At 38.5% G+C, this 60,948-nt stretch overlaps 4 protein-coding genes and 1 pseudogene across 4 annotated transcripts; all 5 read right to left on the minus strand.

Moving 5' to 3' along the window:
* Nucleotides 1-212: 212 nt before the first annotated feature.
* LOC101549507 (olfactory receptor 5B3-like) lies at nucleotides 213-1,151 on the minus strand. Its single transcript, XM_012935454.2, has one exon. The coding sequence runs from the start codon at nucleotides 1,149-1,151 to the stop codon at nucleotides 213-215; it is 939 nt and encodes a 312-aa protein (XP_012790908.2).
* A 20,231-nt stretch (nucleotides 1,152-21,382) lies between these two features.
* LOC101549772 (olfactory receptor 5B17-like) lies at nucleotides 21,383-22,339 on the minus strand. The gene has a single exon (XM_004620467.2). It carries the CDS (start codon nucleotides 22,337-22,339, stop codon nucleotides 21,383-21,385), a length of 957 nt encoding a protein of 318 aa, XP_004620524.2.
* Nucleotides 22,340-33,946: 11,607 nt separating this feature from the next.
* On the minus strand, nucleotides 33,947-36,447 carry LOC101550030 (olfactory receptor 5B3-like; annotated as a pseudogene).
* Nucleotides 36,448-41,465: 5,018 nt separating this feature from the next.
* LOC101550280 (olfactory receptor 5B2-like) lies at nucleotides 41,466-42,419 on the minus strand. Its single transcript, XM_004620468.3, has one exon. The coding sequence runs from the start codon at nucleotides 42,417-42,419 to the stop codon at nucleotides 41,466-41,468; it is 954 nt and encodes a 317-aa protein (XP_004620525.3).
* Nucleotides 42,420-57,499: 15,080 nt separating this feature from the next.
* On the minus strand, nucleotides 57,500-58,438 carry LOC129405670 (olfactory receptor 5B3-like). Its single transcript, XM_055142657.1, has one exon. The coding sequence runs from the start codon at nucleotides 58,436-58,438 to the stop codon at nucleotides 57,500-57,502; it is 939 nt and encodes a 312-aa protein (XP_054998632.1).
* Between the last annotated feature and the right edge of the window lie 2,510 nt (nucleotides 58,439-60,948).

A 60,948-nucleotide genomic window follows, 5' to 3' on the forward strand; every position in this document is an offset into this window, starting at 1 on the left:
GCACTTAGAATAAAAGTAAAACAAGTATTAAAAAGCATGTTCATATGTAGCCTTCAATATGTAGTAGACATTGTTATTCAATAATATCATTTTAGGATATATTGTTTCCATTTCAGTACCATAGACTTTTGAATAGGAAGGGCTAAAATCTCAAATAATTAATTCCACTCTGGCGTTAGTGAATTGTTATTATACACAGTATAATATAAAAATCACAATCCTAAGAATAGTTTTGCCTCTAAAACAGCCTTCATAAATGCACTCTTGACCTCCTTGTTCCTCAGGCTGTAGACTATGGGGTTCAGCATGGGGATGATCATGGTGTAAAACACAGATGCCATTTTGTCTGTGTCCATGGAATGGCTGGAGCTAGGCTGTAAGTACATGAAGATAATTGTCCCATAGAAGATAGAGACTGCAACAAAGTGGGAGGCACAGGTGGAGAGAGCCTTCTGGTACCCTGCAGACGAGCGCATCTTCAGGATGGTGATGAATATGAATGTGTAGGATGTCAAGATAACCAGGAGAGCAAAGAAGATGTTGAAGGAATCAAAAGAAAAAAGCACCATCTCACTAACACGTCTGTCAGAACAAGTGAGAACCAGGACTGCCGGTAAATCACAGAAAAAGTGGTGGACCACGTTGGACCCACAGAAAGAGAGGCTGAATATATCCCCAATGTGGATAGAGGCATTCAGAAAACCACAGATATAGGAGCCTGTTATGAAACAAGCACAAACACATGTTGTCATGGTGGTGGTGTAATGCAGGGGTCTGCACACTGCCAAGTAGCGGTCCAAGGCCATTGAGGCCAGGAGGTAATTTTCCACGGTGGCGAATGCTCCGAAAAAGAACATTTGTGCAGCGCATGCGTTGTAGGAGATGACTTTGTCTCCGATAAGAAATCCAGACATGACGGAGGGAGTGACAGCCGTGGAGTAACAAAAGTCCACCAGAGACAGGTTGCTGAGGAAAAAGTACATGGGAGTATAGAGACGAGAGTCCAGCAGAATCAACAGGACCATCCCCAAGTTCCCAGTCAGAGTGATGAGGTAGATGAGGGTGAACATGACAAAGAGAGGGACCTGCAGTTCCGGAGCATCCGTTAGTCCAAGCAGGATGAATTCTGTCACTTCTGTGCTGTTCTTCATCAGCGTTGAGTGACACAAAATTTTCTGGGGCTATTGAAGGAAAGAAGTGGTGATAAAGAATATTAGACTTGGGGTTGGAGCAATAGCACAGTGGGTAGGGTGTTTGCCTTGCATGTGGGTTACCCAGGCTCCATCCCAGGCATTCCATATCCTTCCCTGAGCAATTCCACAGCCAGGAGTAATTTCTGAGACCACAGTCAGGAGTAATCCACGAGAATCATGGGGTTTGACCCAAAAGCCCAAAATAAAATAGAATATTGGAGTTAAAAATTATATATTTAATGTCACCGTTTTACTATGGGAACAATTTGGTTTCTTTGAGGATCTAAAAATAAAATATTTGCTTCATAACATTTCCTGGTGTTTAAACTTTAGTTATCTTTACTTCTATTGACTCTAGGTACTCTACATGAATTTATCTCATTTTTCACTCTGCAATTTTATTTTAACTGAGAATATGAATTTATATATTTTGATTAATGGCCTGTCCTGAATGAATATATCTGCAAGTTTAGTTTTTCCAGTAATAATTTCCAGTACTGATTTTCAAAATTTATCTGCTTTTGACTACCTCTCAAGACCTGCTCCAAACATTTTAAGTATACATATTTTAATTTTTTTCAAAAACATTATGTAATTTGTTATATTCATTTAAGATCTGATGTAGAATAAATTGAGTGATTTTTTATGGTTAAGAATTAATTACTTGACAGTCATGTTTAGGACCAAAGCCAATCTTTGAAGCTGCACTGGGTGGTACCTAAGGATAAGTCTTCAATTTTGGTCTTGAACTAAATTAAATTCAAATTGAATTTCACTTTAGTCATGTCTTCACTTTAGTGATGTCTTCACTTTCAGTGTTTAGGGTTTAGTAGCGCAGCAACTAAAAGAGTATGTGTTGTGGATGTAGTAGGATAACAGGTAGGATCATGGTACCCCTAGTTGTGATGGTTCCCAGATAATCAGGTAATAAGCAGAGACAGTCTGGAGGAAGAAAAAGTATTTGTTACAGAGCTTGGATTGGTATGTGGTTTCTGCTAGTTCTAACATTTGCTACACACCTATCATTGATCATCTCTAATTCCCACTAAGATTAGTTCTCCATCTCCAACATAACAACAATGAGATTGACTTTAAAGTCTTGTTTTGAGAATTAAACAAGGTAATTAATTTTTAAATGTTAGGTATTTGGCACAGCATGATAAGTACTAGCAATAATATTAGGATAAAATGAAAGTTAGGTTAGAAAATGATGGTGACATGCATAGCTGTGGGAAGATGTTTTGAAGTCTGGAAAACATCTACTTGTTTTCCTCTTCAGGTTCTCTTTTCTCCCTCTTGAGGGTCTCTGATGTTTCCTGCGATCTCCTGTGTCTCTCGGTTTTCCCTTATACACAATAATGACAAGTGAGCAATTCTTTTGCTTAATTATCCCTTGAAATCTGTATTTAGTTTAAACAAGTCCATTTATTAGCGCTGTCTCATAGCAGAATCATAAAAATCTAAGACAATGAGCTATTTTTACCCTAGGATCTGTTTTGCCCACAAAAAACATGGCACAAACACTTTATTAGAATCTTGTGTAAGAAGAATATCTAAAATCTTTCTATTTAAACGTGAAGGCTTTGGAAGGCCGTCCATCTCCTTCTTACTACTGACATCTTGGTCCTTTGCACCTTTGCTTCACAAGCCTGACCCATAATGACATCATGTTGTAGACTTTACCATCGGCTATATTCCAGAAAACTTGAAAAGGACGTTTTATATATATATATATATATATATATATATATATATATACATATATATATATATATACAAACGTTTGTATGAGGTAGCATTGTATTACTGTAGTCCCATTGTTTATCGATTTGCTCAAGTGGGCACCAGTAATGTCTCCCTGTGAGACTTGTTGTTACTGTTTTTGGCATATCGAATATAGCCACAGGTAGCTTGCCAGGCTTTGCTGTGGGGACGGGCTACCCTTGGTAGCGTGCCGGGCTCTCCGAGAGGGGTGGAGAAATCGAACCCAGGTCGGCTATGTGCAAGGCAAAAGTCCTACCCGCTGTGTTATTTGTATGAGGTAAGTGGAATTATTTTTTTTATTTTGCCATTAAAATACTGAGAATTTAGGAGATTCTCTGGAAGCACATCTAGTATGAAAATTAAGATACAAGAGTTGAACCAACTTTTAATCTAACCAAATATGTATTATGTTAGTCATGTCAGTAATAAATTGAAGTTCTAGTAATATGCTTGATGTTTTTATTAAAAAATTAGAAAAGTAGTTTGACAGTTTGAATATGTTCAGTTATATTAAGAAACTTTGGAAGTTAAAGATCCTGTAATGCTTCTATTTTTGGGTGTTTTTATTTTAAATCTGAAAAAGGAATCACTTGGTTAAAAAAAGGAAATTACCACTTGATGAATAAGAGCAGTAGGTATTTTACTTTGCTTTACACTTTATTAGGAAAATACCATACTGCTTAGGTATAAGTGAACTCTTATTAATGAAATATATTAAGTATATATTATTTCTGTTCCAAATAAAGTTTAAATGTCACAAAGATTGTTCAAGAATTGTGCCTCTCAACAAAAATGCTTTTGATAACTTACCTGGATGAACAGGAAGAGATGAGCTCACTCGAAATATTGAGTCTGAATTCAGAATATCAGCTATGGAATAATGAAAAAAAAACATTTTTAGATGATCCATCTGAGGTAGTGATAAATTGGGCCCATAGTCTGTAAAACTTGGGGAAATGAATGCAAAGCCATTAACAAAATTGACTGGCATCTGATATGTATTTTTTGTGTCACTATATGACTCACAATTTCCTCCTCATTTGCAAAAGAAACATAATATGTGACCCTTCACAAGTAATTCATAGATATCATATTCACACAGAATTGTGTTTAATATAGTGAAAATATTTATTATTTCATGGCAGATCAATGAAATTTTCATTTGAGCTGGGGGTTCCTGACTATGATGGAAAGTTGATAACAACCCCTCAGTTTGGGATAGACTTCTGTGTCCTTATAAGCTTTGATTTGTAGATGAATAAACCTTATAGGTTCAACCTTATAGGTTCAGCACGCAGACCAATCCTTTTAAAATTATGATGTCATATTGAATAATGCTCCCAGTTTGCAGTTTAATGCATGGGGACTTGCAGAGAATTATAGTGACTCTGAGCTCTCTGGGAATTTCCCAGTGAGAACATGTACTATTTTCTCAATTCACTTTCCTAGGGAAGTAGTAATTAAACTGCCTATGGGGACTAAGTTGGTTATTTTCAATATAAACATGCAATATTATCTTTTTCATTCATTTTAATATATATCTAATGTAAAATTACAATCATGATTATCCATAGTTTTATCATATAATTTTTAGAATGATGTCAAATTTGTGGTATCAAATTAACATTATTATGAACAAATTTCTATATTCATTTTTGGTAAACGTTTTTTCTCACACAACGTTCCTGGAAACCAATAGACAATTTTGGCCAAAGAAATTGGCTTTTGTAATTCAGTAGAATGTATGTCCTTTAATTAAATTAATTTTTTCACTGCTCCTTCTAGTTTTATTCATGTTCGTACCTGTATTCAAGTGAAAATGTTGATATAATAGAGCCATATCAATTGTATGGAAATCAGAGATCTTTCTTCCATACCATAGCTGAGAAAAAAATTGTATTTGAATTTTTTGTAGCATTGGTTTATTATATTTAAAGTTCATGTAAAACTTTGTGTGAACATAAATTTTCTTCTCTTTGGGTAAATTTTAGGAATTTTATTGCTTGAGATATGGTAAATATGTTTATTTTTAACAAGAAATTACCAAGCTTTTTTCTGAGGTGGTTACATCATTTAAAATTCCCACCAGTTATGCTTTTACATTTTTTACAAATAATTGCCAATTAGGGTTTATATCCTTGCAGAATTGAAATGTAAAGTTTTTGTTTTAATTTTGGATTTGTTTAACTATAATATTTTTTACTTTCCCAACAATATTTCAAGAACTCATTCAGACAAATCTTTTATTTTTCAAGTATTCACTTTATTTGCCATCACATTTTGGCTCTTGGCACAGTTTTCTAGGAAATGAGAAAGATCCGTTTTATTCTGATTTTCACTCACAAGAAATTTTAGACTTTTACTTCTGCTGGACGTACAGCAGGTAGGGCATTTGCTTTGCATGTGGTTGACCCGGGTTTGAATTTTGCATCCCTCTCAGAGAGCCCAGCAAGCTGCCAACAGTATTCTGCCCACACGATAGAGCCTGGCAAGCTATCCGTGGCATATTCGATATGCCAAAAACAGTAACAAGTCTCACAATGGAAATGTTACTGGTGCCCGCTTGAGCAAATCGATGAATAATGAGATGACAGTGCTACAGTGTTACAGACTTATACTTTTAGTTGACTACTCTAGTTTTGGATCTGGTGAGAAATATCTTCTCTGCAGCATGGTTGTTTTGATTGGACCTTGGGCAAGATTAGACTCATCAAACCAGTAAGCTTCTGTAAATAAAGAAGATAATTGTATCACATAATCTATATAGGTTCATCCAGAAGATTAACATGTGAAAAGTATTAAATAATGCCTAACACATGTCAGGTTGGGTTATGGTTAAATACTATTACCTACAAACTTGATATTACCAGGTCATAAACAGCATTATCTAACATTTTCCCACCCCAGAGACTTTAAACAAAAATAATGTCATAGTTTTAAACAGTAAAGTGTAGAAGCAGTTGATATATTGTTTGAAGAATACACACTAACTTCCAGTTTCTCTCTCTTTCACCAAAGTGATTTATTATTTTTTTAATAAGAATTTTATTTTATTGAATCACCATGTGGAAAATTACAATGCTCTCAGGCTTAAGTCTCAGTTATACAATGCTGAAACAACCATCCCTTCACCAGTGCCCATATCTCACCACCAAAAAAAAACCCACACAGTACACCTCCCATCCCAACCCCCAACCCCGCACCCCCTCTCTTGTAACTGATAAGTTTCACTTTACTTTCTGTTTATCACCAAAGTGATTTAGATATTTTAACAGTATAGCTATAAAGACTGAGCTTTCGTCAAACCCTGTCTCTAAGTCTATATTTGGAAGAAGACTTTCTTTCCTCAACTAACCTGAAATTTGGATACATAAGAACATAAGTATTTCCAGACTTAGCTCCAGACACATGCGAGGGGACAGCTGTGAACTTCAGCCAGATGTGGTCCCAGGATGATTTGAAAATAGGGCATCATGGCCCTCCTGAAGCAGTAATTAGTGGCAAGGGGACCCTTGTAAGGTGATTTCTTATGGCCACCAAATGAGAGAACAACACCTCTATTGGGGCTTCAGCCGGCCAACAGCTGTGTGACTGACTGTAATGTATGGCGTCCTTTTGTCCTGTTTAAATAAAGTGACAGTGTACTTTTGCAATGAAAACTTGGCTTATCTCAAAATTCAATCAGGAAAAAGAAACCTGGAGGAATAAGTTCTTCTGGACCCAAAGGGATGCAAAAAGGTGGCTCTGTGCCTAGAAATTCACTGTCACTGTAACTGTCATCCCATTGCTCATCGACTTGCTTGAGCAGGCACCAGTAACGTGTCCATTGTGAGACTTGATGTTACTATTTTTGGCATATCGAATATGCCACGAGTAGCTTGCCAGGCTCTGCCAAACGGATAAGATACTCTCGGTAGCTTGCCAGGCAGTCCGAGAGGGGCGGAGGAATCGAAGCCGGGTCATCCACCTAGGAAGTCACACAAAGGAAAATAAGCTGATGCTGCAGCCCTCAGATGATTGGTTATTTTTATTCTCCGAGCTCAGAGAAGAGGTGAATTCTTTACCAGCTACTAACTCAAAGGAAGAGCCAGGGCCCAATACTAGTGTCCTACAAGCTGAAGGAGTGGAGTTCTCCTAGAGCAGTTTCCAAAATCTGCTCCATCAAACTTTTTTGCCAGTCCTAGACAAAATTCTTGTGCTTACACATGGTACACCTTAACCATGTGTGGAACTGTTACAATATTCTTAGAATAAATGTTTCTTATTTCTGCCTTCAAAAAAAGAACATAAGTAAGATTCAAAAATTTAAGAAGCTGAGAAGGCTCCCTAAGTCAAATTATTTGACACTTTATCAATATGGCACTATATGGCAATAGATTTGAAAGTGTAGCTAGGCTAAAAGTATTGAGAAGGGAGGTTAATCTGAGTTACTTGGTGGCACTAACTAGATCTTAAATAGGTATATGTCAAACAACTCACTGGTCATAATAAAGACCTCAAAAACCCCAACAATATGCACTTTTGAAAAAATGTATAGAAATCAGTAAACAAGCTACTTTCACAGACATTTTTATCAACAAAATTTTTTCCCTAGAGGCCAAGAATTTGACTTCCAAAGTGCCAAATAATTTGACTCCCAAAGTACTAACTATAATATTTTAAATGTTCAGTTTTAAAAAACAAAAAGACTTGGGGCTAAAGCCATAGTATAGTGCAGGCAAGGTATTTGCCTTGCACGTGGCCAATCTGGGTTCTAGTCACCGCACCCCATATGGTCCCAATAGTCTCTGGGCACCGAGAAACTAGTAATTCCTGAGCATGAACAGGCTGCCCCAAAACAATAGAACAAAGAGACTTGAGAAAAAATTTAAAGATGTTTAATTCGTTGGAAGAAAAGTAGGACGACAATCTAGAGTTTATGGTCCTTACCTTGCTCCGAGCACCAAACAACCCAGGGGCACAAAATTATCCCCAAGTATGACTTGTTGGGCCCAATAAACTTCCAAGAAAAAAAAAGCCAGAAACTCGTCTGACAAAGCTCAAACATTGTACTTAAAAATTAAACATTTGTGGGACCCTCTGCGCCTAAAGACTTTGATTCCAGAGATCTAACACATTCGGGCCTCCAGTGCAGCATCCGATAGCGATGCACTGGGGTTGCGAACTGGGCTACAACTCTGTGCTGCCGGGGGTGGATTTTTTTCCTCCCCAACCTGTCTTCCTGCACGGAAAGCGGCGGGCTGGCGACACCCACATGGCAGGTGCCATCTTCTATGACTCCAAACCCAGAGGTATTCGGTTTTTACTTTGGGGGCTCCCAGAAACTCATGGGAAGGGGGCGTAACCGGCACGCCCTCGGCCCAGATAAATCCGGAGCCGCTGAGCGTGAATCGGACACTCTGCGCCTAAAGACTTTGAATTCAGAGAATTCTTACAGCAATGCACTGGGACTGTGAGCTGGGCTATGCAATTTCTGGCAGAATTTTCCCTGGACTTTATACAGAAATCCAAAACCGCGCAGACGCGGCAGAGTCCGCGCGACTCAACATTTATAATTGTCAGCAATGTGAAACGGTTCCTTTTGAACAGGTCTGACTTGAGGGGGAAACTCCAAATAATAACAGTAAGTTTTTGTTGAAATATTGAAGGTTTTTAATGTAGCAGCCACCTCTCTGGACTGTGAACTAAGCAAAAGCCCCACGCTGGCCGACGCCGCATAGCGTACACCATACTATGAGGTGCGGGAAGGGGGATGAGGAGGAAAAAGAAAAAAAAAAGGGAAAAGGAAAAAGGAAAAAAAAGAGAGAGAGAGTTATGTACTTGTAGCAGTGGGGCTACATATCTCTTCATTTCCAGCAATGAAAAACTAATTATCAAATGTAGTAGGTCTGTCTCTCTTGGGTGGAAACTCCAACAACTATAGTGAGTTTTGTGTTGAGTTATGGAATGTAATTAAGGTAAAGAAAAATTGAAGTGAAATTCATTAGTTATACAGTAGGGGGTAGGGGGTGGGGGCGGGGGGTATACTGGGGTTTCTGGTGGTGGAATATGGGCACTGGTGAAGGGATGGGTGTTTGAATATTGTATAACTCACATATAAACCTGAGAACTTTGTAACTTTCCACATGGTGATTTAATAAAAAGTTAAAAAAAAAGAAGACAGTTTCTTGTTTATGTTAAGTAGCAATTGTAAAGAAATCCATATTTATTTAAAAAGTTTAAACTTCAAATAAAGCATTTCACATTATAATGCAGCATTGTAAACCAGCTAAAATAATAAATGTTCATATATAATGAAAAAAAATTAAACATTTGTCTCAAGTCAACTCAATGTCCTCTCAGAATTAAGAAAACAAAAGGGAACTAGAATGATGTTCCAACAAACAGTGACTATAACAAAGAGAGAGAAATTAAGAAAAGAAATGTTATCGAAATCTGGAGCTGAATGGAATAGTAAAAGAAAAAATTAAGAAGTGTTTTAAAGCATTTCAAATTGGGAAAAGAAGCTTAATGATATGAAGATATGTTCTTTGGAATAATACAGTCTGAAGAGTAGAAAACACAATGAAGAAGCAGAGGGGATCCCCTAGCAGACTATTGTACACCATCTATTGAACAGAACGGGATGTCTGAAAGATTAGAGAGAAAAGGAAGGAGTCATAATAATTACTTTAAGCAATTTGGTTAAAAGCTCTTCAAATCTAATAAAAATTATTTAATATTTACTTCCAAGCATCCCGCACGAACACAAACATATATCACAATCAAAGAGCTAGATGAAAAGAATGGGTTACAAAGCAGCAAGAGACAAGCAACTATTTACACCTAAGGAATCCCCTGTAAGGTTAATGAATTCTCATCAGGAACAGTGGAGACCAGAGTCAGTGAGATGACAATTAATGTTGGAAGAGCTGGAAAGAATTTTACTGATAGAAAATTCTGTGCTTAGCAAGACAATCCTTTTGAAATGATGAAGAAAAAAAGACTCTCCCATTCAACTGAGCTTGAGATCTAGTCATTGATAAATCTACCTTTCAAAAAAAAAGTTCTAAAACAAAGCATTTCAGATAGATACATAAAAAAATTAAGACAGTTTGTAAAATTACACTGGACTGTAGTGATAGCACAGTGGGTAGGGCATTTGCCTTTCATGCGGCCAATTCGGGTTCGATTCCTCTGTCCCTCTCGGCTAGCCCAGGAAGCTACCGAGAGTATCCCGCCTTCAGAGCAGAGCCTGGCAAGCTACCTGTGACGTATTCGATATGCCAAAAACAGTAACAACAAGTCTCACAATGGAGACATTACTGGTGCCCAATCGAGCAAATTAGTGAACAATGGGACTAGAGTGCTACAGTAAAATTACATTAAGAAATTGATGTCCCAGACCAGAGTTCATCAGGTACTGTCATTGTCACAGTCACTGTCATCCCCTTGCTCATCGATTTGCCTGAGTGGGCACCAGTAACATCTCCATCGTGAGACTTGTTACTGTTTTTGGCATACTGGATACGGCAACTGAAAACATGGTCAGCAAAACCCTTTCTGACATCGAGGCTAAAGGTATCCTTAAAGAGGACACTCCACTGGCCAACCAAGTGGAAACAGAGATACCAGATGGGACTATCTCAAACTGAGAAGTTTCTGCACCGCAAAAGACACAGCGAACAGAATTCAAAGACAATCAACAGAATGGGAAAGCACATTCACCCAGTACCCATCCGATAAGGGGTTGATATCAAGGATTTACAAGGCACTGGTTGAACTCTACAAAAAGAAAACATCAAACCCCATCAGAAAATGAGGTGATGAAATGAACAGAAACTATCTCAAAGAAGAAATTCGAATGGCTATAAGGCACATGAAAAAATGCTCTTCACCAATCATCAGGGAGATGCAGATCAAAACAACAATGAGATATCATGTCACACCACAGACACTGGCCCACATCCAAAAGAACAAAAGCAACCATCGTTGGCGTGGATGTGGGGAGAAAGGGACCCTCCTACACTGCTGGTGGGAATGCCGACTGATTCAGACATTTTGAAAAACTATATGGACGATTCTCAAAAGATTAGAAATTGAACTCCCATTTGACCCAGCAATACTACTTCTGGGAATATATCCCGAAGATGCAAAAGAGTATAGTAGAAATGTCCTCTGCACTTGAATGTTCATTGCACTACTGTTTCCAATACCCAGAATCTGGAAAAAAAACCCGAGTGCCTGAGAACATATGACTGGCTAAATAAACTCTGGTACATCTACACAATGGAATACTTTGCAGCTGTTAGAAAAGATGAAACCATGAAATTCACGTATAGATAGATCAACATGGAAAGTGGCGAATGAGTCAGAAAGAAAGGGACTGACATAGAAAAAATTGCACTCACTTGCGAAATATAAAATAACAGAATGGGAGACTACAGCCAAGATTATTAAAGATAAGTACTGGAAGGATTACTCCACACTTTAGAAGCTGGCCTCACATAATAAGGGAAAAGGCAGTTCAGTTAGAGAAGGGATCACCAAGTAAATGGTGCTAGGAGGATCCACTCGGGATGGGAGATGCACCCTGAAAGTGGACTATAGACCGAAAGAATGGCCACTTATTACCTCTATTGCAAACCACAACACCCAAAAGGAGAGAGAGAGCAAAAGGGAATGCTCTTCCACAGAGGCGGGGTTGGGGGAGGGGAAATGGAGTGGTGATGGTGGGAGGGATGCTGGGACCATTGGTGGTAGAAAATGGGCACTGGTGGAGGGATGGATACTTGATATTGTGTGACTGAAATGTTAGTGTGGAAGTTTGTAAGTCTGTAACTGTACCTCATGGTGATTCACTAATAAAAATATTTTTTTTAAAAAAAGGAAATTGATGTCCTTTTGAGGGTTGGGGGTTGGGTGGAGCACACCTAGCTGTGCTCAGGGTTTACTCCTAGCTCTGTGGTCAGAAACCATTCCTGGAGGGGCTTCGGGGACAATATGGGATACTGGGGCTCAAATCCAGGTCCACTGCATGGAAGGCAAATACCCTATCACTATACTCTGTCTATAGTTCCAAACATATTTCTTTCATTTTTACTTGTTTATTTGTTTGTTTGGGGGTCGTGCACAGGAGACCATGTGGAATGTCAGGGATTGAATCCTTATATTAAGAAATTTAATTTAAAAACTGTTAAATTTAAGCACAAGGTAACTCTGAATGTGACAAAATTAGCACATACATATGAAGGACATGACTGACACTAGAAATAGAAGAGATATACATATCAATGAGACCTCCAAGCCTGCTGGGATCAGGACTGGGCCTCTTTCACCCAGATTTCCCATCTCCCAGTAACAAGGCTGTCACACCCAGGGACTGTCCCCAGAGCCATGTAATTCCATCCACGGCCAGCGTCAAGAGACTTAAAAGCAAGCTCCCGGAAGAGCACGGCCGCTTTGCAGCCACGTGATATCTTATAGCCTACTTCTCCCTCCAGAGAACGTGGCAAACTACCAGGAGTTTCCTGCCCACATGGGAGAGTCTGGCAAGGTCCCCATGGTGTATTAATATGCCAAAAACCAGTAACAAGCTGGGTGTCATTCCCCTTACCCTGAAAGAGCCTCCAAAGCTGCATCGTTGGGAAGGATGAGTAGAGAGAGGCTTCTAAAATCTCAGAGTTAGGACAAATGGAGATGTTACTGAGACCGCCCAAGTAATTCAGCGATCAATGAGATGATGATGATGATGATGATGATGATGATGATATATATCAATAAAAATATTCATCTAACATGCACATTTACCTCAATTGCATGGAGACAATCTCTAGAATAAACCATTAATTTAATCCTGGGAAGTTTTAAATAAAATTTAAAGTAGGGCTTTCCGCTGCTGCACGAGCATGATCCCGGAGGCACCTGAACTACTTTGGACATGAGCAGCTCGCAGAAATGCCTCCAGACTGTGATCGGAGCCACTGCCCCATGCAGCACCATCGGGACAGGGTTTCTCTCTCTCAACCTTTCCTTCTTGGGCACAGTGTGGCAATTGCTGGTTTTTAGAACACAGAATGCAGGTACCAGTGGGACGCCCGGGATTTTCAGACCCACCCATTGCCGATATTTAAGCACAGCACCACGCGAATATGGTCTTTTCCGCTGCTGCATGAGCACAATCCCGGAGGCAACTGAACTGCTTTGGACACGAGCAGCTCACAGAAATGTCTCCAGACTGTGAACTGAGTCACTGCTCCATGCGGCGCCAGTGGGGAAGGGTTTCTCTCTCCAGGCTTCTCCATCATATGAGCACCACAAAATGGAAGTAAAAGCTTGCAGTGATGCAATTACTGACAGAATTTTCCCTGGACTTCATACAAAAATCCAAAACCGCGCTGCCACGACAGCCTAATATCTAATATAATATCTAATATCTAATATAAGAGATCTAATATCTCTTAATTGTCAGCAATGTGAAACAGTTCCTATTTAGCAGGTCTGACTGTGGGGGGAAACTCCAAACAATAATACTGAGTTTTTTGTTGAAATATTGAAGGTAATCAAAATAGCAGCCATTTCTCTAGACTGTGAACTAAGCCATAGCCCCACGCCGGCCATAGGAGAGGAAATATCCTCCTTGCTCGGTTCTTTTCCCGTTTGGGGGGAGAAACGCGGTGTGGCATCCACCATATTATGAGGTCTATTAAGCAGGCACGAACTTAGAGGTGCGGGAATGGGAAGGGAAAAAAAATTATTATGTACTTGGAACAGTGGGACGCTTGGGCAGTCTCGGGCCGATACCAGCACATGCTCTGCCGAGATTCGACCCGGGTGGCCACATTTTTGTGCGGCCACTTTGCTGCTGATCAACCAGAATCTGGAGGTCAACTAGACTACTTTTAGTTCCAGAAACTGCTTGAAGCCATGTCCCTGGACTGTGAACTAAGCCATAGCCGGCCGAGGACGGGAAATATCCTTTTATCTTGTCGGGCACAAGGCGTCAGCCATAGTATGAGGACTATTTATTAAGCAGGCATGAATTTGGTGGCACAAGAAGGAGGAAAAAAATGTATGTACTTGAAATAGTGGGACTTCATATCTCTCCATTCTCAGCAATGGAAAACTAATTATCAAATGCTTCCTTGGCAGTAGGGCTGTCTTTCTTGGGGGGAAACTCCAACAATAGTGAGTTTTGTGTTGAAATATAGAATGTAATCAAGGTAAAGAGAAAATGAAGTGAAATTTATCAATTACGCAGGTGGGGAGGGGGTGGGGGAACGGGGGTTGGGAGGTATACTGGGGTTTTTGGTGGTGGACTATGTGTACTGGTGAAGGGATGGGTGTTTGAGTATTGTATAATTGAGACATAAGCCTGAGAACTTTGTAACTTTCCACACGGTGAGTCAATAAAATAAATAAATTTTTAAAAATTTAAAGTAGGAAATAGTATGAAACATTCACCATACAAATGGACAGTTTGCATGACAATGGATAACAAAGGTAAAATAAAATTCTCTCCTATAAATGGTGTTGAAAAACTGGACATCCGTTTGAGAAAAAAAGAAAGTTGGTGCAGAGAGAGAGCTCAAAGGGCTAGAGCATATGGTTTGCATGCTGTAAGGACAGAATTTCATTCTGGTGTGGCCTGGTACCCTGAGCACAGCTGGGAACAATTCAGAGGCATTGAAGTCGGGGTGGCCCCTGATCACTACTGGTAGCACTGTAGCACTGTCTTCCCATTGTTCATAGATTTGCTCGAACAGGCACCAGGAACATCTCCATTGTGAGACTTGTTGTTACTGTCTTTGGCACATCGAATATGCCACGGGGAGCTTGCCAGGCTCTGCCATGCAGGCAGGATATCTCGGTAGCTTGCTGGGCTCTCTGAGAGTGACGGGGCAATAAAACCCAGGTCAGCCGTGTGCAAGGCAAATGTCCTACCTCCTGTGCTATCACTCCAGTTCTTAATTTTCAGTCATACAGAACTGCCATTCTTCCTAATTGCTGCATAATATTTCACTGTGCAGATGTACTAAAGTTTCTTTATTCATCTGTTATTGGGCACTCAGGTTGTTTCTAGATTCTGGCTATTGTGAATAGAGCTGCAATGAACATGAGAGCAAATGGTGTTTATGCTGTGTGTTTTTGGGACCCCAGGGTACATTCCCAGGAGGGGTATCGCTGGGTCAAATGAGAGCTCAATTTCTAGTATTTTGAGGAATATCCACATCGTTTTCCAAAAAACCTGGACTCGTTCTCATTCCCTCCAACAGTGAATCTATACCAGAACTGGTTGCTCTTATTCTTTTGGTTGTGTGCCGCTTCCTGTGGTGTGAGATGATATCTCATTGTTGTTTCAATTTGCACCTCCCTAATGATTAGTGATGAAGAGCACTTTTTCATGTGCCTTTTGACCATTCTAATTTATTCTTTGAAGAAGTTTCTCTTCATTTCTTCTCTCCATTTTTTCCCAAATATTTGTTTTTTTATTATTATTTATTTATTTATTTGCTTTTTGGGTCACACCTGGCTATGCACAGGGATTACTCCTGGCTCATACACTCAGGAATTACTCCTGGTGGTGTTCAGGGGACCATATGGGATGCTGGGAATCGAACCCTGGTCGGCCACGTGCAAGGCAAATGCCCTACCTGCTGTGCTATCACTCCAGCCCCCTCTTCTCTACATTTTTGATGGGGAAAAACAATTCATTTTTTAAAAAAAATGATCAGAACAGCTGAATAGGCAAAAAAAAAGTAAACAGAGGACAAACCAGAACAAGAAAAACAGCATATTTCATAGTATCAAGAAATTCAAATCAAAGCCACAGTGATCTATAGTTTCACAGTTCTGAGAATAATCTATATCCAGGGTTTTCAATCGCATTTCTTATGTAGTGCTATTGTGCAAAAAAATGTTACTGCTACTTAACACCTTACCAGTGGTAATTAAAGGGTTAACTGTTTCTGATCTAAAGACAAGAAATGATGGGGTTGGGGGCAGGAAGAACCTTCCTATCTATTGTTGGAAAATAAATTGATGCAGCCTTACAGAAAACATTATGAAGTTTCTCAGTATATTAAACATAGCTTATATCTTTACCTACCATATGATCCATTCTGTTGTACAAGGGAGACATTCACGATATTTGCAACTATCTCCCAATCTGCCTGTTATTCGTCATCTACAAGTTGTTCACTCAAGTCATCCTGAATAGAATAGGCAAAACACTAGATGAAGGACAACCATGTGAGCAAGTCGGGTTCCGAAAAGGATTCAGTACAATGGACCATATCCACATGGTGACCAAACTCATCGAAGTTTCAATAGAGTTCAAGATGTCGCTCTGTCTAACACCCATCCATTTAGTGAATGCCTTGATTCTGTTGAGACTGGAGCGGTCATCGAAGCCCTAGCTAAACAGGGAGTTCAAACTCAGTACATCAAGATCCTCTGCGAGCTGTATTACGGATTCACCACTAGGATCTGACCATTCATACAAGGAAGTGATCATTGACGTAAAGAGAGGGATTAGGCAGGGTGACATCGTTTCACCGAAACTTTTCAGTGCCACCCTCAAGAATGTCATGCGATTACTGGAACGGGAAGGAATGGGAGTGAAGATAGACAGTCGTCAAGTACACTACCTCCGCTTCGCTGATGACATCGTTCTAATAACACCAAACATTAGCCAAGCAGCACAAATGCTGACCGACTTTAACCTCAAGTGTGGAAAGGTCGGACTGCAGCTGAATCTCACGAAGACAATGTTCATGAAAAACGAACTAGTCCCGGACGTTCCATTTGCTTTCAATGGAACGAACATCTTTGAATACAGCACCTATGTGTACCTGGGTCGAGAACTCAACATGAGGAACGACTTGGTTCCAGAACTGCACAAGAGGAAGAGAGCAGCATGGAATGCCTTCAAGAGAGTCATAGAAGTGGCTAAGAGGATTAAGAACCTCCAGCTCCGGGCATATCTTTTCAATTCCACCATTCTTTCTGCACTAACATATGCCTCAGAGACCTGGCCCTATGAAAATAGAATGAGAACACTATTAGGGTCTCCCAAAGAGGAATTGAAAGAGCTACACTAGGAGTATCACATTTCACTCAAGTATGAGAAGGAATCCAGAGTTCTGAATCAGGGACTCTGTCTCGTTTGCCAAGGCATCAAAAATCAGATGGGCCGGACATGTAATGCGATTCAGAGACGACCGCTGGACCAGAGCTGTTACCGAGTGGATTCCATGGGGTGTCTAAAGACCACATGGCCACCCACCAATGAGATGGTCAGACTTCTTCGTCAAAACCCTGAATGAACGATTTTAGGCTCTTCCTGTTCCTGGAGCGAGCAGATATCATTGGGCTACACTAGCACGCAACAGGGACAAATGGAGTTGTTACTGGTGCCCGCTTGAGCAAATCGAGGATCAACAGGATAAGTGACAAGTGACAAGTGATGATCCAGTCATTCCTCTCCTTGCTATTTACCCGAAGATCAAAACACTGATTTGAAACTTCAGATTACAGAAGCACTATTTAAAACAGTCAGGAAATGGGGTAAAGCTAAATGTCTCACAACAGATCAGTGGGTAAATATATAATATATATGTAATATACGTGTACATATATGTTGGGAAATAGGTAATATATGTACATATGTATGTGCATACACATTATATATGCGTATATACTCATTATATATTCAACAGAAAGCTACAAAGATCAAACATGGGCTGAAGAAATAGTACAGTGGGTCAGGTGCTTGCCGTACACATATCTGACCTGGGTTTGATCCCCAGCATCCTCTCTGTACCCCTAAGTCCCCCTAGGAATGATCCCTTAGAGCAGAGCTAAGAGGAAGACCAAACAACAGCTGTGTCCCAAAAATACACATAAAATATGATATCTTGCCATTGAGACAAATGGCTAAAAATTAGAGGGAATATTTTGAGTTAAACAAATAATAATGATAAAATATACCATGTGATTTCACACATGGGTAGACTATAGAGATACAAAGTAAATGAAGAGATTCCACCCCCACCACAAAAGAATCTGTGAGCTCTGCAGAACAGAGGGTAGAAATGTGGGGGAAAATAGAGACTGGCTTCGAAGGACTATGGTGAGATGTCTAGTTTGGTACTTTGGTGGTGGGTGTGGTATATAATAACATGCAGTAAATAGACATAATCTAAAATCTAAAATATGTAGTGATGTGACTCTACTTTCCCAAAAAAGAATGAAATTAATGTACCTAGTTAGTGTTGAGTAAATGTGTCCATGTAAATTTAGTGCTACATAAAATCATAATTTCACTAGATACTTGGTTCTGTGGAATTAACCTTAGACTATATTCTGAGAATACATACACAAATGATAGAATATTTCTAGTTTCAAGGGTTTTTTAATACATATTTTTAAGCCAGAAAAAAACAAGCTAGCATAAATACATGTGTTCTGATAGTTCTAAGAGGAAAGTTGACTAAAGCATGACTAAATTTAGTCACTAACTCATGACTTTAGTTGACTAAATTAAGACAAGGAAAGGAATGAAAAGGAAGTCAACATATTTTAGTAGTTTTGTATTTCAGAAACTGTGCTATATTCTGGCATATTCAACTTCCATTCTAATAATTCTGTGAGGCTAATGGTGAACAAACATTCTGTGAGAAAGTCACTTACTAGTGGTCCCGGAAGAAGCACAGACGTGTAACTAACTTGCTCTATTTCATAAAGTTTGGTTGGAGTAAAATTTGAATTGAATTGTTTTTATCTCCAAAATATGACTTTGTGCTAGCCACTTTAATTGTGATTTGGAAGTTGGGTCAAAATTTTCAAATAAAAAATTATAAAATTAAATGGTGTTTAAAAACTTTAATATTTTGGGAGGATATCTAATTCCTATTTTACCGACCATTTCTGAGGGATTCCAACAGTATTATGACACTTTTTTTTATATCAGGTTAGTAACACTCACTGCCATACAAGCAACATGATGAAATTGCAGCAACAGGATCAAAAAAGTTTTACCTGTTTATGTATTGCTAAATTATATGCTATATGGGAATGTATGCAATGATTTGGTGATCCAAGTTCTTTCCATTCGGCGGTTTTTGTCATCTTGTTTAGTCTGAATTCTCTCCTTTCAGGTGCTGTCATTAGTTTACATGGAAAGTCTGTGGGGTCAGACCTAGAGTGGCACCTCTGACCTATGTTCCCATTTCACTGTCAAGAACACAAACTCCAGGTCACAATTAACTGAGGAACAATGATGCTAAGAAATAGAATCTACATGTCTATACAGGAGTTTAAAGATAATACTTTGGAGAAGAACCAACTAGTCTTTCCCATTATAATTCTATGTTCACAGATACTTATACTTTCACATAAAACATTTCTTATCCATTTTCACAACAGCGATAATTTAAATATCAACTAATCAGTATATAAATTCAAATCTAGACTATAAAGTTCATGCCTTCAAGTACAGATATGCCTCTTTGTTACCTAGCAACTTACATATATTTTGAAAGATTCTCTAATTTACAACTTATTACTTATTTAGCAATGAGGGACCATTATAAATAAGTTTTGGAGTCCAGAGATATTGTTCAGTGATAGACCACTTGCCTTAGATGCATGAGATCCTGGGTAGCATTCATTTTACCAAAAAGCACTGCATAGTAAAGTTGGGGAAAATAGCTCCCACTCATAACAAATTATATTGGAAGACTTCTAAGATTTCAGTTTTATATCTAGTCAAAATCCCAGCTTCAAAACCCTAGACTGCTGACAGGACATATTTCATTATGAGACTGATTTTCTCTTTTGAGAAAACTCAATCAGTCTTCACTCCGATATTTGGCTCAATCTATTAAATCATTGTTTTAATCAATTATTTAGAAAAAATAATTTTAAGTATATACATCAAAAAACCTATATGATCACTATCTATGTAGATATCTAATAAAGGAAGAAGTTTTATTCATAAACTTGCAGCAAAAGAGACCGTCTTCCTCCATTTTCATCTCAGCAGGAGTTCAAGAATGTCAGGAAGGAATATATTTATTGAGTAAGCAAATAAATATTTAATCAATATCTGATAGGAAAATGTTACATTAAGATATTATTTTAGGAAGAAGTAAAGATGTCCTGAGGGTCTTAAGATTCATTAGTCAATCCTCATTAGGCCGCTTGGGGATGTAGTAAAGCGTTTGGAGATTTTGAAAAAAGAGAGAATTCTTCATAGTTGGGGGTGGATAAATTTTTGAGACTGCCAGTTCACTGCAAAAACTGAACTAAATTATAAAGATGTTCTTCTCATCTTGAAGTCTAGAGTTTTTCCAAAGCACTTCCACTCTTAAAGTTTGGAATTTCTTGTGCTATGTCATAGTCAGTAAAAATATATTGTGCATTTTGTTTTGTTTGGGGACCACACCCAGCAATGCTCAGGACTAATTTCTGACTCTGCTCTCAGGCATCACTGCTGGCAGTGTCTGGGGGACTCTCTGGGGTCCCAGAAATGGAACTCTGGCCAGTCATATGTGAGGCAAACATCTACTTGCTGTACTATTGCTCCAACCCTCAGTAAAATTATTTTCAATCAAAACTTTGTCATCAACAAAACAACCACATTAGCATACTACATGTAGGGGGTTACATAAAAGTTCAGATATTGATAAAGAAATATAATAAATTAATATTGGAGATGACTACGAAAAATAAAATAGAGGAAAGGAGTCAAGAAGAGTGGAGTGACTGAGGGGGGTACCTTAGAAAGGCCAGTAGCATGCCATGAAGAGATAATACTTAAGGAGGAATTGGAAACATATGTGGGATTATCCTAATCAAAGGAAGTAGCAGGTGCAAAGCTTCAGAGACAAAGAAATGTATGAAATTGTCCAGAAACAGAAAAAAAAATTGGTGCATATGTAGTGAATATGTAGGAGGAATATAATATACATCATACAAGTGTTCAATAATGTTCACTACCTCAAAATCTTTATTTCTAAGGAAAAGGGCACTATAATTAATATCTGAATTTTAACATACTGAAGAGTTGGTAATTATACAGTTAAGATAAAAATATCTTACTACTCCCCCTTTTAGAGTAAGATGGATATTTTGTTTTGGTAATTATCAAGTGAACATTCTTTCTCTTATAAAAAACACTCAAAACAAAAGATATAATGATTTATTGTGGAATTGTAATTATTTATGTGTATAAATGTACCAAGAACAAATACATTTCACTGGATAAGTAATTTAACTATCAACATATTTTCTGATTTGAGGATGCTCAAACCAGTTCTAAAGCTAACTAATCAAAATTATATTTGACAAAAATTTTTATCTACTGCCATAATTATCATGACTATTGACTTATGGTATGAAATATATTTAAGGGAAATAAATTTAATTTTGTGTATTCTAGATCATTTAAAGACTAAATTTACAGAATATTTTGCTTTCTCTACCACTTTTGTGAAAGCATTTTTTACCTCTTTATTTCTCAGACTATAGACAATAGGGTTCAGCATGGGGATGATTATAGTATAGAACACAGAAGCAATTTTATCCGTGTCCATGGAATGACTGGAACTGGGCTGTAAGTACATGACAATGACAGTCCCATAAAATATGGAAACTGCCATGAGGTGAGATGCACAGGTGGAAAAGGCCTTCTGGTAGCCCTCAGCTGAGTGCATCTTCAAAATGGTGATAAATATGAACACGTAAGAAATCAAGATTATAACAACAGCAAACAAGATATAAACGCTTGACAGGAGAAGCAGCATCAGTTCACTGAAGTCTTTGTTGGAGCAACTCAAGCTCATGACTGCTGGGATATCACAGAAAAAGTGATGGACCACATTGGACATGCAGAACGAGAGGGAAAAGGTGTTTCCGGTGTGAACAGCAGCCGTCAGAAATCCAAAGGCGTAAGAGCCTATGGCCAGATGCGCACACATCTTTGTGGTCATGATGGTGGTGTAGTGCAGGGGCCGACACACCGCTGCATAGCGGTCATAGGCCATTGAAGCCAGAAGGAAATTTTCTGTCGTGGCAAAGACGGCAAAAAAGAACATCTGAGCAGCGCATGCGTTGTAGGAGATGACCTTGTCCCCTCTAAGGAACCCGGCTATCACCTTGGGAGTAATTGTTGAGGAGTAACAGAAGTCCACCAGGGAGAGGTTACTGAGGAAAAAGTACATGGGGATGTGGAGGCGGGAGTCCAGCAGGATCAGCATGACCATCCCCAGGTTCCCTATCAGGGTGATGAGGTAGATGAGGGTGAACACTACAAAGAGAGGCACCTGCAGTTCCGGGGCGTCAGTGAGTCCTAGCAGGATGAATTCCGTCACCTCTGAGTTATTCCCCATGGATGCCATTGAAGAATCTGCTCTGTAGAAAGACAAAATAAAGGGATTTACTGATGAGCAAAAACCAGTTACACTGAAATGAAATATAAGCATTATTTTATTAGAGCAATAATTTATTTTTTGATATTCTCATGTATAAAATATGGGTATGGTAACACAATTTGGTGAATAATTTATCTATGTAGCAGAAGTATTTTGAAGAATATTCCTATTCACACTTTATTTTTTTATATGAGTTGCAAGAGGTGTTTATAAGCTGTCCTGGAACAAATCTGTCTTTTAAATCCTGTCTAACAATATCTAGTTTTCTAACAACAGCTTCTACTAATCCTAACATGCCTGTGATGATGCTTTCTTTGTGTATATATATAATCTGCTCATCAATTCTGCTTTGGTCATCTTTCCATTTATTTGCCTTGGACTTGGCAACAAAGACACTGAGTAATTGATTCACAGTTAGGGGAATAATTAAAGGACAAATCTGTCCAGGCAATGGCTTATGTGAAAGAGCCCATGTGACTCTCTCTTCTAAGCCCATTCTCTCCCTTGATCACATATCTCACTTGCTTGTCTCTATGTCCCTTGCTTATTTATACTCTATAGAAGTCAATGTTCTCTCTTAAAACTGCTTTAAAAATAAAATATGGGAATTTTTTTTTAAATTACAAATAAATTCATACTAGACACAATGAACCAAATGCAGATTTAGAAGCATGACTGGTAAACGTACAATTCTGGGGGTGAGGGAAGGTATAGAATTGGAGTAAAAGCTTTTGCTCTGAGAAACTATGTGCTAACTCCCGTGTGTCCATCCCATCATGGGCCACTTGAAATATACTGATCCTAACTACCATACTTTTCATTTAATTCATCAGAATATTGTGATGTTAGGAACAGAATTTTAGAATCGGACTGTGAGATCTCCCATGAGTGATTATTTTAAAGTTACATGAAAAGTGCTGTGTGGGTATAACACAATCCTGATGAGTACTAATTACAATGTAATCACTGGCATAGAACAATGGTCTCATGCTGATTGAGGAAAGATAGGAGAGAGTTGCCAAAGAGTGAATTTTGAATCGGGAATCCTTAATCTTGATTTGCATTTTCCTACACACCTTAACTCAAGTATTCTTTATTTTTCTCTCTATCCTGAAGCTGTGTGAATAATTTTGCATGACAACCTAGAGACATTTGTTGCATTTTTTTTCTTAATGTGTTCCTTGAGGTGTACATATTATTATGCATCACAGTATAATGAACTATACTGCAATGCATGATAATAATATCAACACTCAACTGGATTGCAAATTTTGAGATATTAAGAACTGAAATTCATGATTTGGAGAAAGAAGATCCATTCATAAGTAAGCTCAATTCTTTGTATTTTGATAGAGACATTGTAAAAAATCATCCATTGTTTGGTAACCACAATTTTCTATATTACACTCCTAGCTCTGAAAAATAGAATTTCACATGCCTGCACTTAAAATCACTCACCTACCATATGATATTATTAATATATTATTTAGTAAAATTTACATGGTTTAATATAATGTATGCTTTAATTTAACATAATGACTAAAATATTAATGCCAATTTTCATGTTATCTGAAGACTAAATCGATCTCATGAGTTTAGAAAGTAGAAATTGATGCATACATATAGTCTATTTCATAGATAGATATACAGGTGATATATGACACTTATGATGACAAAGATAAAGAATTATGTATAATTGTATAAATACACTCAAATCTATACATAAAATTAAGATACAGTTAAGAAAAATTGAGTGTTGAAAGCAGGTAAAAGGATATAGATGATAACCTCTCAGTATCTGTATCGCAAACCATAATGCCGAAAATGAGAGAGAGAAAGAGAAAGAGAGAGAGAGAGAAGAGAGGCGCCTGTCATAGAGGCAGGTTAGGGTGAGGGGTGGCTTGAAAGGCCGGGAGGGAAACTGGGAACACTGGTGCTGGGAAATTACACTGGTAGAGGATGGGTGTTGGAACATTGTATGACTGAAATGCAATCATGAACAATTCTGTAATGCTCTATCTCATGATGATTCAATTTTTAAAAAAGAAAGATCACAGATTTGAGAGTGTGTGTGCCTTCTTGTAATATCTCACTTACCGTCACATATTTAAGATACAAATTCATGTCTAACTTATCCCAATTAAAGTGTTTCTTTAATCACTGTACTTTCAGAATTTCTAAATTATCAGATAATAGAAAGGTAAAATTGATGGAGATCAGAGTGAAAATCTAATAACGGTCTTGTTAGGTTGATGCTGATCCTTCTGGAGTTTAAAGAAGTATGTTCCACCCTATTTGGCGAGCCCGTCAATGACAACTTAAGAGGAAAGCTTTCCTAATCAGCTCACAGTGAGGATGTCATCATAGATTTTGTTCATCAAGTTAAGCAAGGAAAGCAAGTTCCTGATAAAACCATTTTACTAGTTTCAGAATGAAATGTTTTTTGGTTTTTTGTTTTTGTTTTTTGTTTTTTGTTTTTTTTGTATTCTTAGTGCAGGAGTGATAGTGCAGCAGGTAGGGCATTTGCCTTGCATGCAGCCTGCCCGGGTTCGATTCCTCCACCCCTCTTGGAGAGTCCGGCAAGCTACCGAGAGTATCTCACCCTCATGGCAGAGCCTGGCAAGCTACCCATGGAATATTCGATGTGCCAAAAACAGCAGCAACAAGTCTCACAATGGAGATGTTATTGTTACCTGCTCGAGCAAATCGATGAGCCATGGGATGACGGTGACAGTGATCCCCCAAACTTATCCTAATAGAGGTCAAATGCAAAGAGGGACTTACAATTTGACCCCTGCAAATTCCTCTACCAATCAAGCCAGCATCTCCAAATCCAATGCCTGCAGGCATCTATTTTTTCCAGCAATCCTCAAAGTGAATGATTTCCTTTAAACTGCAAAAGATTCTCCCTGAATTCAAAGTCTAGATCTTTGTCAAGGTTTCAAGAGGGGAAAATTCCAATGATCAGGTCTGAGTCTAGAAACACATACATAATGTACCTTTGCCATTGCTTTGACCTGGATTGCAGTGCATATTAGAAGTGTATATCGATTATAAAAGCTTACCTTAGTTCTTGATGTGAAGGGAAGAGCAATCCTGAAATGCGAGTCTGAACTCAAAAATTCATTGCTGGAATAATACGTAAATGTATTCTTAGAGTATTTTCCTTAGAAAGGAAAATTTCTCCTTTGTACTGCTTAAAAGTTTCTAAGGTCCATGAAATATGAAAAGATTATTAACACAAAGCTAAGAAGGCTGTTTTTAGGTGTAGAACTAACCCTAGATTCATCATAAAATTATTTATGTTCAGCTTGTTTTATTTTTCTTATTTTAACAAAGAGGTAACAAAATTACATATTCCATATACCCTGCAGAATTGTCTCTGTGATTAGAAAATGACAGTGGATGAATAAGTTCTACTTTTAATATCAATTAATTTAAATTTAATCTTAGGATGATATCTCTTCTTAGGGTTGCAGACTCATTATAAACATTCAGTTTAAAGAAAAATTGGTGAGTAATAAAGTATTAGGGTTCATTTCAGTAGGCGATAACTGAGTGGGTTTTTCTAGATTCTGGTCTTTTAAAATAATGTTACGCCAAACCATGATAGGATTTTTAGAGCTTGATAAATGAGCACTGGAGAAATTTTTACAGTCCTGGAACTCTCACGGGAATAGAGCCCTTGTGAGGACAATCACTTCTCTTTGTTTCACTTACATAGGAAAGAAACAATTAAACTGTGCAGGGAAATAATGTGATATAATGAACAGTACACACCTATTTTATTGTCTTTTTACCTGTCTTTTTTTATTCTACTTAAAAACTTTAAACGATATTTGATACATCAAGATAGATTGTGTTTAAAATGCATTTGTTGTGGTGAATTTTAAATTTTTTGAGAAATTATTACATCATTTTATGAGTTTGAAATATCTCCTGGTGGTATGATATGTTTATATCATAAAATATTACATTTGCTTTAGCTAACATTCATTCTTTCATGTAGACCCACCAAGTAAAGAAAGGAATAAAATTATGCTTGTGCTAAAAACCCTTCAGATTTATTTCCTTAACTTGTAATATTTAATTCAAAGTGTTAACTATAGTCATTATGTTTTACATTGTACGCCTACTACTTATTTATGGCTCTGTGAACCACTCCTAGGGACCACAGTTGTTCCAGAGACAGGAGTCGGTCACATACAAAACCAACACCTTAACCTCTGAACTATCCCACTGAACCCTGGGAATTTATGTTTTTACCACCTTCGTAAAATTCCTGCCTATCCCTCCACCTCTCAGAAAGTCATAAGTGTCATCCCTTTTGCTGTGAGGTTGTTTTCTATATTCCATACATAATTGATATCATACACAACAAAATTGTTAAGAACAACTTTTAATTCAGTGGTTAGTGAAGAGAAAGAAGGTTGATGAGAGGAATGGGTAATGGATCATTTTTACTCCTGGGCTTGTGCCATAAATTGGTGATGGATGTGGTGCGTCGAACACACATGTAGAGAGAGAAACTTCACTTCACTTGTCATCCTGTTGATCCTTGATTTTCTCGAGTGGGTGCCAGTAACGTTTCCATTTGCCCCTGTAGCATGCTAGTGCAGCCCAAAGATATCTGCTTGCACCAGGAACAGGAAGAGCCTTAAATCGTTCATTCAGGGTTTTGACGAAGAAGTCTGACCATCTCGTTGGTGGGTGGCCACTCGGTCTTTGACGTCCCGTGGAATCCAATCGGTAACAGAGGGAAAAAACCCTGCTGAAATTCTACACTTCCAAAAACAATGATGAATCAATAAAAATGAGCAAAATTTAAAAATCATTGAAATATTTTTCTTGTACTTACAAAGGGCTGGAGCTATAGCACAGCAGTTGGGCATTCGCCTTTCACGCAGCCGACCCGAGTTCGATTCCTCCACCCCTCTCGGAGAGCCTGGCAAGCTACCAAGAGTATCGAGCCCGCTCGGTAGAGCCTGGCAAGCTACCCGTGCGTACTTGATATGCCAAAAACAGTAACAATAAGTCTCTCAATGAGAGACGTTACTGGTGCCCACTCGAACAAATCGATGAGCAACGGGATGACAGTGACAGTAGTTACAAAAGTTGGTCAGGGGTTGTATGGATTAAGAATCATCATGGAACTGATTTTTTTTTAAAAAAAAGGAAACTTGAAAATTGGATTTATACAAAATAAAAAATGAGAATTGTGGACAGCCAAGTATTTACTGTCAGAGATGGGAGTTACACTAAGCCAGAGGTGTTAGGTTAGAAGTATGAGGGTCAGGCTCTCCAAGGGATTGCCTGTTTACCTGCAGGATGGAGATTATGCAGCTGTTAGAAAAAAGGAGGTCAAGAATTTTGTAGTCAAGTGGATGGGCATGAAAAGTTTCATGCTGAGTGAAATGAGTCAGAAAGAGAGAGACAGACATAGAAAGATTGCACTCATCTATGGTATATAGAATAACAGAGTGGGAGACTAACACTCAAGAACTGTAGAAATAAGTACCAGGAGGTTGACTCCATGGCTTGGAGGCTGGCCTCACGTTCCGGGGAAAGGTCAACTCAGAGAGGCGATCACCAACTACATTGTAGTCGAAGGCCATGTGGGGGAAGGGAGTTGCGGGCTGAATGAGGGCTGGAGACTGAGCACAGCGGCCACTCAACACCTTTATTGCAAACCACAACAGCTAATTAGAGAGAGAAAACAGAAGGGAATGCCTTGCCACAGTGGCAGGGTGGGGTGGGGGGGAGATGGGATTGGGGAGGGTGGGAGGGACACTGGGTTTACGGGTGGTGGAGAATGGGCACTGGTGAAGGGATGGGTTCCAAACTTTGTATGAGGGAAGTATAAGCACAAAAGTGTATAAATCTGTAACTGTACCCTCACGGTGATTCTCTAATTAAAAATAAATAAATTAAAAAAAAAAATAAAAAAAATAAAAATAACTGTACACATTAAAAAAAAAAAAAAAAGACTATGCCATTAATTCTACTCCCTGGATTTCTTCCTCATCTAGTAGGTACATTTCAAAATCATGTGTTTATACAATATTGGATGCAAATAGAAATTAAACATTAGCTTTTAAAAAAAAAAAAAAGAAGTATGAGGGTCAGAGAAATTAGTATAAGCTCATACTTTGTGTGAAAAGTCACCTAACTACAGCCCCAAGGTCAGGGTAGTTCCTTATGCAAAAACAACTTAGATCTTAGAATATAAAAGGGCAGCAAAAACATGCCCAGAAAAGAATAGAGTAAAATAGTTCAAGGTCTTCTAGATGCAGAGGAAAACGTGGGAAAAGATAGATAGGCAGCTGCCACGACCTTACCCTATTCTTTAAGGGTGACTTGACTGGCCATGTGTATTATCCCAGTCACTGCTCTTAATGTACCCAGTTAAATGGTTGATGTGCTTAATAATTGTTCTTAAAGTCTCTGTCAATTTAAACAACTCATGGGCTGGGAGCCAGGATGGGGGAGCAATATCGTATGGAGTACAAGGCCGGATTGTGAGCTTACTGATGGCTGCCAGGACACCTTATAGCTTGAAGCGTCTACGCGTGTTAGCTAGTCTCATTCTCTGTGACCGATTCCCACTGGACAGGGGTTGGCCTTCCAATATATTGTTAGTTTGGTGTGGTAATGATGGATACTATATACAAGAAGGTGCCATTGTGAATCATGTCTGTATGTAGCACTGTAGCACCATCGTCCCATTGTTTATCGATTTGCTCGAGCGGGAACCATAAACGTCTCCATTATGAGACTTGTGACTGTTTTTGGCATATTGGATATGCCACAGGTAGCTAGCCATATCTGTATATAGTCAGGATAAATATATATTTCTTGCTTGCATCAACAAGAAGATTTGGAAAGAATGAAACTCCAGTATCAGTAAACTTGGCATCCAAATCTTGACTTAAAATTTTTAGTTTAGATAACAGTGTTACAATAGTATTTAAGTTTATGTTATTGATAGGTGAAATTTTGACTTCAAATAGCAATGCCCTTTTTAAAAATGGCTTTTTTTCTAAAATATTTGATTTTGAGATGAAATAGGAAAATACATGGACAAAAAATATAATATCTTATAGTGGTATAAAGAAATGACTATAAAAATGATAAGTTATGTCAAAGAAACATAGGAAGTAACTGAAAGAACTTTAAATTATGAAGGTAAAACAATTTTAACAAATCAATGAGTATCTTGGTATAGGTCATTAACCAAAATATAAAGTTAATAAAAGCATGAAAAAATAAATTTATTTATGTAAGTAAATAACAGAAAGGAGAGACAACTCTTTTAAAAGAATAACTTCAAGTAATTACTTGAGTATTGCTCATTTTATGATGTGAACATAATTCTCTAACACCTGAATATATATTTCAGACAGTTTATATTATGAATCATACATTATAACTCATAGTGTTATAAAACACACATTGATACAGTTGAACTCAATGCTTATTTTATTAAGTTAGAAATGTTATTGAAAACTTGCAATGGAATATGCACTCATATTGGTTCTGAAGATTATGCTGCAAACAAAGCAGATAAGATAACACTTGTATCACTTGTATCACTTGTCTTCCCGCTGATCTTCAATTTGCTCAAGTGGGTGCCAGAAATATCTCCATTTGCCCCTGTCGCATGCTAGTGTAGCCCAATGATATCTGCCCGCTCCAGGAACAGGAAGAGCCTTAAATCATTCATTCAGGGTTTTGACGAAGAAGTCTGACCATCTTGTTGGTGGGTGGCCATGTGGTCTTTTGATGTCCAGTGAACCAATTGGTAACAGCTCTAGTCCAGCAGATGTCTCTGAATCGCATTTCATGTCCGGCCCATCTGATTTTTGATGTCTTGGCAAACAAGACAGCGTTCCTGATTCTCGATCATCCATGGAGGTTGGAATTCCGGATTCCTTCTCTCTCTTGAGTGAAACCTGATACTCCTAGCATAACTCCTTCGATTCCTCTTTGGGATACCCAAATAGTGTTCTCATCCTGTTTGCGTAGGGTCCAGGTCTCTGAGGCATATGTTAGTGCAGGAAGAACAGTGGAATCGGAAAGATGTGCCCAGAGTGGAAGGTCCTTGAAGGCGTTCCACGCTGCTCTCTTCCTCCTGTGCAGTTCTGGCCCCAAGTCATTCCTCATGTTGAGTTCTCAACCCAGTTACATAGCTGCTGCAGAGAGCAAATGGAACATCAGGAACTATTTTGTTTTTCATGAACATTGTTCTGGTGAGATTCAGCTGCAGTTCGACCTTTTTACACTCATGGTCGAAGTCAGCCAGCATTTGTGCCATTTGGCTAATGTTTGGCATTATGAGAACGATATCATCAGCAAAGCGAAGGTGGTGTAGTTGCTGACCGTCTATCTACACTCCCATTCCTTCCCATTCCAGACATCGCATAACGTTCTCGAGGGTGGCACTGAAGAATTTCAGTGAAATGGTATCGCCCTGCCGAACCCCTCTCATTACATCAATGATCACTTCCTTGTAGAATGGTGAGATCCTTGTGGTAAATCCGTGATACAGCTCACGGAGGATCTTGATGTACTGAGTTTGAATACCCTGTTTGGCTAGGGCTTCAATGACCACTTCAGTCTCAACAGAATTGAAGGCCTTCTTTAAGTCGATGAACGTTAGACAGAATGACATCTTGAACTCTCGTGAAACTTCAGTGAGTTTGGTCACTGTGTGAATATGGTCGATCGTGCTCAATCCTTTTCGGAATGCTCGCATGGTTGTCCTTCATCTAGTTTTCTGCCTATTCTATTCAGAATGACACGAGTGAACAACTTGTCGACTACAGACAGCGGCAGATTCTTCAGGTGTTCGGGTCTGACCTTGTCTGGACTGGGTGCTATATGCATCTTTACCGACAAAATTGCATGTTGAATTTCGGAAGGGAGGACGTTGGGAACGACATATCCATCCTGTGGGATTTGGTATGTGGGCAGGTGGACATGGCTGTCAAAGAGATCAGAGTAGAAGTCGTGAATAATCCTCTCCATTGCCTTTCTGGAAGATGTGATAGATCCATCGGGACGTTGAAGGGCAGTCATCTTGGTCTTGTAGTTGGCGAAGGACAGGTGAGTGTTGCGAATATTTTTCCTGGCTTCTGCTGCATCGGCCAACAATGCTGCTCTTCTCTCTTTCAGTTCTTTCTTTATCACTTCTCTGCACAGCTTTGTGAGCTCGGATGTTAGCTTGTGGTTGCCTGAGGCTTGCGCCAAACCACATTGACGAATGAGCTCGAGAGTTTCCAAAGACAGGCATCTGTTTGTGGCTTTCTCACTCTCAGCATTTTTTGAACAGTCGTGGAGATGCTGAACCAGTCGATCATATTCTGTGTCCATGTTGTCAACGACGGCATCTTTCCATATTGCCACAAAAGTGCCAAAGATCTCCCAGTGGTGGTCATTCTGGGAGTTCCCTTCTTAAACTTAAACTTTGTAGACTTTTCTCCCTGCTCTGTGAAGTAGAATTTTGCACGAAGGAGACAGTGGTCTGATCCGGTTTGGAATTTTGGGAGAACAGCGACATCGGTCAGGCAAAACCTTTGATTGAATATGATGTGGTCAATTTCATTGTGGAACTGTCCACTGGGAGACTCCCATGTCCAGCATTTAGATTAGGCCTTCTGGAACTGTGAATTACCATGGATGATCTTGATCGACATAATGAACTCAGCCAGTCTCTCACCCTGATTGTTCCAATCTTGGCCAGAGGTCCCAATGTGGAGTTCTTCATCTCCCAAAAATAAGATCACAATTTTATTAAATTGTAGATTACCAATGGAACATGGATAATAAGCAAGAAAATAAAATATGTAATAGTGTTTGGTTTATAATTACTGTGGCAAAACTACACAGAATGGAAGGCAATAAATGGTGAGTAAAGCACTGTAGCACTGTCGTCCCGTTGTTTATCGACTTGCTCGAGCGGGCACCAGTAACATCTCCATTGTGAGACTTGTTTCTGTTTTTGGCATATCGAATATGCCACCGGTAGCTTGCCAGGCTCTGCCGTGTGGGCGGGATACTCTCGGTAGCTTGCCGGGCTCTCTGAGAGGCACGGAAAAATCAAACCTGGGTCGGCAGCATGCAAGTCAAATGCGCTACCCGCTTTGCTATCACTCCAGTCTGGTGAGTAAAGAGTGACTAATTTATAAAGGTCACATTAAGAAAGTCTTGATACTATAACATTAAATCCAAAATATTGATGGAGTAAGAGAACCTTCTACACAGGGAGGGGTAATTATAAATACGCTGCTGAACTTGGAGTGTCTTCTTAGGTTGGAGTTGTCCGACTAAAAGTAGAAATGGATAGAATATTGGAGAAGTGACAAGTGATCACTCAAATCCACAAAAGTAAAATAAAATAGCTGCATGTCATTTAAAAAAATTTCTACAAGCAAAATATACCAAATTATTGTTTATAATGGAGTTGTAGCAGTGTGAAAGCTAGTAACAATGACTGAATAAATTAAAACTTACTTTTATTTTTCCTCCATTTTCTTATGCTGTTATTTTTAAAATGATACTTTGAGTACATTAATTCTTCACCATGTTGATTCAAATATAAAAACTTTAAAAACATTTCTGGGCCTCTTAATAAAATATTTAGCAGTAAAAATTTTGCTTGATAATATATATGTAATTTTATGTACTATATTAAAACCAAAGGGAATATATGAATCATTTAATAATTAATAGAGGGGCCGGAGCGATAGCACAGCGGGTAGGGCGTTTGCCTTGCACGCGGCCGACTCAGGTTCGATCCCCGGCATCCCATATAGTTCCCCAAGCACTGCCAGGAGTAATTCCTGAGCGCAAAGCCAGTAGTAACCCCTGAGCATCGCTGGGTGTGACCAAAAAAATAATAATAATTAATAGAGTATATCATTTTTATCTCACATTATGTCTTCTTAGAACAGCATTCATTAAAAGTATTGAACTTAAGTTTAAATCCATCAAATTTGAGCATTTTCTTTACCATTACTTACTTTAACAATATTTCATTTTTGTTCAGCTAATTTCTCACTGCCATGTTATAATCCTATGGGGCACATAATGCACTTGAAATCTCTGCTCATTTATGCCCTTGTTTTACCTGTATTTGTGGTGAACTTTTTTTAAAGACTGTTTAGTGAGTGAGAGATGTATTATAGAGGGCAAGGAACCTGCCTTGCATGCAGCCAACCTAGATTCAATCCCTGGCACTCTATATGGTCCTGAAGAGTGATCCCTGAGCACAGAGTCAGAAGTAATCCCTGAGCAACTCCAGGTGTGCCACCCTCCCAGACACAAAAAAAGTAATTAAACCAAAGCAATTTGTAGAATAAAAAGAAACCTTAATGTGATATTTGAGAAACAGGCTCTAAGACATGTTAGCCATGCAAGCTCAACTATTTTATTTTATGATATAATGCTTCCTTTTTCATTATAAGGGTCTTTGATTAGATAAATTTGGAATCAAGTGCTTAATTAATTTCACTTCTTGATAAAACAAGCTTAGCTTATATTGTTTAACATTGAATTCACAATCCTAAGGATGCTTTAACCTCTTAAAACAATCTTCAGAAATGCAGTCTTGACCTGTTCTTCAGACTGTAGACTATAGGGCTCAGAATGGGGATGACCATAGAGTAGAACACAGACACCGTTTTGTCCGTGTCTATGGAATGGCTGGAGCTAGGCTGTAAGTACATGAAGATAACAGTCCCCTAGAAGATAGAAACTGAAACAAAGTGGGAAGCACAGGGGGAGAGAGCCTTCTGGTACCCTGCAGATGAACTCATCTTTAGGATGGTGATGAATATGAATGTGTAGGAAGAAGATAACCAGGAGAGCAAAATAATTTTGAAGCTCACCATAGAAATAGGAAGCATCTCACTAACATGTCTGTCAGAGCACGAGAGAACCATGATGGCTGGAAACCCACAGGAAAAAAAATGGTGGTTCACATTGGACCAACAAAGAGACTGAATGTATCCCCAATGTGGATAGAGGCATTCAGAAAATCACAAAAATAGGAGCCTGTTACATGATATGCACACATACCTGTTGTCATGGTGGTGGTGTAATGCAGGGGTCTGCATACTGCTGTATAGTCGTCATAGGTCACTGGGACCAAAAGGTAATCTTCTTCAGTGGCAAATGGTCCGAAGAAGAATATTGGAGCAGCACATGCACTGTAGGAGATGACTTTGTCTCCTACAAGTAATCTAGACATGACAGAGAGATTGACAGCCCTAGAATATCCAAAACCCACCAGACACAGGTTGCAGATTGCTGAGGAAAATGTACATGGGAGTATAGAGACAAGAGTCCAATATAATCAATGTGATCACCACCAAGCCCATTCAGAATAATGCGGTTGATGGTGGTGAATATTATAAATAGGAATCTGTAGTTCTAGGGTATCAGTCCTAAAATAATGAATTCAGTCCTGTTCTCCATTAATGCTAAGATGCTCTGAGGCTATGGGAAGAAACTGACAAAATAAAGAAAACAAATTTGAAAAGTATATACATATATATATACACACACATATATACTGTTGACATCACAATGATTATTAATACAGCAATGATTCATTTTTCTAAGATTTTGAAGATATAAAATGGGCTTCACAATAAATATTAGTGCTATGTGCTATAATTATATGTAGCTTTCTAATTTTTTAAGTTTGTAAACTGAGATATAGAAATTGATATACCCTGATCAGTGGTTTATCCACTGATAACCACTGATAACCACATAAGAATGAATTTATCAGCCAGTTCAGTTTATCCAATAATAAAGTATTTTGTTGTATATTGTGCATTTATCAAGAACTTCTCAGGGGCCAAAGCAGTAGTATAGTGGGTAGGGCATTTGCCTTGCAAGTGGCCAATCCGGGTTTGATCCCTGACATCCTATATGGTTCCCTGAGCACTGCTAGGAGTAATTTCTGAATGCAGAGCCAGGAGTAATCCTGGAGCATTGCCAGGTGTGCATTCCCCTTACCACACAAACACACTCACACACACAAATTCTCTAGGCAAGTTAAATACATATACTTCATATTTTTTCAAGAATATTGTTTACATTATTTTTATTATTGTATTCATTTAAATTGTGATTTATTGATGTATCTCTTACTTCTCATCATCAATTCCTATCCAAGTAAGTTTTCCATAAGCAACAAAAAACAAAAATAAACTTATTTTACAATATAATTTTGAAAATTAAATAAGAAAATGCATAAAAGTAAATTGTTGGGTGTTTGGCACAATCTTGTGAGTGATAGCTATAATGTTAGAATGGAATGATGTTTTGGTTAGTCTGGAAAAAAAAGCAGGTATAGGCAAGTTTTAAATATGTGAAGTCTTTCTTTTCAATTTTCCTTTTCACCCACATAGGGCTGATGGAATTTACCGTGGTCTCTTATCTCTCAGTCTTCCCTTGCTTTGACATATGATGGGATTTTCTAAAAATTCCACATGACCTATTCTTTGGCTGAATTCATCCATTGAAATAATTTTCTTTGATTTGGACACTTCAGTCCCTAAAATTCATGATTTCTGTCTAATAGAATTATAAAAATCAACAGCATAAAGTTCTCTGGTTGTGGGCTGTTATTTTTAGCGTATGATTTAAAAAAACATTGTGATATAATAATTATGATCTTGTATAAATACAATCACTTATTTTATTTATTTGGTGTGTGTGTTTTTGTTTAATTTTAGTTTTGGCTTTTGGACCAAACTCAGTTGTGCTCATGGGCTCTTACCAGGTCATGTTCAGTGGGTCATGTTTTGTCCAGAACCAAACCCTGCCCTTCTGTGCACTAAGCATGCACTCTAGCCCATTTGTACATATATGGTTCAAGAATATTATATATTTTTCAATTTAACTGTGAATCTATCGGAAGAACTCCCTAAAATTGTTTTATTGAATCACCATGAGTTACACAGTTACAAAGTTGTTCATGATTGAGTTTCAGTCACAGGACGCTCCAGTACCCAACCATTCACCAGTCTACATTTCCCTCCACCAATGTTTCCAGTTTCCATCCCGCCAAGGAAGTGCATCTAGGTCCATGCTAGCTACTAATCTTCTAAACTTACAAAATCACTTTAGAAGGCTTCCCTAAAGATATTATGTTGCAGACACAATAAAAAGGGCTTCACATAAAAATGAGCATTTGTGTATAGAGTTGGTGACGTTATCATTCCTTTTTTTACCAATAATGGAAATGAGGCTTGAGAATTTAAAAGATTCAATGAAGGGGCCGGAGCGATAGCACAGCGGGTAGGGCGTTTGCCTTGCACGCGGCCGACCCGGGTTCGATCCCCGGCATCCCATATGGTCCCCCAAGCACCGCCAGGAGTAGTTCCTGAGTGCAAAGCCAGGAGTAACCCCTGAGCATCGCTGGGTGTGACCCAAAAAGCAAAAAAAAAAAAAATAAAAAAAAAATAAAAGATTCAATGAAAACACAATATATAAAAGTAAGATTTCAGGGGCTGGAGCGACAGCACAGCGGGTAGGGCGCTTGTCTTGCATGCCACTGACCTGGGTTCGATTCCCAGCATCCCATATGGTCCCCCAGCACCGCCAGGAATAATTCCTGAGTGCAGAGCCAGGAGAAACCCCTGTGCACTGTTGGGTGTGACCCAAAAAGCAAAAAAAAAAAGTAAGATTTCAGAAATTGAACCAACTTTCAATGCTATCAATGTCTAGGCTTTTAATAAGCCACTGTCAATACATGGGGAATTAACACTTATAAACATAAGATCATAAAGAAAAGTTTGAAAAGTGTTTTGTGGTAAAATGATGCCTCTGTAGTTTAAAGATAATTTCAAAATCTGCTTTTTGGCTTTTATCTTCAATGAGAGGATAGCATTTAGTGAACAAGATGAAATTATCATTTGATCAGTGAGTATTATCTATTTGGTTTTGTTGTTGTTTGTTTGTTTATTGTATTTAGAAGTAGCTATAGACACCTTGCTGGTGAACACACAAAGAAAATACTTTTTTCTGTCCTAAGGAACCTCCAGTATACTTTCTCCAATTTTTTTTATAAATTGAATGTCTCTATAATATAATATGGATGTGCATTAGAAAAAGAATGCTTGCACGGTTCACAATAGCCAAACTATGGAAACAACCCAAGTGCCCTAAGATAGATGACTGGTTAAAGAAACTTTGGTACATCTATACAATGAAATACTATGCAGCTGTTAGGAGAGATGAAGTCATGAAATTTGCTTATAAATGGACAGACATGGAGACAATCATGCTAAGTGAAATGAATCAGAGAGAGAGGGACAGACATAGAGGGACTGCACGCATTTGTGGAGTATAAAATAACCTCATATGAGGCTGACATGCAAGGACAGTAGATACAAGGGCCAGGGGGATTGACCCATAGCTGAAAGACTGCTTCATGAGCGGAGGGCAGAAGGCAGATGGAATAGAGAAGGGATCACTAAGAAAATGATGGCTGGAGGAACTAGTTGGGATGGGAGATGCATGACAAAAGTAGATAATGGACCAAACATGATGACTTTTCAGTGTCTGTGTTTCAAGCCATAATGCCCCAAAGTAGATAGAGAGTATGGGGAATATTGTTTGCCATGGAGGCAGGGGGAGAGTGGGAAAGGGGGGGTATACCCGGGATAATGGTAGTGGGGAATGTGCACTGGTGGAGGGATGGGTTTTTGATCATTGTGAGATTGTAATCCAAAAGCTTGTAACTATCTCACGGTGATTCAATAAAATTTAAAAAATTAAAAAAAAAATAAAGTTCCTTCCTAAAAAAAAAAAAAAAAAAAAAGAATGCTTACCAGAATCTGTCAGGGGGAAAATGGTGCTTAGTAGAAATCTGGTTGAGAAAAACAGATAATTTGAAATACTGAGTCTGAATTCTGAATAACAGCTGTGAAATAATGAAAAGAACACTGTAGCTAAAAAGATAAGGGAGCTTTCATAAGGGCCCTAAAGTATCTATGGCTGGGGAAAATGAAAGGAAGACAACATGAATACAGCCCTAATTTTAACACTCATTTTCTGTGCTTTTACACTTCCACCTACTTATTTGTAAAATAAACTTAACATAGTTTATCCCTCTCAAATAATATTCATAATTGTATCTATAAGTACCAAATCAGTAAATACTAAAAGAATATACACAAGAGGTTATCATTTTTAAGTATATCAATGAATTTTATTTGATATATTTTTCTCCTAATAGTTTGACTCTCATAGAAAATTCTCAGGTTGGAATAAGATTTCTATCTACTAATAAGTACTTGTATTTGGGTTCATTGATCTTACTGACTCAGATATACAGACTTAACATGCAAACTGATTCTTCTAAAATAATATGTCTCATTGATTATTACTGTTACTGTTATTTTAAAGGTTAATGCAAGGGATATGGAGAAAGTTATAGTGAGTCTGTGCTCTCTGGGAATTTCCCTATGAGAGCATGTACGGTACCTAATCTCACTTTCCCAGGAAAGTAGCAATTAAATTTTCTATGGGGACCAATCTGGTTACTTTATTAATAAACACATAAGTTTTGTGTTACTTGTTACTTCTTAGTTTAAAAATATTTATGATAAATGTAAAATTTGTATTCAGAAATATTTATAATTATGTGTTCAGCTCTTAGAACTTTCCCAGTTTTTGTAGCAAGTCATAGATACAGGTACAAAATGCACAGAGTTCTAAATAAAATAATCCCAAATAAAAGAATAAGATACATAGAAATTTAAAAAGGCAAAATCCTTTTTGGGGAAAAATGAAAAAAGAATACCTCTTGTTAAAAAATTAAACTAGATCTATACCTCACACCATACACTTGTCATTCTTTCCCCTGAAACTTTGTTCCATCTCTTAGTCACTTTTTTTTTTTGTGGGGGAGAGGGATTAGGCCACACTCGTGGTTTTAGGACTTATTTCTGGCTCTGTGCTCAGTTGTCACCACTGACATTGTCTAGGAATTATGTATGGTGCAAGGTATTCAAACCAGTGCCTGTAATATGCAAGAAAAATCCCTTATCTATTATACTACCTGACCTACCTGACCCTTGGAGTCACCTTGTTATCTATTCTCTTTTCTCCCACTCCCGAAGTACACAATATTGTGTGTTGGATAAACACTATATCCAACACAAAAGCTGGGAAAGCATTTATATTCATAAACTTGCAGTAAAGTAAACCATCTTCCATCACTTTCATCTCATCTAGAGTTCTAGGGATTAGAGAGAGAATATTTGTTAGGTAAACAAATAAATGTGTCATCAATGTATGCTGGGCAAGCATTTTAGGAAGATAAAATTTTAGAAAGTGAGAAGGGTGTTCTGATTGGTCTTTTTTTTTTTTTTGCTTTTCGGGTCACACCTAGCGACGCACAGGGGTTACTCCTTTCTCTGCACTCAGGAATTACTGCTGGTGGTGCTGGGGGACCATATGAAATGCTGGGAATCGAACCCGGGTCAGCCACATGCAAGGCAAATGCTCTACCCGCTGTGCTATCACTCCAGTCCTTGTTTTGGTTGGTCTTAACATATACTTGCCAGTCCTTGTTAGGCTGTGAGGAAAAAAGTAAAGTTTGGAGATTATCAGAATAGTTGTTCAAAGTTAGAGGGGTAGAAATTTTTGATACTGAAGATTCGTTACTAAAGTTGGGGTCCATTATAAAAAGAATGTCATTCTCCCTTTGAAGTTTAACATTTTTGCAACATACTCATACAACTTAGAAATTTTTGTGATTTTAATGATCAGTAGCATTATTTTTTATTTTTTAATTGTTTTAATTTTTCATCAAAAATCAAAACTTTATCATCAATACAACAGCTACATTATGCTACTGCCCACCAGAAATTACCAAAAAGTTCAGGGGTACTGATGAGGAGGTAAAAAACTAAGTGTGATAGTTGAATGTTGAAGATAACTCTGAGCAACAATACAGACTGAGGAAATAAAGACCAAAAGGAGTAGAATGACTAGAAAGTGTCCCCAAAAGTCTGTAGGACTATTCCGGAGTGATCCCGGTGTAGGGGGTCAGAAGTGAGCCTTGAGATTGACAGACTTAAGGTCTGTCAATGTCTTGACAGGGTGTGGCCCCCAAACGAAGCAGAAGGTAAAAGCTACTTTAATACCACATAATACCTCATCCAGCAAACATTTGTCATTTAAGCATCTTCTGTAAGAGAAACCATGACAGTCAATTTGAAAGAGCATTATGGTCTCTATTAACTTTCATAAAGAATCTATTCATGTTTCACAGCTCAAGCTGAAAGAACAATCCAAGCTTTCTAGGTACGCTCCAGTATAGATAACCTAACAAGCAAATTGACAGCAACTTTATTTTTTATTTTAATATGTATCTGATTTTACAGAAAATGAAATAAATATAAATGTTCGATCTCCTTTTAAAAATGAAAAAAAGAAAGAATGTCTGAAGGATTTTTCTGAGCAGGTAACGACCAGCAATCTTACGTGTGTGGGGAAGTATTCCAGGGAAAAGAAACAAAATACAAGCACCTGACACAGAGAAATGCATGGAGTTGTTCAGGAATAGAATGAAATCAGTGTGCGTGAAGAGGAGTGAATTAGTAAATGAGTGACAGCCACATGTCATACAATTATCAATAGGGACAAACGAAACTATTTTTAAAAGAATCATTATTAAATCTGCATGTTAACATCAATGAAGAGTTGGTAGTCACAAGGTTAAGGTAAGCTGTCCTACTATTTCTCCTACTTTTAGTTTAATATGACTATTAGCATTTGAAATTTAATGTTAACATTCTTTCCCTTACAAAAACACTCAATAGCAACAATTATATTAAATTGTTAAGATGCTATAATTATTTTTATGTGGACAAAATATGCCCTGACATACTTACCTTATTAAATAAAAAGTCTTAAATATATTTTCCTGATTTGAAGATTCTTGAAATTATTCCAAAATGGGATAAATAGTATTTGACGAATTTAATGCTAGTGCCCTAAATAACTTGTACTTATGGCATGAAATGTATCTAAGAGGGATAAAATTGGTTTTATTTGTTGTACATTGTTAGAAACCTAAACCTAGAGAATATTTTGCCTTATCTGTAACCTTTATGAAAGCATTCTTTATCTCTTTATTTCTCAGACTATAGACAATAGGGTTCAGCATGGGGATGACTATAGTATAGAACACAGAGGCAATTTTATCCGTGTCCATGGAGTGACTGGAACTGGGCTGTAAGTACATAACAATGACAGTCCCATAAAATATAGAAACTGCGATGAGGTGAGAAGCACAGGTGGAAAAGGCCTTCTGGTACCCCTCAGCTGAGTGCATCTTCAAAATGGTGATGAATATGAACAGGTAAGAAATCACTATTATAACAACAGCAAACAAGATATAAAGGCCTGACAGGAGAAGCAGCATCAGCTCACTGAAGTCTTTATTGGAGCAACTCAAATTCATGACTGCTGGGATATCACAGAAAAAGTGATGGACCACATTGGACATGCAGAACGAGAGGGAAAAGGTGTCTCCGGTGTGAACAGCAGCCGTCAGAAAGCTAAAGGCGTAAGAGCACAGGACTAGACAAGCACACATATTTGTGGTCATGATGGTGGTGTAATGCAGGGCTTTACACACCGCTGCATAGCGGTCATAGGCCATTGCAGCCAACAGGAAATTTTCTGTACTGGCAAAGACTGTGAAAAAGAACATCTGAGCAGCGCATGCGTTGTAGGAGATGACCTTGTCTCCTGTAAGAAACCCGGCTATCACCTTGGGCGTGACTGTTGAGGAGTAACAGAAGTCCACCAGGGAGAGGTTGCTGAGGAAAAAGTACATGGGGATGTGGAGGCGGGAGTCCAGCAGGATCAGCATGATCACCCCAAGGTTCCCTATCAGGGTGATGAGGTAGATGAGGGTGAACACTACAAAGAGAGGCACCTGCAGTTCCGGGGCGTCAGTGATTCCTAGCAGGATGAATTCCGTCACCTCTGAGTTATTCTCCGTGGATGCCATTGGAGAATCACAGAAAGCTGCTCTATAGCTAAGAGAAGCAAAGAGCACATTGATGAGCAAAAATAAGTTGCATAGAAACAGAAATGTACAAGCAAGATTTTTCCAGAGCAAACATTTGTTTTCTCAACTTCATTCATTTCTAAATCATGAGAATGTAGTCATATTTATATATAATCATATTTTTAACATAAAGGGACTTAATGGGTCTTCTTCCTAACTCTTTTTAACACACACACACACACACACACACACACACGTACGTATTGTAAAGTGAGTTGAAGAGTTAATGAGTAGTTCAGGTTTACTTTCCTGGAATGAACTCATCTTCTAAATCCTATTCTTTGCATTTTCTACCTATATTCTCATCTAATTTTCATATGCTGATTATGGGACTTTATATACATATATATGTATACATACACCTTTAATCCTCTTCAAATCTATTTTAGTTCTTTTTCAATTTATTTGTCAAGAACAATTGAAAAGACTTTCCTTGTTCCACTTCACATCTCTTGCTCCCTTATCAAAGATTAGATGATCATACATTTGGGGTTGTGTGTAGGGATATTCCACCCTGTTCCATTGGTCTACGGCTCTGCCTTTGTTCCAGTACCATGCTGTTTTAATTGTTACTGCTTTGTAGTAGAGTTTGAGGTTGGGGAGGGTGATGCCTCCCATCATCTTTTTCCCAAGAATTGTTTTAGCTATCCGTGGGCGTTTGTTGTTCCATATGAATTTTAGGATTGCTTGATCCATTTCTTTGAAGAATGGCATGGGTATACTTATAGGGATCGCGTTGAATCTGTATAATGCTTTGGGGAGTATTGTCATTTTGACAATATTGATTCTCCCTATCCATGAGCAAGGTATATGTGCTGGAACAACTGGACAACTACATGCAAAAAAATGGGCTTAGACCTTGACCTGACACCATGCACAAAAGTCAGATCAAAATGGATTAAAGACCTCAACATTAGACCACAAACCATAAGGTACATTGAAGACAAGGTCGGCAAAACCCTCCACGATATTGAAGATAAAGGTATCTTCAAAGGTGACACAGAACTCAGCAATCTAGTAAAAACAGAGATCAACAAATGGGACTACATTAAACTAAAAAGCTTCTGCACCGCAAAACATACAGTGACCAGAATCCAAAGACTATCCACAGAATGGGAAAGGATATTTACACAATACCCATCAGATAAGGGGTTGATATCAATGGTATATAAAGCATTGGTTGAACTCTACAAGAAGAAAACATCCAACCCCATCAAAAAATGGGGCAAAGAAATGAACAGAAACTTTACCAAGGAAGAAATACGAATGGCCAAAAGGCACATGAAAAAGTGCTCTACATCACTAATCATCAGAGAGATGCAGATCAAAACAACCACGAGATACCACCTCACACCACAGAGACTAGCACACATCCAAAAGAACAAAAGCAACCGCTGTTGGAGAGGATGTGGGGAGAAAGGGACCCTTCTACACTGCTGGTGGGAATGCCGACTGGTTCAGCCCTTCTGGAAAACAATATGGACAACTCTCAAAAAATTAGAGGTTGAGCTCCCATTTGACCCAGCAATACCACTGCTAGGAATATATCCCAGAGAGGCAAAAAAGTATAATCGAAACAACATCTGCACATGTATGTTCATCGCAGCACTATTTACAATAGCCAGAATCTGGAAAAAACCCGAATGCCCTAGAACGGATGACTGGCTGAGGAAACTTTGGTACATCTATACAATGGAATACTATGCAGCTGTCAGAAAAAAGGAGGTCACGAATTTTGTAGTTAAGTGGATGGGCATGAAAAGTTTCATGCTGAGTGAAATGAGTCAGAAAGAGAGAGACAGACATAGAAAGATTGCACTCATCTAGGGTATATAGAATAACAGAGTGGGAGACTAACACCCAAGAACTGTAGAAATAAGTACCAGGAGGTTGACTCCATGGCTTGGAGGCTGGCCTCACATTCTCGGGAAAGGGCAACTCAGAGAAGGGATCACCAACTATAATGTAGTCGAAGGCCATACGGGGGAAGGGAGTTGCGGGCTGAATGAGGGCTAGAGACTGAGCACAATGGCCACTCAACACCTTTATTGCAAACCACAACAGCTAATTAGAGAGAGAGAACAGAAGGGAATGCCCTGCCACAGTGGCAGGGTGGGGTGGGGGGAGATGGGATCGGGGAGGGTAGGAGGGACACTGGGTTTACTGGTGGTGGAGAATGGGCACTGGTGAAGGGATGGGTTCCCGAACTTTGTATGAGGGAAGCATAAGCACAAAAGTGTATAAATCTGTAAATGTGCCCTCAGGGTGATTCACGAATTAAAAATAAATAAATTAATTTAAAAAAATTAAAAAAAATAAAAAATAAATTAAAAAAAAGAACAATTGAAAAGCCTAGTGATTCATAACAGGTTATAGAGCTATTAACTAAAAAATACTACTAGGGAGAGAGCTCAAGTAGCGGTCGCAAGCATGGTGCGAGCAAGGCTTTCATCAGTATCTAGCACCACAGAGTGGGTGTCTCAGTGACAGAGCACTGCTTCTTCTTTTTTTTTATTGAATCACTGTGAGATGCAGTTACAAAGCTTTCACGTTTGAGTTTCAGTCATACAATGATCGAACACCCATCCCTCCACCAGTGCACATTCTCCATCACCAATGTCCCCAGTATCCCCCACATCCCACCCCTCCTTCTGCCTCTATGGCAGATAATCTTCTCTATACTTTCTCTCTACTTTGGGGCATTATGGTTTGCAATACAGATACTGAGAGGCTATCATGTTTGGTCCTTTATCTACTTTCAGCACACATCTTCCATCCCGAACAATTCCTCCATCCATCATTGATAATGATCCATTCTCTATTCCAGTTGCCTTCTCCCCCAGTTCATGAGGCAGGCTACCAACCATGGAGCAATCTTCCTGGCCCTGTCTCTACTGTCCTTGAGTGTCTGTCTCAACTGTTATTTTATATTCCACAAATGAGTGCAGTCCCTCTATGTCTGTCCCTCTCTTCCTGATTGATTTCACTTAGCATGATACTCTCCATGTCCATCCACTTATAAGCAAATTTCATGACTTCCTGTTTCCTAACAGACACATAGTATTCCATTGTCAGATGTACCAAAGTTTCTTTAACCAGTCGTCTGTTCTCAGGCACTCAGGTTGTTTCCAGATTCTGGCTTTTGTGAACAGTGCCACAATGAACATATAGGTGCAGATGTGAATTCTACTGGGAGCACTGCTTCTATGAGCATTGCAATGACCCGTCCCACCCTTGCTATAGCCCTCAGTGTGTTGCCTATGGAAAAAACAGGACACATCTATGCTTATATCCCATCTTGAGTTGCTCCCAACTTGAATCTTAGCAACTTTGAATTGATTTTCATTTTAGTTCATTTACTTTAAATCACTAAGCTTAATTAATGGAGAAATGTAGCCAAAAATTCACAAGTAAATACATGGTAGATATGGTGGGCTAAATGCAGCTTTAAAGGCTAATACAACCAAGAGTTAATTCTGAAAAAAAGGTACCAAATGGATATAAAAGCCTTGACTCTAAGAAGATATATATGAGTATTCACAAGTCAGTCATGACCAAACTTTAGAATTAGTCAGAGGGTCCAACTCATGCTACCCCATACCACCTGAAGTGCATTGGTCAGAAATTAGTTTCCATGGTTCCCATTTACTTATTAGAAAAATAAAAGTCTATTAGAGTCTATTGTAAGTGATTATTGCAAGGGTCCAAAGAAACACATGAAAACAGCACAATAAGGGCCTTATATATAATTCTGATGAGTCCTAATTACATTGGCAGCATTATGAGGATAGAACAATAGTCTCAATATTGATTTTAGGAAGATGGGTGATAGTGGTTAAAAGGATGAATTTTGAAGTCTAGCACCTTTAATCTTGGTTTGCATTTTCTTATGTTCCCCTCAAATATTTTCTCTTTCTCTGTATTTCTCACTCTGTCCTCAAGTGTGTGAATCATTTTTGATTGAGAACTAAAAAATATTCAACTCTCTTTTTGTTAGTGTGTTTCTTGAAATCCACATATTTTCATGCATTGAATAATACTTACTGATACATACTCAGGGTATAAACTTATGTCTTAAGGAGGTTGGTATTAATATGTAGATATATTTATATGAGTCTAATGTGTCTTTTTAGTAGAAGCCTTGTGAGAGACATTATTTGGAATCCATGTCTTATCCCTAACTTTAAAACTATTTCACATTTACTATATGTTGCTTCTCAATATCTCATCCATATTAATTATATTCACTGTCACTGTATCACTGTCATCCTGTTGCTCATCAATTTGCTCCAGTGGGTACCAGTAATGTCTTCATTGTGAGACTTGTTACTGTTTTTGGCATATAGAATACGCCACAGATACCTTGCCGGGCTCTGCTGTGCAGGCGAGATACTCTCGTTAGCTTGCCGGGCTCTCCAAGAGGAGCAGAGGAATCAAACTCGGGTCAACCTCGTGCAAGGCGAATGCCCTACCCGCTGCGCTATTGCTCCAGCCCATTAATTACATTAATATTGCATGATATCATTAATATAATATACTGATGTAATAAAAGCTATAATATGAACACAAATTGCTATTTTTATGAAGAATAATTGATCTCCCAAGAAGAATAATTAGTTAAATTTTTCTTCCATGCTTAGTCCCTCATAGATAGATATTAGATTATAGACGATACTGAGAACAATAAAATACAGATATACTATACAGACAAATAACAACTATAGATTATATATGTACTGAACTCAAAAATAATGCATAGAATTAATTTACAGTTAAGAAAACAAAAGATTTGAGACTTTAGGTGTCTTCTTAAAAGTGCCTCACTTGGTAAAAGATAGTTAAATTATCAATCCAAGTCTAACATTTCAATATCTGTGCCTTTGATCACTGTACTGTCAGCATTTCTAAATCACCAGGTAACAGAAAGGTAAAATTTGTGGGAAAAACCTAGTTAAAATTAAGTCAAGATTTTACTTATTCTTCTGCAGTTAAAAAAGCGTGTCCCTCCTGTTTGGTTAGCCAGCCCTTTAATGACATTTAGTAGCAGGATAAATTTACCAACTGATATCAGTGAGAGCATCACTGATCACAAGGTTTCGTTCAATATGTTGAGGAAGGCATGTTTGATAAGTATCACCATACTAAGAGTAAAATGGTTCTTTTCATGCAATTAGTGACTTTATTTGTCTCTCTTACTCCTAACCCTATCTGGATAGGAACTAAATGCAGAGAGGGACACCAAACTGACTTCTGCAAAAGATAGAAGATATTCTATCTTCTCAACATCTCCCAATCCCTGCACATATTTATTTTACCAGCAATCCCCAAAATGAAGAATTCCATTTAAACAGTGCAAAACTTGCCCTGAATTCAAATCTTAGATCTTTGTCAAGATTTCATGGGGGAAATAAAGTTCTAATAGTCAAATCTGAGATTAGAAATTCACAGAATGTACCTGGCCCATTGCTTTGCCCTGAATTGTGCTGCTTACTAGAATTGCATATTAATTTTAAAAGCTTACCTTCCTCCTTGAAAAGAATGGGAAGGCAATCCTGAAGTGTGAGTCTGAACTCAAAAATTCTTTCCTGGAAATAATGCATAAGTAACTCAGAAGAAAACTCTCAGGTATTGTTCAAAAGATCCCAAGGTTCCAGAAATATAAAGTGTTGGAGGAAAGATCATTAACATGATCCTGGTTTTCAGTGTTAGTCTAGCCTGGACTCATCAGAAAATTATTTATATTCTTCTGATTTCAGTTCTCCCATTTTTGTCAGAGATATCTTTTTTTTTAAAAAAAGAACACTTCCAGTGAATTGTCTCAATGATTAGAAAATGAGAGTGGATCTATTAAGCAGCTTAACTTTTCAACATCAGTCAATTTAAATTTAATTTTAGAATAATTTCCCTGCCTAGAATTGCAGACTCACCACAAATGCTCAGCTTGAGGAAAAACTGATGATTACTTAAAGTATTAGGATTCATTTCAGTAAGCAATAACCAAATGGGCTCTGTTTGACTTTGGTTCTTTTAAAATAACGTAAATCTGCCAAGTCATGATCAATTTTAAAGCTTAATAAATGAGAACGTGGAAAAATGTGTGCAGTCTTGGAACTCTTAAGGGAACATGACTCTTGTGAGGACAATCATTAATCTTTGTCTTATTTACATAGAAAAAAACAATTAAACTGCAGGGAAATAATGTGATCTGTTGAGTATTATATACATATACATGTAGTTTTCCGCCTTCATTTTCTACCTATTAAAAATTATAATGCCATTCATTCAAGAGTAGTTTTGCTTAAGTTGCACTTAATGTGATTTATTTTCTTTGCATTTTATTGAGACATAGTCGACACATCACTATATAGGTTTAAGATATATTCATGAAGGTCTGATATTTTTGGATTGTGATGACATTACCAAATAATTTTTTTTTTAAATTTATTTATTTTTAATTAGAGAATCACCGTGAGGGTACAGTTACAGATTTATACACTTTTGTGCTTATATTTCCCTCATACAAAGTTCGGGAACCCATCCCTTCACCAGTGCCCATTTTCCACCACCCGTAAACCCAGTGTCCCTCCCACCCTCCCCAATCCCATCTCCCCCCCACCCCACCCTGCCACTGTGGCAAGGCATTCCCTTCTGTTTTCTCTCTCTAATTAGCTGTTGTGGTTTGCAATAAAGGTGTTGAGTGGCCGCTGTGCTCAGTCTCTAGCCCTCATTCAGCCCGCAACTCTCTTCCCCCACATGGCCTTCGACTACAATGTAGTTGGTGATCGCTTCTCTGAGTTGACCTTTCCCCGGAACGTGAGGCCAGCCTCGAAGCCATGGAGTCAACCTCCTGGTACTTATTTCTACAGTTCTTGGGTGTTAGTCTCCCACTCTGTTATTCTATATACCATAGATGAGTGCAATCTTTCTATGTCTGTCTCTCTCTATCTGACTCATTTCACTCAGCATGAAACTTTTCATGCCCATCCACTTAACTACAAAATTCTTGACCTCCTTTTTTCTAACAGCTGCATAGTATTCCATTGTATAGATGTACCAAAGTTTCCTCAACCAGTCATCCGTTCTGGGGCATTCGGGTTTTTTCCAGATTCTGGCTATTGTAAACAGTGCTGCGATGAACATACATGTGCAGATGTTGTTTCGATTGTACTTTTTTGCCTCTCTGGGATATAATCCCAGCAGTGACATTACCAAATAATTTTAGCTAACATCTGTCCTTTCATATAGATAAAACAAAAAGAAAGAATCAATGGAGAACGTTATGTTTATACTGAAAACTTATACTCTTAGAAACTTTGCAGTATATCATACAACAGTGTTAGCTATAATTATCACATTGCACATTGTACTTAATATTTATATTAGGACTGAAACTTTGCACTTTTTTATCACCTTTTTCTAATTATACCCAACCACACCTCTCCACTTTGAAAAAATCACAGGTATAATCTTTTTGCCATGAGGTTTTTTTCCACATTCCTTTTAGACAGAAGATCATGTCATCTTTCTCTGTTTGACTTATATCTCTTGCTTAACAAGATACCCTTGAGATCTATCCATATTGTCACAAATGGAAGATTTTCTTGAGTTTTAGCTTGTCAACACTACATTGTGTAAATGTGTGGAATCACAACTCCTTCACCCATTTTATCCATCGATAGACATATTATCAATGGACAAATAATAGTTTTTTTTAACCTGACTTGGTTATTGCAAATAATATTGCTATAAACATGGGGCTGCAGATATCTTTTATATTTTGTTAATTTGGAAAAACTATGATAAATGTAATAATGCTATTATAACATTGTTTTCGATTTAATTTTTCAGTAACTTCGATACTGTTTTCCATTCTGTCTGCAACAATTTTCAAAATGACCAGGAGTGTTGGGGCTGGAGTGATAGCACAGCGGGTAGGGCATTTGCCTTGCAAGCGGCAAACCCGAGTTCGATTCCCAGCATCTCATATGGTCCCCCAGCACCACCAGGAGTAATTCCTGAGTTAAGAGCCAGGAGTGACCCCTGTGCATCGCTGGGTGTGACCTGAAAAGAAAAAAAATGACCAAGAGTACACAGAGCTTTCTTATCTCCACATTATTGCATCATTGAATATCTTGTCTTTTGAGTAATGACATTTTAACAAACACTAAGCTTTATTCTTTATAAGGTATGTATTATTTATTATCACATGTACATTTTATTTGCAGTTTATTGCTTTACATTATCTAGTATGTATAATACATTATACATACCTTACAGAAAAATTTAGCTTCCAGAAAAATTGAATATCCATATTTGTTACATACACTCTATACCACACACTTAACCTACCCCATTATCAACATGGTCCACTGGAACATTTACAATTTATTCACCTCCATTGACACATTAAAATAGTAGTCTCTGTATGATGCTTGAGTGCAAATGACTTTTGTGAAAAATGAAAAGACATGAGTAGACAAAGTATAAGCTTTTCAACAAATTTGCTGCAATAGTTGTTAGTATATACACAAAGATATAGAACTGAGTGTCATCACCTGAAATTTTATACCCCATAAACCTATAAACAATTATTTCAAATTTTTTGTGAGCATGGAGTATATACAATGGAATACTACACAGCAGTCAGGAATGATAAAATATTCAATTTGAGGCAACATGAATGATACCAGAAGACATCATATTAAATAAAGTAAGTCAGGGGCTGGAGCGATAGCACAGCGGATAGGGTGTTTGCCTTGCATGCGGCTGACCCGGGTTCTAATCCCAGCATCCCATATGGTCCCCTGAGCACCGCCAGGGGTAATTCCTGAGTGAAGAGCCAGGAATAACCCCTGTGCATCGTCAGGTGTGACCCAAAAACCAAAAAAAATAATAATAATAAAATAAAGTAAGTAAAAAAAAAAAGAAGAAGAAACACAGAATGAGATCACTTATATGTAGTATTTAGAATAACTGGATGAGGGAATGAAATGATTTTGAGGGAGATGTTCTGATGCATCTTAGCCCCATAGTATAAGGAGGAGAAGGAATGAATGAAATGGAGTGAAGCAGATAGGTAAAGAGACAGATGAGAAGCAACGGGGCAAAGGGTGAGGCAGGAGTCAGCTACATCAGTGGTGCTAATGAATGATAAAACTAAATTCCAATCCACAGAGTCGACAACACTGAAATCAGACCCAAACTTTAACAATGAATTTGAAAAGGTGCCTGTCAAGGAGATGGAGATAAAGTTCAGGGGGTAACACACTTGCCTTGCATGCGGCAGACAGGAATTTGATCCCTGGCAATGATCAATGATCCCCCTGGGCACCACCAGGGTGATTCCTGAATGCAGCACAAGGAATAACCCCTGAGCATCAGCTGGTGTGACCCCCAAACAAAAAAAAAAACAAAAACAAACAAACAAAAAAACCCAAAGGTGCCTGTCAAAAGGGCAGGCCAGGTGTGGGTTGAGGGTATGGGAGGGACCTGGGGACACTGGTGGACAGATGTTGACTCTGGTAGTAGGACTGGTGCTGGAACATTGTACGTCTAAAACCCAACTAGGAGTAACTTTGTCAGTCATGGAGCTTTTATAAAGAGTTTTTTAAAAAGAAAAAGAAAAGGGGGTATGGTGCCGCCGGCAGGTCAACCTGTTCCTGTGGGGTGAGTGCATCAGCAGCCTGATGGTGCCTTCAGGCTTCCTGACACCGCAAAATTGCTACTGTGCTTTTGGCCAGACCTCTGGCATCCCATATGCTTCCCATCTCAGTGCCCCCCTTGCCCTTGTATTGCAAACCATAATACCCAAAAGGAAGAGAGAGAGAGAGAGAGAGAGAGAGAGAGAGAGAGAGAGAGAGAAGAGAAAGTAATGGAGTTCATGCCCAATTCAATCAGCTTACTCAATGGCTGAAAAAATAACAGTACTTCTGTATCACTGTCATCCTGTTGGTCATCAATTGCTTGAGCGGGCACCAGTAACATCTCCATTTGTCCCTGTTGCATGCTAGTGTAGCCCAATGGCGTCTGCTCACTCCAGGAACATGAAAAGCACATTATTGTTACTGTTTTGGGCATATCAAATATGCCACGGGTAGCTTGCCAGGCTCTGTTGTGCGGGCGGATATCCTCGGTAGTTTTCCAGGCTCTCCAAGAGGTATGGAAAACGAGCAGCACTTCTACATTTAAAAAGAAAGAAAGAAAAAAGAAAAATAAAAAGATTTTACAGACTTGGAGACAATGGTGCAGTTTCAACACTGAGTGCTTTGGGGGCAGGAGAATGCAGAACCCAAGTCGGTTGTGTGCAAGGCAGGCACCCTATCCCAACTGACCTGGGTTTGATCTCTGGCATCCCATATGCTCCCCCCTCAGTGCTTCCCCTTGCCCTCATATTACAAACCATAATACCCAAAAGGAAAGAGAGAGGGGGGAAGGAGGGAGGGAGAGAGAGAGAGGAGATAGATAGATAGATAGATAGATAGATAGATAGATAGATAGATAGATAGATAGATAGATAGATAGAGAGAGAGAGAGAGAGAGAGAGAGAGAGAAGAAAAGTGCCTGCCATAGAGGCAGGCAGGGTGTTCGGGTGGTGGTGGCATAATGGAAAGGAAATTGGGGACACTGGTGCTGGAAAATGTACACTGGTGGAGGGATATGACTGAAACCTAATCATGAAGAGTTTTGTAAGGGTCTATCTCACTGTGATTCAATAAAATTTTTTTTTAAATCTAAGTGTTTGGCAAACGATGTATAGACTTTACTGAAGTAGAATGGAGGAATAAATGGGTTTCTCTAAATTAAATATTCTGGAATTTCTGGAGGGTGCGGCTGCATTTACGGTAGTGGACACGTCCAAATTTCACAATACTGACGTTCCCATAGGAATGCACTACATTAGATGGGAAAGTAACATAAAACAAAAAAAGTTCAATATACAAAAGAATCATTAACACAGAAGACTCAACTAACAACAAACAGCTTAATAAACCCTCAGACAAAGAATTAACAACCCCATGGCGAAATAGAATGATCTGGAAACAACCCGAGTGCTCTAAAACAGATGACTGGTTAAAGAAACTTTGGTACATCTATACAATGCAATACTATGCAGCTGTTAGGAGAGATGAAGTTATGAAATTTGCTTATAAATGGATAAACATGAAGAGTATCATGCTAAGTGAAATGAGTCAGAAAGAGAGGGACAGACATAGAGGGACTGTACTCATTTGTGGAGTATAAAATAACATCACATGAGGCTGACATGCAAGGACAGTAGGTACAAGGGCCAGGGGGATTGACCCATAGCTGGAAGACTGCTTCATGAGCGGAGGGCAGAAGGCAGATGGAATAGAGAAGGGATCACTAAGAAAATGATGGCTAGAGGAACCAGTTGGGATGGGAGATGCATGCCGAAAGGAGATAACGGACCAAACATGATGACCTCTCAGTGCCTGTGTTGCAAGCCACAATGCCCAAAAGTAGAGAGAGTATGGGGAATATTGACTGTCATAGAAACAGGGGGAGGGTGGGAAAGGGGGGTATACCCGGTATATTGGTGGTGGGAAATGTGCACTGGTGGAGGGGTGGGTGTTTGATCATTGTGAGATTGTAACCCAAACATGAAAGCTTGTAACTACCTCACGGCGATTCAATGAAATTTTAAAAATTTTTTAAAAAGAGTGAATAAAGAATAAAAAAGAATGATTTTTCACAAGTTTTCATTTATTGAAGTATTTTAAAAATAATTTTATTAGCCATTAGTTGTAAGAAGCAACATGAAATAAATTATTGTGCCGAATACGGGGGCAGGCTTGAGGGATGGCTGGGAAAATGTGGATGATGATGGAGGGAAGTTCACACTGGTGGTGGGATTGTGTTGGAATATTTAATGCCTATAACAAATGTATCATGAACAACTTTGTGAATCAGTGTTCAAAAAAAGGGGAGGCATAAAACAAAAACAAAATTAAGTCAAATAAACAGTACGTGTGAATTAGAGCTATAGAGCTAAGCATTTAAAATTTTATAGTTGAAGCAGAGACAATAAACAAGTGAACAAAATAGCTCTTTTATACCTATTGTATATAGTGCTTAGTTCATAACTACTATAAAAAATTCCCAGTGGAAGGACAATGTGGGTGGTGATTAGAGTGACTAATTTGCAGAGGTGGTGGGGAAAGAAAATCCTGATAAAGTAACATTAAAGATCTCAAATGATTATCATCCTACTCAGGCAGGAGTAAGAAAGAATAACTGCACTAACGCAGAAATTTGTTTGGATGGAGCTGTCAGAATTCAAAGGCATTAGAAAGAAAATAAATATCAATAAAGTAGACCTCAAGTATGAAGACATGACAAATGATCATTAAAATCATAGGAAATAGAAACAAAATTTCCATATTAGCCCTCTATGGGCTGGAGAGAAGGTACAAAAGGTAGGGTGCTTTTTCTTTTTGTATCTGTGTGAAATACGATAATAATGTCTGAAGAAATTTAAAAATAATTTATTCTTTTTCCATTTTGTAGTCACCATTTATAAGTGTAAGATAGGCATGTTGATTCTTTAGAATGTTGGTTCTTTAGCATATTGTTTCAATATAATTTTTTGTTTAGGGGCCACACCCAACAGTGCTCAAAAAATTAATCCCAGCTCTGCAGCAAGAGAGAGAGAGAGATAAAGAGATAGAAAGAGAGAGAGAAAGAGATAGAGAAGAAAAGAATGTGCCATAGAGGCAGGCTGGGGGCAGGGCAGTGGCAGGAGAGATATGGGGAATCCTGGTGGTGGGAGATGCACACTGGTGGAGAGAAGGGTGTTGGAACATTGTATGACTGAAACTCGATTATGAAACCTTTGTAACTGTTTCTCACAGTGATTCAATTTTTAAAAAGTGTACACCAGTCAATTAGCAAATATAATTATCAAATAGTAAATAGTATGCATCATTTTATTCTAAAATTGGGATCCAGAATGGTATTGAAATAAATAAGAGATACATAAATGGAAAGTAATACACATAAATGTAAATTCTTATGTCAAAATTAAATATTTGCGTTTGCTTTCCATGCCACCAAACCGGGTTCGATTCATCCACCCTCTCAGAGAGCCCAGCAAACTACCAAGAGCATCCCACCCTCACGGCAGAGCCTGGCAAGCTACCCGTTGCATATTCGATATGCCAAAAACAATTAACAAAAAGTCTCACATGGAGATGTTACTGGTGCCCACTTGAGCATATCAATGGGCAACAGGATGACAGCGACAGTGATCATCATTTATTCTTGGATATCTCAGCCTCGGGTCCCGCACACCTAGGTTCCTCTGCTGGTTCCTTCATGTGTGAGGCTTGTCTGAAAATGTGGACAGTGGCCTTGAACATGACTGTGGCTGAGTTCTGGACGTCTTTGACTGCAGGGGCTCTGCTCAGGACAGGGAGGGTTACTCAACCTGCCCCCCTCTGAGGGGTCCTGGTGAAGACAGCCAGACATGGGGGCAAGAGACTCTGTGTCGCTCTCTTCCGGGAGCTTGGTTTTATAGTCTTTGGATCTTGGCCATTGATGGAGTTATACGGTGCTGGGGGGAGTTTGTGGGTGTGACTGCCAAGCTATTGGAAAATGGGGGGATCTGGGTAGAGGAGACAAAATCCCGATCCGAGCAGGCTTGGAGATCTCAGCCCCAATTCCAGCACATCTGGGTTCTTCTGCCACTTCCTTCATGCGTGAAGCTCATCTGAGCGGGTAGAGAGTGGCCTTGAGCATGGCTGTGGCTGGGTTCCGGAGGTCTTCAGCTATTGGGACTCTGCTCAGGGTGGGGAGGGAAATCCAACCCGGCACCCTCCGAGGGGCCCTGGTGAAGACAGACAGGTGCCAGGGCAAGAGACTCTGCTTCACTCTCTTCCGGCACCATATAACCCCATCAATGGCCAAGATCCAAAGACTATAAAATAAAGCTCCCGGAAGAGAGCCCCAGCAGCCAAAGACTTCCAGAACTCAGCCATAGTCATGCTCAAGGCCACTCTCCACACACTCAGATGAGCCTCATGCACGAAGGAACCAGCAGAGGAACCCAGATGTGTGAGACCTGGGGCTGAGATCTCCAAGCCTGCTCGGATGGGGACTGGGTCTCCTCCACCCAGATCCCCCTTTTTCTAGTAGCTAAGCAGTCACATCCACAAACTGCCCCAGCACCGTGTAACCCCATCAAGGGCCAAGATCCTGAGACTATAAACAGCTCCCGGAAGCTCGCGGCCGCATTCACAGCTGCTCGACCTCTTATAGCTTAGTTTTCCCTCTCGGAGAAACTAGCATGCCACTGAGAATATCCTGCCCGCATGGCTGAGCCTGGCAAGCTTCTCATGGTGTATTTATATGCCCAAAACAGTAATAATGGTGGGTCTCATTCCCCTGACCCTAAAAGAGCCTCCAATGGAGCCCTGTTGTGAAGGATGAGTAAAGAGAGGCGCTAAAATCTCAGGGCTAGGACGAATGGATACGTTACTGGGGCCGCTTGAGCAAATCAAGAGTCAATGGGATGACAGTGGTACAGTGATACCAAAGACATATGCATATCCATTGACTCACTTGTACCCCTGTTTCATATGTATTTTCATTGACATGTTTTTTAAACCATGTGGTAGGAAATAATAAAACTATATTTAATAAGATCATTGACAAGAAAATTTCAAGATATCATAGACAATTTGTTCAGGTGTTTTATTTTAGGATATTTTCCCCCCTATTTTTCAGTACAAGAGAATTTTGACTAGATATAATATCGTTACAAGTGCTGAATTTCACTCTGGCCTTAATAAAATCAAGTTAAGGACCAGAAAAACAATATTGCAGACAGGGCACTTGCCTTACATATGGGCCATCTGGGTGCAATCTCTTGCACTCCTTGAGGCTGACCAGGAGTGATCCTTGAATACAGACCCTGGAGCAAGCCCTAAACATCACCGGATATGGCCCCAAAAATGAAATAATAAAAATAGAACTAAGTTAGTGTATATTGTACATTAAGATCATAATCCTAAGGATGTCTTGGCCACTAAAATAACCTTCATAAATGCACTCTTGACCTCCTTGTTCCTCAGGCTGTAGACTATGGGGTTCAGCATGGGGATGATCATGGTGTAGAACACAGACGCCATTTTGTCTGTGTCCATGGAATGGCTGGAGCTAGGCTGTAAGTACATGAAGATAATTGTCCCATAGAAGATAGAAACTGCAACAAAGTGGGAGGCACAGGTGGAGAGAGCCTTCTGGTACCCTGCAGACGAGCGCATCTTTAGGATGGTGATGAATATGAATGTGTAGGATGTCAAGATAACCAGGAGAGCAAAGAAGATGTTGAAGCTCACCACAGAAACAAGAACCAGCTCACTAACATGTCTGTCAGAGCAAGAGAGAACCATGACTGCTGGAATATCACAGAAAAAGTGGTGGACCACGTTGGACCCACAGAAAGAGAGGCTGAATGTATCCCCAATGTGTATAGAGGCATTCAGAAAACCACAGATATAGGAGCCTGTTGCAAGACATGCACAAACACATGTTGTCATGGTGGTGGTGTAATGCAGGGGTCTGCACACGGCTGCGTAGCGGTCCAAGGCCATTGAGGCCAGGAGATAATTTTCCACAGTGGCGAATGCTACAAAAAAGAACATTTGTGCAGCGCATGCGTTGTAGGAGATGACTTTGTCTCCGATAAGAAATTCAGACATGACGGAGGGAGTGACAGCCGTGGAGTAAAAAAAGTCCACCAGGGACAGGTTGCTGAGGAAAAAGTACATGGGAGTATAGAGACGAGAGTCCAGCAGAATCAACAGGACCATCCCCAAGTTCCCAGTCAGAGTGATGAGGTAGATGAGGGTGAACATGATAAAGAGAGGAACCTGCAGTTCTGGAGCATCCGTTAGTCCAAGCAGGATGAATTCTGTCACTTCTGTGCTGTTCTTCATCAGCGTTGAGTGACACAAACTTCTCTGAGGCTGTTGGAGAAAAGAAATAGTGATAGCAAACATTTAAAAAAAATTAAATTGAATATTGTATATACAGTATTGTTGCAGCAACTTATCTTTCAAGATTCTGAAGATAAAACAGCAAGTCTTATGTTTAATAACATTTAGATTTACAGATATTGAATCTGAAAAATTCAACCTGAATCACTTCATTATTTCTTCAACTTTTAAATGTTAAAGTTTGTAAATTGACAACTGACTTGATCAATGGCCAGTCCAGTATGAATATATCTGCTAATTCAATGTTTCCAATCCTGCTAAAAGAATAGAATGTATAAAAGTATAGAAATGTGGGGCTGGTACGATAGCACAGTGGGTAGGGCGTTTGCCTTGCATGCGGCCGACCCGGGTTCAAATCCCAGCATCCCATATGGTCCCCTAAGCACCGCCAGGAGTAATTTCTGAGTGCAGAGCCAGGACTAACCCCTGTGCATCGCCAGGTGTGACCCAAAAAGCAAAAACAAAAAAAATAGCATAGAAATGTATAGAATGCTAAAATGTATAGAAAGTATAAAAGTATAGAATGCTGCTTATCTACCAGAGGCTGTACTAGACACTTTATATTCTCTTCATATTCAATCAGGAATATCACTTTTTATTCTAATGTAGTATTCTTTGATGTATTTCCATTAGGTGGGGCTTTTGCTTGCTTTTTAATAAATATCATTGAATTATGGAAGATAATCTCTAAAGTAAATATCATGATATGTTCTATTTTCTTTACTGTAATTTATGTATTTGAGTTTAATAATGATTTACTTCTTTTGAGTTAACTTTTCTTTAGGATATTTATATTTAAATAAGTTTTACTTGGCAGTTCATGCTTTCTATCGAAGTCACTCTGAATCCATAGTGAGTGGCATCTAAGGACAATGGTCTTAAATTAAATAAACTAATGGCTCAAATGATTTTTATCTCTATTTGCATTTAGTTGTTATCTCCACTGGTCTTGAATCAGTGATTGGAATCTTGCAGTGAAGCAGCTAAGAGATACACACGGAGGGGATATGGTAGGGTAAATGGTATCCCCAGATGAAATTGGACATATAAACTCTTGTAACACAATCAGAGTTAATCTGAGAAGAAAAATCATTTGCTACACAGAGCTTAAGCTCTGGAATGAGAAGCCCATCAGTCCCAATACTTGTTACCTATCAATCATTGATCATTTCTAACTCATGAATGTTACTTTCCCATCTCCATTATGAAGTGAATTGAGACCTACTTCATAATGTTATTTTGAGAATAAATTAGGTAGTAGTCAATAAATCACAGACTATTTGACATAGTCTGTAAGAGGTAGCAATAATATTAGAATAGAATGATGTCTATAGTTTGACTGCAGAGGTTCAAATGTGGGTCAATTTTATAATCCTGAAGTCTTTCTTTCCAATGTGCCTTTGCTTATAGAGTGCCACTGGCATCTTCTGTGGCTTTCTGTTGAATTTTCTGTGAATTTTCTCCATTCTCTCAATTCTAATTTTCTTTTGCATTAAAGCCATGTCATAGCAGAATCACAAAGATCAAGGATATAAAATTCCCTATTTGTGGGGTGTTTTCAGACTGTAGATCTGTTTGGGGTATGAATACAATGTTGCAAAATATTTTATTAGGATCTATTGTGTTGAAAAGACATTTTAAATATTTTTAGTTAGATGTAAAACCTTTGTAAAGGCATGTACATACCTCGCTAGCTTCATCTTCTTCCTAACACTTTTACAACTTTGCTTTAGAAGTCTGTTCCATAATGACATTACCTGAAAAACACTTTTTTGCATATGCTACATTCTCAGACCAATAAAAGGGCTTTATTTACAAATGTGCATGTATAAAATAGATAATATTATAATTCCTACTTGACCATTAATAGAACTGAGAATTTGAAAATTTATGAGATGCTCTAAAAACACAGTATAAAGGTTAAACTGACTTTAAATCTTATCAAATGTGTGTAATTTTAGTCAGTCATAGTCAACATACAGGGAAGTGACAGTAATCGTATGTATATAGACATACATGTATATGTATCTGTATATATATATATGCACATATTATAGAAAAACTTTGAAATGAAATTTGGATATGTTCATCAACATTAGAAATACCTCAGCAGCTTAAAGATAATTTCACATATCTGCTTTATTACTTTTGTTTTTTGTTTTACTTTTAATACAATATAGAATTTATAGAACAAAAATAAATTTCCACTTGATCAGTAAAAGGATTATCTATTTAATTTTGATGTCTATTTCATTAGAAACCATTACATTTAGTAAGTTTCAGTAAACTTCTTTATAGAAATACATTGAAAATATTTATTTGTTTTATAAATAAATTTATGTAAGGTTTTACATTATACAAAATTCAAAAAATATGATAAATATATACATGTACATTAAAATAAGAGTATAATTTACCTGGAAATATCTCGAAGCTAGAAGAGTGCAATA

The sequence above is a fragment of the Sorex araneus genome, chromosome 6 (genome assembly GCF_027595985.1).
Source record: "Sorex araneus isolate mSorAra2 chromosome 6, mSorAra2.pri, whole genome shotgun sequence".
NCBI classification, from domain to species: domain Eukaryota; kingdom Metazoa; phylum Chordata; class Mammalia; order Eulipotyphla; family Soricidae; genus Sorex; species Sorex araneus.

What these genes read in the sequence shown, in the direction of transcription:
- LOC129405670 (XM_055142657.1), bottom strand. Translation starts at nt 58,438, where the DNA reads ATGAAGAACAGCACAGAAGTGACAGAATTCATCCTGCTTGGACTAACG.
- LOC101550280 (XM_004620468.3), bottom strand. Translation starts at nt 42,419, where the DNA reads ATGGCATCCACGGAGAATAACTCAGAGGTGACGGAATTCATCCTGCTA.
- LOC101549772 (XM_004620467.2), bottom strand. Translation starts at nt 22,339, where the DNA reads ATGGCATCCATGGGGAATAACTCAGAGGTGACGGAATTCATCCTGCTA.
- LOC101549507 (XM_012935454.2), bottom strand. Translation starts at nt 1,151, where the DNA reads ATGAAGAACAGCACAGAAGTGACAGAATTCATCCTGCTTGGACTAACG.